Below are 72,089 nucleotides of genomic sequence, written 5' to 3' on the forward strand. Positions count from 1 at the left end.
GAAGGCTAGAAAATCTCATTAACAAATCATTTACAAAAGAAGGAAAATAGATGAATGCATATTGATGGCCTGAAAGGGGACAAACAGCTTTAACCCTTAGATGCATAGGCTACCAATACCTACACTCTTCCATGAGTGGGGTCAAAAATGACCCCAATTAGAATGCATGCGTTTTTTGCTTTAAACTCAAATAATGTCTTTCATTTTGGTTAAAGATGATGATTTTTATTATATATTTGTCAAAAAAAATATTATTTCATGTTGGACATGTGATGTATCACTTTTTATTAACATTTTATTACAAAACAGCTTTTAGAAAGGCGAAAAAGGTAAGCATCCTAAAATGATCTCAACATAGGTGAATAGGGTACATTTTTTAACTTAGAGATATCTTCATGAAACTTTACCAGTTGAATACTCACATAAATAGGAGAAAAAAACGTATTGCAAGTTTTCTGTATTTATGTTTAAATATGCTAATTAGGTCATGCCTAATTAAATATGCGCTAATTTGCATATATGTTTTGATGCGAAGAATCTGACCATTGGAAAAAGCCAGGTTGAATTTTTTTTTTTGTAGTGTTAATATATCAAATAAAAAAACATTTACAGAGGTGATTATGAATATCTTCTTTTGTTATCCAGTAAATCAGAAAATACTGCCAATTGGCTTAAAAAATGAATTTTCGCCCTATTTTTAGGCATAAAAAGTCATACAAATCAGGCCAAGAACACTATATCAACAAATCCCTCTGTAAATATCGCTTGGTGAATTCTGCTTCACAATGACAGGAAGAGTGGACATCGAAGGATCAAAAAGTGACGTCGTTATGAACGCTTGGCCGCCACATTATATGATGATACTTAGATTTATGTTGTTGTGTAAAAATAGCCTTCAGGATGGTGAGACTGCTGACATGAGATGTGATAATCAACAGTAAATGTATACCTTACTGCCACACTTGATAAAAATCAAAAGATCCTAGGGTTAACTTTTGAAATTCCATAGAAAATGCTTGGGGTCATTTTTGACCCCACGTATGCGGATCGGTGGTATTGATACAAAACATGAAATTACTTTAAAAATATAATAATTAGACACAAATCCAAATGGCCTCATGTCAAAGACAACCTATTTAAGGAATACATGGAAGGTTAAATGAAATAAATGTAAAATTAAGAAGATTATCCAAGATAACAACCTCTGGGGTCATTTTTGACCCCACTTATGCATCTAAGGGTTAAATTCAATTCTGTAGTTTTGGAGGAATTTATGCAAGCATCTGAACAGATGACTGGGTAACAGAAGTTGGCCTTTCAACTACATAACAGAAACACACATAAGAGAAAGGACTGTCAAGGGTTGAGGTTTGAGTCTAAGGAGAAATCAGGCGAGTTTTCACATAGACCTCCATTTCTTGAGGTCACCAAGTACTATTGGTATGAAATGAAATGAAAACAATTGGTTTTACCTTGCTCGAGTTACTACAACAGGCAGCTACAGCACCAGGCAGTAGCCAGGCAGCAACGCTACAATCTGTGGGCATGTACATGGGGCTAACAGGCATCCCCCCAGAGTGTAGCGTTGTAGCTGGTTGGCTGTATTAGCTGCTGGATGTACAGTACTGTAGCAACTTGAGCTTGGTAAAACGGACTGTTTTCACTTTGTTTCATACAGTACTGGGTGACCTCGAAACACTGGAAATCTATGTGAAAACTCGTCCGTTTTTTCCTTTACTGTAATAAAGAAATGCAATTGATTATATGATCATGTGTGAATGAGACTATTCAAAGACAGAGATTTTAAAAGAGATGTACCAGAAGCTCAGTGTTAGAGTCTGAACAGTTATGAAAAGGTGAGGAGGTTGGAGTGTGAAAGAGGAAAGAAGAAAGAAAAGAACATGAAGAAATGTCTCAATGGTGTCCTTGTCACTGATTCAGTTAAGCTGTACAGTTAACATACGCACTATCAAATGTCCAGACTGATTTATGAGTGTGGGTTGTGTTACTCAGCAACAGGCCAACCTTGCAGTTCAGTCAAGACAAGAATGCCTACCAACAAACCACAAATATTGTTTAGCGTGGGATTAATTTGGGACTGATTTTGATATAGTATAATGATATAATAATCGGTTCCAAATTCCCTATTACCCACAGCAATAGATATGGAAATGATAAAGTTAGAAGCACTGGAATTAAATAGAGGCTGATATTATGATGGGCAGAGCCTCCTATGATCTGACAGATAATTGCTGTGCCAATTCAATTTATTAAAATGTAATAGTGGTCACAGTCTATAAAGCCAAGTATTTTCCAACACTGGTATTCATAGCTGTATTCTTCTTTGAACACTGCAAGAAACATGCTATAATTCAATTGAGAGTCTAAATGTGCAGTTTATGTGTAAATACAATATGACATCTTCAGATAAATATGGTCAATATTTCCATATTATAGTGTACCACCAATGGCGGGGTTTCCCAGATTCGTTAAGAAGCTCTTAAGTGCTAAGCACTTAGGAGTGCTCTAAGAATGCTCTTAAGAAGTTCTTAGCACTTAAGCTTCTTAACGAATCTGGGAAACCCGGCCCTTGTCGGTAAAATATCTGTTGCTTCTTTTTCATCTTTATGACTTACATGAAAGGCTCATCACCCATTTTCATTTAGTTCTGCTACCGTGGGACTCATGTTATTTCTTGTTTCTTCTCTTTTCCAGACTACTGTGACGACCCTTTGCTGGCCTCGTTGCCATCAAGCTCTTTTGACAGTTCCTCAAGATTTTCCAGCCATCACTTGCCACAGTTTGCCAAACTAAAAAACAGAGACGGTGAGTTCATTCATTCATCCTGTGCTACTTCTGAAAGCCTTAAGGCGGGGATCACATAGCCAGCGGCAAGCGTAACGCAACGCTCAGACCATGATAATAATCCAAAACATTCTATCTCGTTTCTAAGTTACGCTGCGGTCAACGTTGTTTCTAGAGACGGTTATCTTTGTTGTTACGTTTTTAGACGAATCGGATTGGTGAAAATACCTGAACATTCTAAAACTGACATTGATGAGCCGAGCATTGCGCTTCAAAGTTGAACCAAGTTCAACGCTCAGTTTGCTCAATGCTAGCGTTACGCCAGCGCTGTCACCGGTCCGCTGCCGAACCATAGCAAACAATAGGAAACCTGCCGCTTGCCGCTGGCTAGTGTGATCCCCGCCTAAGTGTTCCTCTCATCCTCTTGACCACACATGATTGGGCTCATACCCTATAAGTGTCCCTGACCTGACACCATGTCTTTGGAAGTCTCTCCTGCATGAGCACCAATTTGATTGCAATTAATTCAATTATTCAAGAACGATTACATCTGTGCACTCTAAACTATTCATAACACATTGTTCATGCAGTCCCCAAGGTCTCTAAATATATTATACAGTATATTGCCTCTTCTGCTTTCCATAGTGTTTCCATATGAGTTAGTTTTGGCAGTTTGTCTTTCTTTTCTGTTGTTCTTGTACCTTGGCCTTATCCTTTTTAAATACCTACAGTGTTTAGGGTTTACTTACCAAGAGCAGAGTTTTTCAAAACCTGGACATGTCCACTGGGCTCTTTCTTTCCCCTTCTTAGCACGGTCACAATCTACTTTGTTCTTTTTTCAGTCAATGACCAAAATGTTCTCTCTGATATGCTGTGCGGTGCCAAACATCTACCACCACTGCTGCCAAGTTTCATTGAATGCGAAGACACATCCTTAGGGATTACTAGTTGGTCCTGCCAAAAGACGGATGTTCCCCTGGAGGGCATAGTCGGGACGATTGTTTAACCCTTGAGACGATCGTGAGGAAGGAGATGTAGCATTTTAAAATGTCATGTAAGAGAGTCATCAGTGACTCAGAGCTAGACAAATGAATGTCACTTTGAAGTTCTCCCCCTTTCTTTCCCTTGTCCTTGTACGGACACTTAAACAGAATGTTTGTTGCCACCACCCACACTTTGTGGGGTATGGCTATTCCTAAATCATAACCAAAACCCCAATTTCTTCTAATCCATTTTTATTGATGTGGTGTCAAAGGGGTTTGCAGAACCCAGAATAGTCTAAACCCCCCAGAGCAAGGACTAGAGTCGTTTAGAGTGCCTGTTAAGACAGCATTGGGTGGAATTGATCAGAATGGACCACAGCGTATTGGACTTTTTATCTCGTTTTTCCAGAACTGCTTTTTTTTTTATTGTGTGAGAAAACTCCAACCTCTCACTCAAAATGCAGTGCTAATGAAAGAGTAGCAGACTAGTCAGCACATTAGGTGTTGGAAGCTGTAGTCCCGTGTCTCAGAGTAATGCATGTGTAATCTGACCGTGGCTATCCAGCACACGCTGCTCTCAGACTCTCAGCCAATGAATTGACACACTGTCTGCTGAAGAGCACACCAACCTTGCTACATTGCCATGGGACAGGAAAAAAACACACGATGCCTCAGCACTATCAGGCCTGCGCTGAAGCCATATTAATAAGCCACAGAGCTTCGGACGGATCCGTTTCAGTACAATCAGAGGAAGAGGAAGAGTGGTTCATCATAGCCCAGCAGGCTAACGTGCTGGAACCGGTTCAAGAATTAGTTCTCTGTGTTTCAAAAAGAGCTAGCAATGGCCCTGTGACCTGCCACTGACCCTCCTGTGGCTGTTTTGCTGAGCTCCTGACATGACTCCAACACCACCAGCCCGACCTCCAAAACAACTGACAACAATAAATAAAAACTCCATTCCGTGTTCCTTATTTCCTCCTGCCCCTGCCAGTTTAATTCAGCTTTCCGGTCTCTCTATTCCCCCCTCTTGCCTCTGCAATCTAAACTCAATGCGCCAGAAACGCGGCACGCAGCTATTCTCCACGGCCGTGGCTAGCCCCACACACCCCCACCCCCCTCCACCCCTGCCAAAGCGCTTGACGAATGTGGCTATTTATATTTTCCAGGCTTTATTCCAAGCAAACAAACGAGCCAGAAGGAGACAGGTCTGCAGCAGTACAGTCGCTGAAGCCTTCCACCTACAGGGAGTTTCAGAGGGGCTTTTTTTTTTGCCCTCTTCTCCATCTTTCTCTTCTTATCCCTCTTTCTTTCACCCTCTCCCTCCCTCTCTCTCACTCTCTCTTTTTGAGGGAAGGCAAAGGGTAGAGTAAGCAGCATCCCGGGGGGAGTTGGGTTGTGTCTTGTGTTTTTTTTCTGTGAGAAGAGTTATAACGGAAGGAATGTGCCAGGGCAGCAGTGGCACAGGGGTATTAAAGCGGCAGATGTATGGCACACATTCACATCTTGCCCGCGAGTGGAGCGACAAAAGGCCGCAGAGGTGGGGACGGTCCTGGCGCACGGTGACTGAACTGGAAAAACCTCCTCCTACTACGCCTCAGTGGTCAGCGGAAACCGGAGATACAGTGCTGTGCCTGCGAGTTGGAGAAGATTGGGACAGAAGTAAAATATGAACCCAATAACAGAGAAGTACAAAAGTAAAGTACAACAAAATATAACTAAATAGCAATAGTGAATCACAGTTGATTGAAAAGAATTCGATTTCAGCAGCACTGGTGGTTCAGATGATTTCTGACTACTCGTACAAAGCCACAAATAATGTTACGAGGCTTGATTACAGTCTGAATCAACAGAAGAATCAGCCAAGTGTTTAATTTCGCCCTCCAAATGGTGTGCACAGTCGGCTTTGTTTGCTGGTGGTTTGCTCATTGTCCTCCCCGTTAGTGAAAACACAATTATCATCACATGGAGAAAACATCTCATATTTTACACGTCCTCATGACTGTGCACACATGTACTGCTGGTGTCTACATTGTGTACTGCCGATGGTTTGCTCATTTATTTTATTCCCCGTTGGTGAATTGTCATCGCTCCTCCTCCTCCTCTCCTCTCCTCATATCCCTCACTCCATGTCTTCCTTGTCCTCCATGCACGTGTACCTCCCTGCTCTCCTGTTCTTGCTTCTGTTCTTTCTTTAGGTGTTCTATCCCCCCCCACCCCACTCCCGCCCCCCTCCCCCGCCTTTCTAATCCTTCCCACACCTCCACCTCACCTCATTCGATACTCTCATCTCTCTTTCGTTCTTATCTCTCTCAGCCCATCTTGATCTCCTCCTCTCATTCCACTTTATCTCTCGCTCCATCTATCCCTCCCCTCTGCACTCTCATTCCCGTTCCCTCGTCTCTACCTCCCACTATTCTGCCCTTTTCACTCTCCATTCTATCTCTCTCTATTCTCTCTTTTCGTCATCTCTCGCTTTACTTACCCCTTCTCTCTCTCTCCCTCTCTCTCTATTTCCCTCTCTTTCTTTCTCAACACAGCTACTCTCTCCCCCTCTCTCTCTCGCTCTCTCTCTCTCTCTCTCTCTCTCTCTCTCTCTCAATACGCTTACTCTCTCAACCTTTCTCTTTCTGAACACACTTACTCTCTCTCACCCTCTCCCTCTCTTCTTTCTTTCCCAACACAGCTACTCTCTCTCTCTCTCTCTCTCTCTCTCTCTCTCTCTCTCTCTCTCTCTCTCTCTCTCTCTCTCTCTCTCTCTCTCTCTCTCTCTCTCTCTCTCTCTCTCCGGTCCCTCCTTTGATTACAATCTCCCTCTGTGCCCCTGTCCCAGGTGGGGGCGGCTGGTCACCTGCGGGAGAGGACCAGCGGCCGTGGCTGCAGGTGGACCTGCGGGAGCGGGTGGAGGTCAGCGCGGTGGCCACGCAGGGCCGCTGGGGCAGTCAGGACTGGGTGGGCCAGTACCAGCTGCTGTACAGTGACTCTGGACGGGCCTGGAGGCAGTACCGCCACAGCGACGTGCTGTGGGTGAGTCAGGGCTGACTTAAGCCGGCCTGTATTTCCCTCTACAAGAGGTGCAGCTGAGAGAGAGAAACATGTGTGTGTGTGTGTGTGTGTGCGTGTGCGCGTGTGTATGTCTCTCTCTGTGTGTGTTTGTGTGTGTGTGTGTGTGTGTGTGTGTGTGTGTGTGTGTGTGTGTGTGTGTTTATGTCTCTCTGTGTGTGTGTGTGTGTGTGTCTGTATGCAGTGGTGCCTGTGCCATTATACAGCTGAGGATTGTACTGTATGTGTGAGACTGTTTGTGAATGCATTTGTGGGAGGATATGGTTTTGCCAGTCATGTAAATGTGTGTCTCCTCTGCCAATCTGTATTTGGACTGTACAATCACACAGTTTTAAATGGTGTGTGTTTGTTTATGTGTGAGCGTGCAAGTGTGTGTGTGTGTGTGTGTGCGTGCGTATGTGTGTATCAGCTGATCTGACATTCTTCCTAATGGGGCTCGTACCTCAATGACACCATCAACGAAGAACAGTATAGCCTGCTGAGAATGGTTTTGTGCTATTAACTTGAACTCAGTCGCTAGTCACAGTATGAAGCACATCGGGTGATATTTCTCATAACAACCATATACTGAAACAATAACTGAGCTCAGCTAGCACTTGCATACACAATCAGTACATGGGGAAAACATTTAATATTTTCACATCTTTATAAATAACTATGCCCATGTACATGCCATTGTTCACTCTAAGAATTGATCCATAACAAGGCACAGTAATTGGCAGAAAGTCAGACGTTTCTCTCACCACAGGATTTTGACTGACACAGTGTGAGGTGAACTTTGGGAACAGATATAGTACATGGTTGATTTGCTGCAGAGTCAGTATTGTCTGAATGTATCACACTTTAAGCTGTCAGTGTGGAGTTGATGAGACAAATGACTTGTTAATTAAGTTTTGCTCAAAAAAAGAGTAATTAGCGACCATGAGCAGTTGTCCTTCAACAGGGTTGTTTACTTCGAGTAGTTAATCATGTGAAGGTATTTAGAGCTGATGAGGACTGTGGAGACCACTGGAGACTGTTGAAGGACTCGGCATTTTTTAGCTCGTTTTTCATTCCTTTCTTTTCTTTGGTCCTGAGCATGTCGTGAGTGGATTTTGTTAGTGCTTCTGGTCTGACAGCTAATTCATGTCTATCTTACACACAAACTCCACAATGACTTTTGTCTTCAAATAATGACACATTTCCACCTGTCATGACAAAGAGCCTGTGAAGCTGGTGTGTGTATAGTTTTGTAGTTACTGTCCTTGCTTTGCTGTACTGTGTAGAACATAGCATGATCAGTGTCTACAAAACCCCATACAAGAAGACAGGGAAGTCTCTTTTGGAGGTGCTAGCCGTGCTGCTACGTTAGGTTTGGTGAATTGGCACGGCTTCAGTAAGTGAATCTAGCACCATCTGTTTGCTTGGTCACCAGGGTATAAGAAATGCACCGCCCAACAAAAGCATTTAATTAAGAGGCAGCACCGTTGAAATAATCATTAACGAAGAAGCACGGTTATCCAAGCCACAGAACTGTTTTAGCAGCTAGTCCATGTCATATGTTTGGTTTTGTACTACAGATGATAACTGCAAGCCGTTGTTTAGTCTCCATACTTCTCAGCTATGGTTTGCTTTGTCTGAGCAAACTTGTAAATGCCCCTGAAGCAAAAGATTAGTCATGGCTCTGTGTCACCCTTGATTGTGGACACATCTCAGTGAACAAACAGCAGACCCACAATCAGATATTAGATGAACAGACTCATGATTTAATTTCTACCCTCCCTCTCTCTCACTCTCACTCTCTCTCACTCTCACTCTCACTCTCACTCTCACTCTCACTCTCACTCTCACTCTCACTCTCACTCTCTCTCTCTCTCCTCTTCTCTCTCTCTCTCTCTCTCTCTCTCTCTCTCTCTCTCTCTCTCTCTCTCTCTCTCTCTCTCTCTCTCTCTCTCTCTCCTCTCTCTCTCTCTCTTTGTTTTCCCTCCTCCACCCCCTGTCTCACAACACTCAGTCTCCTCTCCCACTCTTACTCTTTTCTCTCACCCTCCTTTCTCACCCCTCGCTCACTCTCTCTCTCTCTCTCTCTGCATAACTTCCATATGCTATTGACTTTAAATACATTCTCATGCAATAAAACATATTTGGCATAATGATAACCATAGGTGGCAAGAAGTAAACGCAAATAAAGCTCAAGTGTCATAAATAAATGAGTCATAAGTGTCTCATAGTTGATCACACTTGTTTTAAATGATGTGATACAACCAACATAAGCCAGAGCGCAAATAAATTGTTTAACATTACAGTCCTTCGATTTTGTTGCCTAGGTGACACAGAACATGGTTTTCAATGGGATTCTTCCCAGACTGACCTGCAGAGCAAAGTAAAATTTGCTACCAGATTCGTCTGGGTTCGTGCCCCTCTCCACACACACAACCACACACCAGTGAAGGAGACACACACACACACACACACACACACACACACACACACACATCACTAAAGGAGACATTCTTAAGGGGATTCAGCTCCCTAAGAAGCATCTCTCTGAGGGCAGCCTTCTCTTTGGTCATGTGCATTTTTTTTTTTTTTTTTTTTAAAGAGAGCATATCCAGGGGGCTGTGCATGCACACGCACACATACAGACGCAAGTGCACACACACATACACAGACACACACACACACACACACACACACACACACACACACACACACTTGCACACCCACAGAACGCGCTCGCGGACGGCTTTAGCGGGAGAGCCAATTAAAGCGCAGTCAGTCACTTCTCACTTCCCTCTCTTTCCCTCCCACTCTCCGGCTGTTTCACCTGCGCGCCGGCGCATTACGCCCGCTCCACCAAGCACACGAGGAGCACTCAGAGCACGGAGGAGTCTGGGCTCCTGTATGAAGGAGAGAGAGAGGGAGAGAGGGGGGGGGGGGGAGAGAGACAGAGGGAGAGAGAGAGAAAGAAAGAGAAAGAGAGAGAGAGAGAGAGAGAGAGGGAGAGGGGGGAGAGAGAGAAAGAAAGAGAAAGAGAGAGAGAGAGGGAGAGAGGGAGAGAGGGACAGGGGGGAGAGACAGAGGGAGAAAGAGAGAGAGAGAGAGAGAGGGGGAGGGAGAGAGAGAGAGAAAGGCATTGAGAGAGTGCACAAAACGAGTACAAAACAATAATGAATGTTTTAGATTTGGCTCGACACAAGTCAACCATGTACATAAGACAAGTGAAAGTTGGCATGTTTGAGTGTGTGTGTGTGTGTGTGTGTGTGTGTGTGTGTGTGTGTGTGTGTGTGTGTGTGTGTGTGTGTGTGTGTGTGTGTGGTGTGTGGTGTGTGTGTGTGTGTGTGTGTGTGAGTGGTGTGTGTGGTGTGTGTCTGTGTGTGTGTGTCTGTGTTTGTCCCCCTCTGATTAAAAAGCCGGTTCCTGGGTGCCCTTGGCGTGGCTGTTGTATTGTGTGGGTAATGAGGCATGTCTGAGGGCGGCGTGACTTTAAAGAGGAACACAGTGCACCGGTGCCATCCCTCTCTCTACCTTCCTCCTCCCCTTTGTCACCGAACAGATACAGGCAACCCACTGGGCGCACCAGGGGCACACATGAAGAGAGAGAGAGAGAGAGAGAGAGAGAGAGAGAGAGAGAGAGAGAGAGAGAGAGAGAGAGAGAGAGAGAGAGAGGGAGAGAGAGAGAGAGAGAGAGAGAGAGAGAGGGAGGAGAATGGAGGGTGCTCTATTCTATGAAACACTTATCAAGAATGCCATGACCTAGGACAGGGAGGGGTATTTCAGGATGTTAGAGAAGAAAAGGTGAATGGGTTATCTAACATAGGGGTTCTCTAGAAAAAAACTGATGTGGTTTTGTTGTTACTATTGACAGAAGGGCTTGTTGAAATGCACAGCTTGACTAAATTGAAGATTGAAATGCAACAAAAAAACTCAAAGTAAAGATTCAACCCATTTGACGACACATAAATGGCTCAAACTGTAATGGTCTGTTTTTTTATATTCATATGTTATGGAATAGTTTGGCTATCATACAGTAATTGACTGAGGGAGTAGATGAAGAAGGCTTAAATGCAAGTCCTGTTGGTCACATTGCAATGGCCACATTTGCATATTATCAGCCTTTGGTCACACACTTTCCCCCATGTTTTTTTTTCATAATTCATGTTCTTTCAGTTCACTTTGGTCCTATTTCATCTCTCCATCTTCACTCTTTTTTCGAAGTTTGACATTCTGAATAGCGCAAAGTCAACTATACTTAAATACATTGCGCTAGCTGTTCCCTAAAGGCAACTCATTCAAACGCCAGCATGTATCAATCCGTCACCATCACAGCTGCATACTCGGCGGTGCCGTTATAAAAGTGTAGAATTCGGTCAACCACTGAATAGCAACTCAGAATGAAATGCAGAGACGCATGTAGTGCTCATTATGTTGGGCTACTGCTGGCAGCACAAGAGTTCAGTAAATCACTGGAGCTCTTAACACAGGAACCATGTACTGTAGGTGCCGGAGATTATAACTTTGCTCTGATTTGAGAAGGCACCTGATGACTTGTGACTGAGGCTGGTAAGCCACATACTGTGTAATAAGGAGGTAGGTTCGTGTTTCTGTTCTGTTCAGAGTGGAGGAAGAATAGTGGTGGAAGTACTGTAAGCACATCTGATCTGACCTTGCTAAATGTCCCTCTGTTCAACAGAGAATGCTGTTTATTTTAGACTGTAAACTGTTTAGACATTAAAGCCATCTGTAGTAATGCGGCCTGGGAAGGCCGCTGTGAGCCGACAGCATGGCCAGCCGCTGTGGATACTCTCTTTCCCAGCAAAGATGAAAGCTCGTTATCTGCCAATCACAAACATGATGCAATACATACGCAGAAAGAACGAAAGCGAGGGAGCGAAAGGAAAGGAGAAAGACAGAGAGAGAGAGAGCGATGGAAGGAGAGATGGAGGTGGTGGTGGGGGAGGGGGGTAATGAGGTGTGGGCGTTGTAATTCGGCTCTGTGAAGTGGACTCATTTAGGAGGCAGTTTAAAAAAGCGGGCTGGAAGACAAAGGGGCCAGCACTCATCTGAGCCATTGAAAGCTCTACGCTAGCGCCGGTACTGCTGCCTCTGCCTCTGCCTTTGCCGGCTGTGCTTCCGATCCCACCAACGCAGCAGCCGCAGCAACCAAACATAAGGAACCAAATGAAATATTCAAGAGCAGAGTCTCTGTTACTCTGCAACACACACTACACTACGACTAAGAGAAAAATATCTGAAATTCTCCTCTATTCAAAAACGTTTTTTTTTTTTTCCAAAGGGCTGCCTTCCTTTACTAAAACGGCATGCAAATCCATTTAGAGAACATCAACAAAGCCATATATAGACTAAAGCAAGTTTTTTCCAAATAATGAAGCATATTTAATCTGTGAGGTCATATGAAAATGAATTAGCTTGCCTTAGAGCGCTTTGGCAAAAGCAAACATAGGGAGTTCAAGAGTGTCTCTAAAGCATGACTGTATTACATTCCTTTAAGCACACCTTTGAAAAGAGTACTCATTTAATCAAAACATTACACACAGTTCACACAACCACACACCCATGTAATAGAATACCTCAGATCTTTTGCCAAAGGAGACACTTCAGTAAAAACCATACAATTGTTTATAACCATTCCGCTACTGTATGGCACACTGGAATATGATTTTGTTTTGTTGAATTAATCACTGAAAGTTGTAATCATACCAAATCCACAGAACCATAAACTTGTTCTCAGCCTTTGTCTTTCAAACACAACCAATCAAAATGGCACACTTATTCACCAGGTTGTCACACTCATATCTCTCAAGTACAAATAATCATGGCTTTGCTCAACAAATTATTACCTTCATAGGCATGGATAAATGCAGTGTCTCGCCCCCACCCACCAACATTCACACACACACACACACACACACACACACACACACACACACACACACACACACACACACACACACACACACACACACACACACACACACATGCAATTAAAAACTGTTAAGCCGATAATTGGTGTACAGTATAGTTCTGTAGATTTGGTATGGTTCATAATTATGGTGATTCAGTGACAAATTTCAGAAACTGAAAACATTCTGAATGTAAGCAGTTGAAAAAAAAACATTCATTAGGATAAATGATTGCTTGTGAGATTTTGTTTTGCTATATTTACTGTAATGTTTCATTTCACAGAATATATGGGGTATTTTGCATTTTGTGTGAGACCAACATGTGGATTTGGGTGTTGAGCTCTGAAAAAAAAAAAAAAAAAAAAAACCTGTCAAACTGTAACAACCCCCACACCTTGCTACAGTTACTGCAATGAACCCCCCTCCTCCACAACAAGCTCCCCTTCGCCTCCTCACTCTCACTCTTACTCTCACCGCAATGTCGGTTGCTTTCCATATCTGTTGAAGACAGGTGAACTTACATGTTGGCTTTTTCAGTGCTTTGATTTGATTTGTGTGTTTACAGTTAAGTGCCGAAGTGTCTTTACACCTGATGGCTGTGTTTGATCAATTGAGTCATGCGTGTGGCATTTTGAAAGGTGGTGCTTTGATACGCCAAAGAAGTGACACTATGTTAGATTTGCTGTACCTAAAAGTCTGATTTGTGTTTTAGCAAACTACTGCAGTGTTTTGCCAAAATGTGATGCTGAGAATTTATTAATAGTTGTGCAGGTCTGAGTTGAGATTTTGTTGTTTGAGGTTAAGATTTCAGTCATTGTGGGTTTAAAAAAAAAAAAAAAATGAACACAGCCATGTAGCAAGTATAATTAATGCATAACTGCCAAATGTGATAGCTCACTGAATTTTAAATATTGAGCCAGAGTCCCTAAAAGCCAGAGGCAAGCAAGTTTTATTTTTTTTCTCGTGGAGCACCTGGACTTTATGGACTTGTTGATGAGCTGCTGGCCGTTCTCTGTGGGGATATCTCCTGATCTACCTGCTCCTTCTGCCCGCTGCGTTTGAATTGCTGTGACACCTCGTATTGACTTAAAGTGCCTCCCGTTTGCTTTGGACTTACTGTGACAGCCTTGGGGATCGATTCAACTTGGCTCGGCAGCACAGACAGTTTGCCCAGAGTTTGCCCCAATACTCCAGGTGTGTCCCACCTGCACAACCACACACACACAAACACACACACACACACACACACACACACACACACACACACACACACACACACACACACACACACACACACACACACACACCCACACACACACTCACCCACACCCACACACACACACACACACATACACACACACTCGATCGATACATTTCATTTTAGAGAACATTGCTTTCCTCTCTATAACACTGTAGATGTTGGAAAAAGCACTCTTGAGGAAGTTGCAAGGAACAGATTAACCTGCAGCAAAGCATTAAAAACCCAAACAAAATGAAATAGGGCAATGGAGCATTTCCCCCTTTTCAAAAAAATGTCCCCAGAATACAAGTCAGTGTTAAGTGTGATATAAAGGCTGTGGATCAATAAGGCTGGACAGTGCTATTGACCTGAGACTTTGGAGCCGTGTGACTTTCCAAAGTTTGCCGAGATTCATTCTCAACGCTCCGACTTTCTCACGCCACGTTCCCTTCAAACTTTCCCTTTATTACCCAGCTGCTCTCCGGCCAGGGTGGAGAGTTAGCAGGTCATGATTTCCAAAAAGGTCAATTGAAAGAAATGAACACTCGACGGCATTCGCCCCGCAGGTCTTCCAGCTGATACATTATTCCAGCGCTCCACTTGTACACACACACTCGGACGGCACAAACCCCACCTTTTGTGAGGCCGTAATAGGATTTGGGTGTGCGAATTAGCGCGCGTTTGTAAAATCGATGCCATCGACTCGTCCCGTTTTTACCTTGAGATGCGATCAGGGGGCGGACTGGCAGCGAACATTCATCACGACGCGACAGGGCCCCATTATGTGGCGCTAAAAAGGTCAATCAAATCAAAAACATGTTTATGGATATTTCTCATGCCCTTTTCAGAGTGGCGGCTTTCGTATCTGTCTCGCTAAAAAGTCATTTCACAATCCATTACGTGTGATTAGCGGCTCTCCCCAGCCGAGACGGCCCGTCCGAAGAGCGCCCGCGACCTCCCAAGGGATATCGATCAGCGTGAGATAATTCTGTCCCCTTCCAAGTAATCAGATAATCGGGATGCTAAACTAGACTATTCTACACTGGCCTCATTCAAGCCCTGAAACCAGAATGGATTTTTTACAACAATGGAGGGATGTGAATAAAAAAAGGACTTTATTCATATTCAAAGACTCTCAAGCACACAAACCTATCTGTGCCTGTGTTATATTATCCGCTCGGTTACACCGATTCACATCCGTTAGTTAAATATAAAGAACGATCTCTGGTTCCAGCTAAAGTTCGTTTCAAGACACCGTATCTCGTTCAGATGTAAGGGGCACGTCAGCGCTACAGGGTTACTTGAGTCAGACTGAAGATTGACTTGACAGCTACTGTCATCATGCTCATCACAACACACAATGTCAAAGAGAGTGATAGTGCTGTGGGAAGACTTCCAGTGCCTGTTGCATAGGTCAGATTCCTTTTCTACATGTACTGTAAGTTTAAGTTCAGGTTTATACTCAAAAAATGGTTCATCAACAATGACATTTCTTGTGCTCAAGAGCTAGCTCAACTTTAACGAATAAATTAAATAGTAGTAATTGAAAAGGTATGTTAGTGTGTGTAGTGTATGTGCATTTGTTTGAAGTGTCTGTGTGTGTGTGTGTGTGTGTGTGTGTGTATGGGGGGGGTGTAACACCTCACGGGATCAAAAAAGGATACTACTACGTAACACAAGTGAATAGGGGTGTAGCGGCAAAAAACAAGTTTCAGGTTTTTCCAATAACCCTTTCCTATTCTTGTTTCTACCACCTTGAGAATGTGGGCACAGGGTCAGACTCGCGACCCAGATCCAATAAATCCAAGAGAGTAGTTGCTCGATGCTTGTTGATATTTATTGTAAAGAAATAATGAAATATAAAAATAAAATGTGCAAATTGCTTTGAAATGTCCATATATCTGTTTGTAGCTTTGTCGGGATCCAGGCCGAGGTCGAAAGACTGTATTGCTTGGCACGCCTTCTCCCGCTCATGCGCTATGCTCTCCAATTCATGGGGTGGCACCCTCTCCACCTGTGGAAGGAGCACTCCCAGTGGCAACAAAAGAGAAATAAGTAAATCATGAAAACAAATAATAAGCTTAAATGCGGCTCCTACAAGGGGAGTAATGGGAGGAGGGGCATGTAGGAATGGGGTGTGTTGTGGGTGAGATGATGAAATGGTGTGTGTGTATGGGGGTGGGGGGGGTAAACTGTGTGTGTGTATGTGTGTGTGTGTGTGTGTGTGTGTACTCCGGTCAGGTATTCTCAAGCGCTTTAGAATCTTTGATCGTAAAAGCCGTTGTTGCCTAGTCTGGCTATCACCACACTAAGCTGAATCTTTTAAGATGGAACGTTTGTCTAGGGAGTCTGCGCTTTATTTCTATTGCACAAGAGGCGTGAATCGATCAATGGGCATAGTTCAAATGATTCTGTATGCATTTGGATAGTCCTTCATCCAATCAGACCAACGAATCAGGTGCTCCTTTTGGATAAGCTAGTTGTGATTGGACCCAGTAAACGTGTCTCCAGCCTGAACTGCAGGGCGAAATCCAAATCGCCGACAGATCAGGCTAGATTTGGCCTAGTTGCCTACTTTTCCTTGAGAAGACACAGAAGTCAATCCGAATGACTGTATACAGGGCTGTTCTTTTGGAATGGGAGTGGACTATGTTACCTCTTTCATTAATTTCTGCTCAGATTAGGAATTTTCAGTCTGATTGAGGTGTTTATATGACATGTTTTTGTTCTGATTGAGCCATTCCATTTCTTATCAGCAAGTGTCCATGTAAACATGGCTAGTGTAAGATTATGTGAGTGTGTGTGTGGGTGTGTGTGTTCACTCCTGAGTATGTGCATATGGTCACATTCAATAGTCAAATGTAATCATTCAGGCAAAAAAATAAAAAATGGTCACAGCAAATATTCTGAGAAACCCTGGCGAGTCTTGTTGATACACGTTGTCAGGCTGGATTATCATGGCAAATCTTCCTGCAGATCCCACTCAGTCCGAAACCTTAAAGCTTAATCCCTCCTTCAGAAAGAAAGCCTGAAAACGGCCAGACAAATTGGCTTTTTTTTTTTTTTTTTTTTTTTTTTCAAGAGAGACACATGAGTATAGTGTGAAGATAGAGAAGCTAGCACTCAATTATCAGTGGCGCAGCTCTGTTTGGGTATTAAACCCAGAGCCTTTCCTGTTGTTCGTGGCGTGCTCTACCAGCCACAGAGGAAGGTGCACCCTCACCCTGGCTCTGACCCCCTGCTATAATCCTGAGAAGCCTGCCGCTTTCAGCTCCCGCTCGCTGTTTTATTTGATTTTATTTATTTATTTTAGGATAATCCCGCTGCGTCTTTTTTTTTGGTTTTGTTTCTCTCTTTCTCCCTTTCTTTTCATTCTTCTTTCCCCCTTTTTATATTCCTCCACACTTCTTAGGGTTTGTTTCTGCTCTGTGTTTTTTTCCCTCCTCCCTGTGCTTTTCTTTCTTTCTTTCATTCTTTCTTTCTTTTCCTCCTCACCACACTCTCTTTTCCTCTTCTCGCCCTTCATGCATTAAGACTGCTGGAAGCTGATGGAGCTTTTGTTCCGAGTGGAGATTAAGCTCTGAAGTCGGAGGCCTTGAATGGAGGAGGTGAATTATTTGCAAATTAAGTTGCCGTGCCTCTATCTGAGCCAAAGTGAAGGGGATTTGATGGAAGAATACCACTACACCCCTGCAGATGCATAAAAGCACCAAACTGCTTTCAGCGGCAGCCTAAAAAGCACTTACAGGCATGCCCAACTCCCTACTCATCAGGGATTCAGCCATCCTTTTCATTACCTTAATTCAGAGAGAAATGAATTGTTTTATTCATCTTTTATTCAGAGACAACTGAGGGTTAAATGACAGAGCCGCTGCTTGCTACTTTAAATGTTTCCAGAAAGATAGACATGCTGATACTCCCAGAACAAGCTCTTTGTGGTTTACAACTGCGCTAACAGAACCTTATACTCTACACAGTGAGCTTGCCTGTGTGGTTGTATTGTATTCTTCATAGATACCATTATGCATATGAACACCCTGATTATATTCATTGTATGGGTGGTTGAGTGCTCTTACACTGTTCGTGTGAAACCCGTCTTTCAACAGGCCATTTCAGACTCTCGTGAAGTCATTACACATTTTATCCATTGTTGGCAATGCATTTCACTTGAGCATTTTGAACAGCACCTTTTCTCTCTTTCATTCCTTCTCTCTCTTTCAGTCCATCACACTATGAACGTAATGGACTTCTATCTTCCCCTCTGATTCAGCATTGGAGCGAATAGGTCTGATATGCTAGCATGACCCTGCTCACCTAGATCATCTCTCAGGGAGATGCAAACTAGTTTGGATTTTTCCAGGCTACCAGTATGCTTGACAGTAGACAAAAGTTAATGATAGATAGATAGATAGATAGATACTTTATTGATCCCCAAGGGGAAATTCAAGAATCTATAAAGAAAGCAAATTATTAGTTGGTGAATCTAAACTAAATTAATACATTAGTTTCAAGTTCAAGATTAGTTTTTTTGTCTTGTATCCGTAAAAGGATTTATCAGCAATGAAATGTCTTGCTATCTCAACTTTAGAGAAGACATTATATAGTAGTAATACAACAAAAAGTATATGAGAGTGTGTGATTCTACTGTATGTGTGTGTGTGTGTGTGTTCTTGAGTATGTGCACATGTTCATGCATGTGTTTGTGTTCAGTTTATGAATGCGTCTGTGTATGGGGGGTTGGTTGGGGTATGGTGTGTGTTGGGGGGTGTGGTGAAATGGTATGTGAGAGTGAGTGTGTGTGTGTGTGGGGGGGGATGCAAGTGCAAAAACGAGGGGGAAAAAGAAAAACACTGATGGAGTATGAAGTTGATAAGATTAGGTATGAGGAAGAGTATGTCAGGTGAGCATCCTGATGGCTTGTAGATAGAAACTGTCTCTGTATTTGCTACCACTGGTCCGCATGCTCTTGTTGTACCTTCCACCAGATACCACACTAAGCTTGATAATGACTTTTGGAGGGCATGGAAAGGAAAGCTACAATCTGGTCCATTAAACTGAACTACAAAGAACCCCACATCACAGTAATCATCGAGTCCAATTGAAATGTGGCTGTGGAGAATACTGTGCTGTGTTGTTCCTCATCTCATCTATTCCATCTCGCTCATAAACTGCCACTCTTCCCTGCTCCACCTCAGCCAGTCAGAGTCCAATTTTCCCTACACAGATGCACGGAAATACAACGTTCTTATTGATGTGTACAATTCAGCTCATGGAACAGTTCGTCTTACATATGTTCCATAGATGCAGTGAGAAAAAGGTTTTGTAAGTGATGCTTTAACATTATTATATGACGCAACCATGTTCTGTAAACAAATCTCTCCAGATGCAATATTTATCATAGCAAGGTTATTACCTTTGAACTGGTAAAGCCCTGGAATTGTGTCACTAGTTCTCCATATGCCAAGTCAAAATAAGGTATCAGTGTGAGTGAACCAACAGTATGGTTGGTTAAAGCGCTGTAATGACCAGCATGATTCACAGACAGCCAGCTTTCCTTCCTACTTAGAACAGGTGAGACAGCCTTCAAATTATATTACGTTTTATTAAAAAGGACATATACTAACAGCATTGGAAACAACGCTGTGACAGCAGCCATCATCCCTATATAGCAGACATAATGTCAGATTTGTTTTTTTATTTTTTGGGGGGGGGGCGGGGGATGGAAGGGGGGGTGTGGAGGGTGAGTTGGGGAGGTGAAGACTTGTGTCAGGATTGGCAGCCATATTCTCATTCTTTGGCTCGGTGGAATGATTTATGAGTCAGGACGGCTTAATAAAGCTGCCAAAACAAAGCAGCCCGGCGGAGACGAATTAGCTCGGGGAGAGAGAGGGGGGAAGGAGAGAGAGACCATCACCGTCAGACATCATTCAGACTAATCATCGCCCAGAGAGGACCATTAGCTCCAGGCAGTCCATGAATATCTCACTCATACTTCTTTCACATTACACCAACCAACCTCCACAGCGTGTGGCTGGAGACAGCCCACCGAAAAGCTCGCTAAATGATAATTATGTCAATGTTCCTCAGCGCTAAGGCTAATATTGAGACGATGCAATAATCTCAGCGGGACAAGTTATGCATCAATTCAGAGTTTCAGTATCGATGTTGTCCTGAGGCGAATTGATTCATTCTACTTATCTTGTGTGTGTGTGTGTGTGTGTGTGTGTGTGTGTGTGTGTGTGTGTGTGTGTGTGTGTGTGCACTGTGATATGTGCAGACTTTTCCAGGAAACACAGACATGGACTCTGTGGTCCACCACAAGCTGCCCCACTCTATACGAACCCGTTTCCTGAGGCTGGTGCCCCTTAAGGGAAACCCCAGAGGAGGCGTTGGCCTGAGAGTGGAAGTCTACGGCTGCACTTATAGTGAGTATTCCCATCCTTCAGATTGCAGCCCACACAACCACAAGTCCAACCAAAGAAATGAACAAGTACAGTAGCACCCTGTAATGCCCACTCTCACTGTTCTGCTAAAACACTGCACTGTGGCATGAGACATGATACAATAGGCTGAGATTTTAGAATCACTGGGCAAGTGTTATGCCAACTTTGTGACACATTTATGCAAATTATGCCACTTACCTTTATTTGCATAGTGGCTGTTTGTTTGAGCTATCGTGGAAGAGCTACTGTAACGCTTTGTCTCTGTCATCTTCACTATAGAGTCGGATGTGGCAGACTTCGATGGCCGCAGCGCGTTGCTCTACCGGTTCAACCAGAAGTCGATGAGCACGGTCAAGGACGTCATCTCGCTGCGGTTCAAGAGCCAGCAGGCCGACGGGGTGTTGGTCCACGGAGAGGGTCAGAAAGGGGACTACATCACCCTGGAGCTCCAGCAGGCCAAGCTCATTCTGCAGCTAAACCTGGGTAAGAGTGACAGTCACGCTACCTACAGAAGCATGGAGGGGAAATGAAAGATGCATTAAATATTATAGCATTTTGGAGAATTTTGCACAAATGTAGTTTCAGTTTCACTAATTTTGTGAGTTATGGCATTTGGCCTTGGCAGAGGTCTGCACACTGTGAATGCACTGCTTGTGACATTTGCATGTATTCATCTTGGAGACACCTTTATTCAAAGCTACTTATACATATTGTCTGTAGCTTACAGTAATCCATACAGTGAGGTCACTAAGCAGTTAGTACATTAACTGAGTCACACCAACTCAGCCTTAGGTGCCATAATCTCATCTAATACATTTACTCACACTGTCTAGGCTATCACCTCATCTCTGTGAATGTGCCTCATAGAGGTTGTTAGATGAGTCATCTAAACTATACTGTATAGAATTTTCTAGGATAGTGAATGCCCATCTTAACAGCAGACATAGTCTTCTTCCAAAGCGTTACTCAACTTTATCCACTTCCTGCAGATGAGTCTAAGCCCCGTAGAGGCAGCATTCGTTCGGCCGTGACCCTGGGCAGCCTGTTGGATGACCACCACTGGCACTCGGTCCTGATCGAGCGCTTCAGCCGCTGGGTGAACTTCACTGTAGACCACCACACCGAGCACTTCCAGACCCAGGGCGAAGAGGACTCCCTGGAGGTGAACTACGAGGTGAATACCTACCAACTGTTGCACAACATACATACAGCCTCTTGTTATGTTATGTGCATTTCCAAGTATTTGTCAGATGCTTTTGTCCACTGAGCTATAGGTCCTTTCCATATTCCTGTAACTCTGTTTATATTGGTATTGAAGAATTCATGTGTGAGGTTGCTGGCATTTCATACCATAGTCCCCTTCCGAACTTGACATCAAACTCAGAAGCCTTGTTCTCAACCCCAGCGTATGCGGATCCTAAACTTCCTGTGGGTTGACGCCAGGTATTGAGATGGAGCTCCAACACTTCAGCCTCCTTGATCCTCAACACAGGTGCCTCCTGGCCTGAGCCCTCTCCTCTACGCCCTGTATACCCATGACTGCATACTAGCTCCAACTGGGGCATTCAATTGGCAGACGACACCACTGTGATCGGATTAATTGCCAACTATGATGAAATGGCCTATTGGAGTGAAGTCAACTAATTGGCAGTGGTGCCGGGGAACTCTCTCTCTCTCTCTCTCTCTCTCTCTCTCTCTCTCTCTCTCTCTCTCTCTCTCTCTCTCTCTCTCTCTCTCTCTCTCTCTCTCTCTCTCTCTTATCTCTCTTTCTCTCTCTCTAAGACCAAATAGTGTATTGTGAATTTCAGGAGAAAGAAAGATTGGCTTAACCCCATCATCATTAATGGCTTTACTGTAGAGGGTCAGCAACTTCAAGTTCCTCAACATCAACTTCACAGAAGACCTCATGGGATATGCAGACTGACCATGTAGTTAAAAAGGCCCAGCAACACCTCAGACGACTAAGATAGTTTGGTATGAGATCTAAAATCCTAAGGATCAGGGGCAGGGCACTAGCTAGAGTATTTTTGACCGGAGGCTTCACTGCATGTCACAGAAGCTGCACTTCTTGCCATCAAACACAAAGTACTGCAAAAGTTTCTGCGTACAGCTGAAGGCATCCATCCAGGACTTGTACAATAGGCGATGCATCAGTAAAGGCAAAATAATCCTTTTGGACCCCAGTCATCCTAACCGCAGACTACTTCAACTGCTTCCATCTGGCTAGCAGAATCGTACCCTCAAGGCTCGGACCTACAGACTTGGCAACATCTTTTTTCCACCAGGCAACCAGGCATATGAATATTGGACTGTGAGAGCCTGTGGCTGTGCCTGTCTGTCTATGATCACACTCTCCCACTCTTTCTCTCTTTCTCTCTCTCTCTCTCTCTCTCTCTCTCTCTCTCTCAATCACTCAATCACACACACACACACACACACACACACACACACACACACACACACACACACACACACACACTTCTTATACTGTTACTATTTCTTAATCAATTAAATGTTGTGGTTCTGTTTTGAGAGGCTTGTACATAATAATGAGTATAACCTTATCAAAACAACCTTAAGTTGTGGTTTTGTTTTGTGAGGTTAATACATGAAATGCACAACTTGAGTTGAAGCAGTAATTTGACATACACACAATCAAATGTGACCCGATCTGGAAAAAAATAATTACAGTGATCTCAAAATTAAGATTTTGATATCAACGGAGAGAGAGCATAAGCTTTAAAATGATATTCTGGTCAAAGTCATGTTTTGAATTATTGTTAAGATATAGCATTTTGAATTATGGCCTTCTGTCATCTTTTTCCAATTAAAAAACTGAGAAGATCACATTTTAAGTTACAGGTTATAAGGCACGTACAATTTGCTCACTTGAATAATAATTTCTGTAACTTTACATTCTTGTCTTGACTATGAAACTTCATTTTGAGTGCCTCTTCTTTCATATAACACCAAAAAAGAAAATTAAATATTTTCAATGGTTTTTGAAGTAGCCTAATCAGCCTGTATCTCAAAATTAGAATGTGCGAGGACGAGGAGTGAAGTTATTTGGTCAGGTCAGGTCCAGTAGTGAGGCTGCAACTCTCCCATCTAAGCAGGGATATTCATCGTGATGAGTCACTTAAAGGTACCCCGAGCTCCATACATCCTTTAGAAACGTGAGGCACTCTTTCACATTTCACTGCCCTCTTAGATTTTATGGGTTATTTATCAACTCGGCTTTGAGCGACTGGTGATTTATTATGCATTAAGTCCTCCTTCACCAAACAACTTAAATATTAACAGTTTCTTGTGGCTGGTTTCAACCTTGACAGAAAATTACTTTATGTATTATTAACCAGCAAATTGTCAGTTCGCAAAACGGGCACGCTCAAAGACAATACCTTAGAGAATGACGAACAGCAAGTGCTCCATTTATTCATGAAAAAATAAACTCCAAAGCTGCCACTTTTAATGTAAAAGAGGTCAACTAGACAGCTACACGTTTGTTGATAACATAAGGCCTTAGAAAATCATATCAGACTGTGAGGGTTTCATTGAGGTTTAGAAGTCTCTTGGTATACAAACTGATTCAGGGCCTGAAAATCATACCATGGCTAGACTCATAGAAATAAAATCAGCCGCGGTTCCTGAAATAAAAAAAATAGAAAAATAAGATTAAAATCCATTTCTGTGAAGTGTAAGGTATTACAGGTCAAATGAAGTGTCATTGCTCATGATATGCATGTAGAGTACAGTTAGGAGTCTAATTTGAATAGGCGTGGTAATGGAGGGCTGATGTTTGAGTGTGTGTATATGTACGTGTGTGTGTTTCTTTCCCACTTCACTCAAGCTCAGCTTTGGGGGAATCCCTTTACCTGGCAAGCCAGGAACTTTCCTGAAGGAGAACTTCCATGGCTGTATGGAGAACCTGTACTACAACGGAGTGAATATAATTGACTTGGCGAAGAGACGCAAGCCACAGATCTACAGCACGGTATGCAAACACGCACACAGGCACGCACACACGCACACACACACACACACACACACACACACACACACACACACACACACACACACACACAGAGGGAGAGGTGGAGAGGGAGAGGGAGAGAGAGGGAGAGAGAGAGATTGAAGCACCATCTTTTCTGTGGAATCTGCAATAAAAACGTACTACTTTTAGAAGATGACTCTAAGTGACTAATAAAAGATTGGGGCAACTTTATACTTCCTTGCTGTGCTTTCTGTGAATATTATCCTATCATAAAGAGGAAAAAATACCAGTACCTTCTTGTGCATATGTCTTCCCTCTCCAGCAGTTCCAGTGCTGTAAACACGTAGAAAACACACGTCTGGATTTGTCACAAAGTTGTTAATGAATGTTAAATGAAACACAGCTAATTATACTGCATTACCACTCGCTGATATACTCTATGATCCACTGGTAAACTGTAAAATATCAGTAGTGTGTGTGTGTGTGTGTGTGTGTGTGTGTGTGTGTGTGTGTGTGTGTGTGAGTGCTTGCGTTTGCAAGAGCCAAGTGTGGTTTTTGATTGCTTATGTCAGATTTTAGTCCAATTAGCAAACGCAGCAGGCAGTGAAGCATACTGGCCCCATCCCATTTCTTCCACTCTCGTGTTGAGAATGCACAAAGTGGGCAAGAGAATTATATAGAAGTCTGCTCTCACACACACGCACGCACGCACGCACGCACGCACGCACACACACACACACACACACACACACACACACACACACACACAGACAGCATGGCCAACTAGATCAGCTTTCTCTCTTCCCTGATAAACAACCTAACCCTGAAAGATATTCCCTGTCAATCACTGTGTTTGGCACAACTTAAGTAGGACAATTAGTGAAAAGACAAGTCCCAGAACCACCTCCCCAACCCACTAAACTGAAGAAGACACGAATCCTCAAAGAGAAATCTTTAGTCTCCATATTACAATTTTCATGATAAAAACACAGTGCATGGGCTCTCTTGTCTCTGATGGTTCAATTTTAGAGAGCCTTTTCCCCCCCAAAAAAATAACTTTCTAAAAAAAAGATTGCAGACACCGTGATGTGGCTTGGCAGTTATGATGGAGATGGAATGGAAAGGTGGCGGCACATCTGACTGACAAATTAATTGGAGAGGCAGACCAGCAATTGCAAGCACTCACACTTACTATTCTTTTTGATCATCATAATCCAGCGAGTCCTCACCCTCACGCCATGACAAGCTGTCTGTGTGTCTGCTTCACGCCCGGCTCTGTACAATCTAATAATATGGGAGATAATGGCCGGAAAAAAAAAAAAAAAGAAATTAGTCAGACAAATCTTCAAGTGAGGGAAATGACCAGGTGTCAGTCAAGTGGAGAACTAAAATAAAGGTATTTATTATCATTACAGGAGCAGTATTTTAGGATACCTTTTATCCACAAAGAGCCTTGACAAGCAGTTCTACCCTTTCATTTCCCCCTTGGTCTTTTTTAATTTCCCTCCCTTCTTTCCCCATCTACACCTTCTCCCACAATTACGGGGGGGGGGTGGTGGGGGTTTGTCCCCGTGTCTACCCTTCTCTTTTTCGCTCCCTAGGGGAACGTGACGTTCCATTGTTCCGACGCTCAGCCGCTGTCGGTGACGTTCCGCAGCCTCGACAGCTTCCTGACAGTGCCCGCCGACCTTGGGACGGAGAGCTTCTCGGCGCGCCTCCAGATCCGCACGTGGAGCCGCGAGGGACTCATCGTCGCCGCCCCTCTGGCCTGGGAGCCTCCGCAGCAGCAGCAGCAGCAGCAGCAGCCGCACCTGCGCCTCGTCTTGCAGCTCCAGGGGGGGCGAGTGCTCCTCTCCCTCGACAGCCACTCTGACCCCCCCACACAACTCTACTCAGGTGAGACAGGAAAACACTTGAGCAATTATAGCCATCATCTTGGCCCCCCCCACACAACTCTACTCAGGTGAGACAGGAAAACACTTGACCTCTGACCCCCCCACACAACTCTACTCAGGTGAGACAGAAAAACACTTGAGCAATTATAGCCATCATCTTGGCCATAAACGTGGTAATACTTGGTCACCGTGGTAACGCTATAAAAATCAAGTGTCCATATGGCACTGTAAATGTGCCCATGCAAGATTATAGGCTATTCATAAAGCTTTATTATATCTGACACGATTATAATTGTACTTGAGTATTAATAATTTTCACATATAAAATGTTGTAAAGCTTTATAAAGTCATTATACTACAGTGTAATGTTATGCATGAAACAAAATCATTATTTTATTTTATTCATGACAGTTGCTATTGTGTTAAATAAAAAGGACAAATAAGTGTTCATATCATCTTGTCATCAGCACGTCATGGCCTATATTCTGTCAAATGCCATTAACATACACATACAAATGAATTATTATCTAAGATTAGACTCGGTACATTGAAAAGGCAACGTGATAAGTCATAGTGCACGAAATAGCACAGTTAGTGGTTAGTTAACCAGCCATGTCAGTGCTGACCGGGCTTGTGCTGTGTGTGATGTTCTCCAGAGCAGACCGTGAGTGACGGCCAGTGGCACTCCGTGAGAGTGGAGATGAAGGGCCGGCAGGTGTTTCTGACGGTGGACAACCAGGGATCTGTCATCATGGAGGCCAAGCATCAGGTCACCAGTGGGAAAAGGCCAGCCCTTGTGTTGTTTGGAGGTACTGGAAGAGTAGGCTACATTGTTCTGTATAGACATAAAGTAGTGTGTCAGGGGTAAGGCATTCATGGAGCAATAGAGTATTTTTTTTATTTCTTTAAATTAATTAATTAAAGGAAAACGTTAAAAAAATGATTATTTTAAATTGTTAAATACTTTATCTGTATTTCCTTGTTTTATCCCCACATGTTGCAATGTGCCAGTTTTTCACTTCCATTGACACAATACATTCTATAAAAGTATTATTTTATGCAACAATACCCCCTTTAAATCTGTTTTCACCTCTAAGCTCACTTTTCCAAAGGTCCCGTATTAGACTTTCACCTGTGGTTGCCATTTTAACAACAGCACATTCAAAAACATACTTGCCATGGCCAAAAGTAATCATTTTACCCTCGGCTTGAGAATGCCATTGTAAAATGAATAGACAGTCTGCCTTGAAATAATCCTCGGTAATCTTACTACACTCAACGGTTCAAGACTTACCTGAATCTACCTGCTTTTTTGGTTGGAGAGTCAACATGCCCGTTTTCATAATTCTCACATTCAAAGAGCCTGTCAGAGATTAATTTACCAAATACCTACTCTGCGGAAAGTTGCATAGAGTTCAAAATGCAATTACTGCTGAGAAAGACATGCGTTCTTCAATGTGCCATTTACTGTAATCTTTGGCCTCAACCCTCGATACCAAAGCAAGGCTTTTAAATCCTCCAATTCCGACGGCTGCTTTAGGAGACAAGACAATTCGGCTAAGATGTTCTAAGCAGCTTTGCGCACATTTCGAAACGGAATTTGATTTTGGAGAGCCGGGGCCATGTTGAAAATCTTGTTTGTTTTAATGGTGTAATCATTTTTTTTTCCTCTCCACTTCATATTTTCTAAGGAAAAGAGCCGTTTTCTGTGTTTTTTCTGTTTGTGTTGTTGTGTCATTCAAGGATGTGCCACGTCCTTACCCAACCTTGTGTGTGAGAGCGGCGCTTTGGGATTCCAGGGCTGCATGCGCCTCATGTTCGTAAACAATTACCCCGTCAACCTGCTCCAGGTGCAGCAAAGGATTCTGGGAAACTACAGCCAGCTAGATTTTGATGTGTGTGGGATTCGAGACAGGTGAGGAATGTACAAGTTCCAGATACATGACAGCAAGTGTTTTTTTCTTCGCTTTTCAACAACCTAGTCGCCCCCCCCCCCCCCCCCCAAAAAAAAAAAAAAAAACACTGCCTGCTCCACTCAGAGCCAACGCAAATTCTAAACACCCAGTCAAATATTTGATTTGATTTAGACAGAACGTGGATGTCCCATCTCCTTTTTTGTGGCTGTTGATGGCATCAAACCATTTCTGAGATAAATCGTTGTAATCAGAACTGATTTTCTGAAAAACACTTCATCATTCATCACCACAGCACCAACCGGACTTATAAAAAGCACAATCTCAGCCTTGATTTTTAGCTCATCTTGGATTGCAATAGCTCATGTTTTTTTCTCCTAGCCTGACTTTTGTCTCTGTCTCTCTCAGGTGCACGCCTAACTACTGTGAGCATGGAGGCCAGTGCTCCCAAAGCTGGAACCAGTTCTACTGCAACTGCTCGGGGACAAGTTACACAGGAGCTACCTGCCACAGCCGTCAGTTCACTTACTCAACTAAACCTTTAGCTCTGAGCTCGTACTTACACACTGAGTGTGTGTTAAATGTTTAGTTCATGTTCGGTGTTAGCCTTATATGAGGGTTTTTTAATTAGCATTAGCATTGTATTAGTCATTAGCCTTAATGAGCTGAATAGAGCTCGGGCACACGCCTTGCACTCTAGGAATATTGCCGCCATGTTGGTAGCGCACCGAACGTAATAATCCATTCATTCAGATGCAGAAGACAAGAAGCAGAAATGTAGTATTAGCGATTTTTTTCCACTTGCGATCGTGGGTTGCGCTGTTACACCCCACTACACAGCAACATACGACCAAGAAGGCAAAAACTAAGTAACAGGAACACACTAACAGGTGGGAGTAAATCCATAGTAATCCATAGTAAACTAAGGAGTGAGGCTGCCAATATGGCTGTGCCCGCAAAGTTTTCACGTCATGATCCCGAGCCCTATTGTTGCTGGTATGGTATATGCTTCAGTAGTATTATATAGAATTTCATGAGTTGGAGCTCTAATTATATTCTAGCCTATAATTCTTTGTTGGTTTTCTGATTAACCGAGGCATGGGAAGCACAAAATACAAGATATTGAATATTCCAAACATTTTGATCTTATCAAATAATAAATGTTATCTCAAAGGAAAGATTCACTTCAAAGCTGTACCAGAGCAAAGAACATCTTCAGTCGATATTCATTCATAACAAAGGATGTATTTTTCTGTCTTGTCATTTAGTGGATGGTATCCATCCGAAACATCAGCCAATTCAGATTTCAAAAGCACATAACGCCACTCCAAAAAAAACGGAAACATCAAAAAGTTTATAATCAAATTGTTCCATCCTCCAGTACCTCCATCTCCTGCCAGATGTAAAAAAGCTTTAAAGATCTCTTTTCCCACTCAAAGCGATGCTGTGACTGAAACCACCCCAGCCATTTCTCTTTTTTCCTCTCACGAGGCTGTAAAGAGAGAGACGTGTTTAATCAAGAGATTACTTTAATCAATACGGGTGTTTGCCGCCAATGTTCTCTCAGCTGCGGGAGCACGCTTGTTTTTCTTCTGGCAAGCTGATGGTCCCAGACAGGCCCCCCGTAAGGAGACCGGGGATCGGCCACGGTCTGTCGGCGAGATGCATCGCATTACGGGGCGCGAGTGAGAGCGAGGAGGAGGAGGAGGAGGAGGAGGAGGAGGAATGCGAGGCGTTTTTCATTGCTTTCCCCCACAGTGCTGCCACCCATGCAGTAACGACAAGCAAAGTGAGCGCAGGAGGAGAAGAATTAGGGACGGTCTCATCAGGGCTGCTGGTTATGGCCCCTGAGAGTGGAGGATGAGGAAGAGGAGGACGAGGAAGATAACATGACAAATCAATGAGGGTTTACAGCGCTTTAAACTGGCAGGGTGTTTTTAGGAGAATTTAGGAGGAGGGAAGTCAGCAGAGAGGATAACTCACTGTGGATGCACACACACACACACACACACACACGCGCACACACACACATGTGTGCCCATTTGACAGTGATTGGTTGCTGTTCCATCCCGGCAATATGCTTTCGATGACACCGACCGTATGCTAACCGAAAGGTGAACACAGTCACCTTCCCAACTGGGGTGAGCTTGTTTCAGATCAAAGGGGTGTCATAGTCAAAGGGATGTACCATTTCCAACTGACTTCAGATCCTACGCACGCTTTTAAATTGACAGCTGAAAGAGAATAGCTGAGCTGAGGGAATGTAATGAGTCATGTTGGAATGTTCACAGCCCTGTACGAGCGATCGTGCGAAGCGTACCGTGACAAAGCCGACCCGTCGGGCAGGTACACCCTCGACCTGGACGGCAGTGGACCTCTGGAGAGCACAGCGGTGACTTGTAGCCAAACAGGTAACACACATACACTCAGACACAGACACACACACACACACACACGCACGTAGGCATGCACAGAGAGAGAGAGAGCGAGAGAGAGCGAGAGAGAGTGAGAGAGAGAGAAAGAGAGAGAAAGAGACATACGCACAAATACAGATTAGCTGGCCTTGAGAACCCTCCGACATACTCACTCGTACACACCACACACACACACACACACACACACACACACACACACACACACAGCCATCCGAACACACACAGACACACTCATTTGTACAGATTATGGATGGCAGTGCATTCAGCATCCGAGCGTGGGCCTGGTAATTAAGCACTCTAGGCCTTCTGGCCACTCGGCTTTTATCACCATTGATCACCACCAGAGCCAGTTGACCAGTTGTTAATAGCAGCAAAACAGACTACTTAGAGCTACTGCAGAGCCGGGGGCACCATGCAGAGGCAAACATGCACAGCTGCATAATCACCGGGAGTTGTATTGTACGCTCTTGTGTTTTTGACCACGCAGAGCTATATCCAGCAGCTATAGAGACATTTCTGCTTGCGTGATTGTTGACATTGCGTTGCAGCCCCCATGCCGAGTACACAATCACACTCGAGTCAAAAGTGCATATAACCACGGGGTACTGTATTTCTGTCTCTTAAACAACGTTATATAACACCAATGGCTGCAAGTAGTAAATAAGTTATTGATTCATTAAAAACAGACCATTGTAATACAACATTTGTCTTTTAGGAATAGTCAAGCTAAGGGAATGTGCAGAATACATTCTCTTGCCTGATGTTCCAGGAGTAGCTACAGTAATATCAGGCGCCTCTATAGCTGTTGCCCGGACATGCTCGAGAGAGAGAAGAGCTAGCAGATTTGTAGCAACTAATCAGGGAGCCCAGGGAGGTGGTGTCAGTGGTGTTAAAGTACACCATTGAAATCACATATTGCAGCGTTTCACTGTAATATGTTTTTCAGAGGACAACCTCTTCTTTATTCCAAGTGCAAAATAATGTGATGTTCCACAGCCGTCCACCCATCTCTCTAATGCTGTGATAATACAAAGACGGATAAGTGGACAACAGAGAAATGTAATATCAAATGACAGGATTAAGTAGATGGGTGCTGGAAACACAGTACAGGCAGATGAACATAACAGTATATAAAGCTTATGGGTTTATTATGTTCTGGGCATCTTATGCATATTATACTTATATTTTACATATTACTATGCATATTACACTAACCTAGACCAGTCATGTACACTCTGTTGATCTTCCTCTGACAACAGCGACAAAATATAAAAGCTGTGCTGGAAACTGCCCTGATACTGCCTGTTTGTATATTCAAATACAGCATTTTTATTTTTAAATCATTCACTAAACCCCATAAGGCTTCAACGCAATGTTTTAAAGATAGGCTTACATTATGTATGGTATTCGGTTTGAGGGGAGTAAAGTGGAACTCGTCGGACTATTTCCTACAGATAAAGACAGCAGCTGCGCATCTGCTGCTGTGATAACTGAAACTTAAGTACAAGACATGTCCAAACAGGCCAGTGCCTCAAGTCGGACTGTACCACCAAGCCAGCCAAGTTTGACCAAGGCTCACCCCAATTACCAGCCTGTTGACCATGCAAATGTCTCAGGCCTTGGCAAACAGACAACCCCTCCCCCTTTTTTGGGAAGAGAGAAGGTGGAGTGGGTGCAGGGGGGCTGGTGCTTTGATGGAGGGAGGTATGTAAATGAAGAGGGTAAATTTGCATGGAGAGGGACTGAGAGAGAGGGGGAAAGAGAGAGAGAGAGGGAGAAAGAGAGAGAGGGGGAAGCGGAGAGGTAGGGCCCTCATCATTCCTAAGCGCAGGCTGGGTGACCTTTTGTTCCTGAATTAATATTCATCAGGTATTTGCGCTTCACTCAATCACGCAGGTAATCTCCCAGCCGGATTCACGCGCACACACTCTCACCGGGGGAGGGTCAGCCCAGGCACTTGAAAGCTGGAGCATCGTTTTTATTCCTGGCGCTCCCTAAAAGCAGCTCTTTTTACCCTCTCATTTTGTGTGTGTGTGTGTGTGTGTGTGTGTGTGTGTGTGTGTGTGTGTGTGTGGGTCTATGTTTATGGATGTGTGTGTGTGTGTGTATGTGTGTGTGTGTGTGTGGGTCTATGATTATGGATGTGTGTGTGTGTGTGTGTGTGTGTGTGCGTGCGTATCTTTATTTCTCCTATGTTTAGAGGACAAGGTTTGGACTGTGGTCAACCATGACCAAATGGGGCCCATCCGTGTGCGTGGCTCCACGCTGGAGAACCCTTTCACCAGGCCCTTGAACTACAGCCTCCCCCCGAGCTACCTCCAGAGCCTGGTCACCACCTCCCTGCACTGCCAACAGGAAATCATCTACCAATGCAGGAAGTCCCGCCTATTCAATACCTGGGGTGAGTCCTGGCATCTGAGTAAAATGCACTTGATGACACTGGTTGTGCCTCTCATTTGGTCTTTTATACACCCTCCCTTCCTTCCTCGATCCTCGTCCTCACTGATCTAGATAAAGAATGATGGGGCAGCAACAATGGGATAGTCTATCCAGTGTTAGTTATAGATCAGTGGGAACGAGCCTCGAGGACCGAGCATCGAGGATCGAGGAGAGAGTTTGAGAGCCACCCTCTGACAATGAGGTTAGTTTGTCTGTGCTCTTAATTGGTGTGTCATGAAAAGTTTGCAGAGTGTATGTCAATACTCTCAAAGCGACTGTTTGGAAATTCATTGCATGCAGAGTGAATCTGACACTCGTGTGGGATAATAGGTTTCTAACAGATTGTTTTAATATGCTACTCTGTTAATTGGAGGAAAAGGAAACATGCTTGATTGAGTGTAACAGGATGTGTTTACATATGATGTATTACTGGCGGAGACAGTGTAGTGCTGCTCGGGGATCCTACAGAGTTAATTATGTGGAGTCATCAGGCTGGAGCTAACAGCCTGTGTTCTCACTTCACCTGCTTGGTACTTGGCTGGCCATAACAGGAGGAAGAGACTTGTGTAATCCGTGACTTGCGCTGATTCTCAGGCTCTACACAACCTCCCCCCACACACACATGCACGCACACGCACACACACACACACACACACACACACACACACACACGCACACACATGCATGAACACACGCGCACACACACACACACACGCATGGACAGACACACACACACACACGCACACCTGCCCTGTCTTTAAGAGCTAATCACAGAAGCAGCACCAGATTTGCTGAAAGCCCCTGTGCCAAACAGTTTTCGAGTTGCCCACTGAGCCGTGTAAAATTTGATCAATCCTCCACAAAACGGCGCCGAAGCAAACATGTCCCGAATTGTTGGTACACAAAGCGAAGTGAACTGGATCGCCGGACATCTTGTGTCAACAGATTGTCTCGGCAGGACCGGCAAGTTGGCAGGAGCTCGCATCCTGTTGAGCTGGCACAACAAATGCCCACTCATACTCTCATCGCCGGCGCTTTCTGTATACACACACACACACACAAACACACACACACACACACACACACACGCTCACTAACCTGCGGACACACACATACCCCTGACACCACTGCCCATAGTTAGCACGTGCCCCCTGCTGCTAGGGGCGCGGTTCTGTTTTGTCTGATAGCAGGAGGGGTTACGTCTGGCTTATGCACAACTAGCTGGGTGTTTCTGTTTGTGAACACATGTGGGGTACTCTCCGCGCTCCCCCGGGGGCTTGTGTTTTTGGAACGTGTTTTGGCTGTCCGACACCATGACTTAGCATTACAGTGCTCAGGATGCCCAGAGACGGGGGTCTTTTCAGAGAGCTGGAGAGGCATATTGTCTATAGCCTGTAACACAGTGATTATGCTGCCACTTCAAAAGATCCAAATGGTGAAAAAAGCATGTGTTAAATAGATTGTTATTGTCAGGGCCTGCTGTTACCCTGCCTCTTACAGAAACGTGAGTCGTTGTGGGTCTGCACGTCTGCAAGTGATTATAGATCTGTACGGTGATGGTGTTGAAGTGGGTCAGTTGTGAGAGTTCAGGCATGAAACATGGTGTGAGAGCAAGGAGCGGAGACACTGACGTCTTTGCTTTCTCTTGACCTTTCTTTCCCTCTCTTTGTTCGTCTCTGTCTGCTGCTCTCACACAAACAAACTCCATATTCTAAAAACGGCTAGTTACAGTCTTTGATTATGATTAGCATGTAAAGCCATTGTAAAACGTAAGGTCATGAAGATGATCCCAGTTCTCTGAAGGAGAACACAAGACATTTACTGTAACAATGGTCAAGTCATTCAATCATCATTCATTCGATCTGAACCAATTTCACCCATCTAAGGCTGTTCACACTTGCTGTCTTTTTTTTTGTTTCATAATGAGAGGTCGACCACCAGGGCACAGAGCAGGCAGCCAGGTTACAGAAGCGGGCAGAGGTCATTTACATGCTTGACCGATGCAAGAGCAAACAACAGCGCCGGTTTTAGGGACACCATGATCTTAAACTCGATATTGCTTAGGGGCACAAGCTTTTAGCAAGACTGTTACATCCCATTGGGGGCATCGAGGCTGTAGCCTACAGGGTGGCCAAAGGGTCCGCACCCTTTAGAAAGTGAGAAGCAAGACTAGAGGTTGAGCCCCTTGTGTCACGCCAGACTAATCTGCGGTGTGTTTCCCAAAAGCATAGTTTCTAACTTCGATGCATTTTTTTGTGGTAGCGTCAGTGCCAAATCTGAGTTGACAGTATTTGAGTCACACATTACAGATATGTTAACGATACAGAAATACAGTGTTGACATTCGGTCATATTTTGTGAATATTTTCTTAAGAGCTAACAAATATGATATATCTTAAAAATCATTTTTTAATTTTCCAAAATGAAAAAGTGATATGTGACAATATGGGTCTTAAGTGTTTGTGCATGCATAACACAAATCTACGGACTCACATTTGGCAGACACTACCAAGGTAATTGCTATCATAGTTAGCAACTATGCTTTTAGGAAACAGACCCCTGAGTGGCAGGCTGAGATAGCTGTCAGGTACACTTTGAGTGTGGAGGCGGAGCGTCCCTGCTTAAGCAGATGCTGTAAGACCGTGAATACCCATTTAATGGGACACAAGGATGGGTCACAATCGTTATCGGCATACCAGTTGGCAAACACCCACCACTTTAAAGAGTGGAGAAACAACTGTACTCTCACAATCTGAATAGCTTGAATAGCAGGAGTCCTTTGTGAGGTCTCAGGATGTCAGCGGCCACAACAACGGCTTCAAAGTTCAGGGGTCCACTTTAATTTGTACCTAACAATGACCTTTAGCTATTAGCAAAGCCATTATTGCTTTTTATCGCTTATTTATTGGTTTTTATTGCTTTTTTTTTCAGGGTGAAATTGTTGCAGTGTCATTTTCTTTTTTTACATCTTTCTCAGCAATTTTGAAGTTCTGCATGGTGAATCACATGGAGTCTCTGCCGTCTACACACAGTTAAACTGCTGAGTGTCCAAGTTTGATAGGTTTTTGGCTTTCTTACTGTACTACCACTGTTACTCTTAACACTTTCATACAAATTCATATAAATTCAACCTCTGGTGACCCTGTCTCATCAAAAGCTCTCACTCAAGCATACTGTACCACATCATGAATCTCTAAAAAATTCGGTGGAAAGAAAATAACTGGTTCCTTTCAAATAAAAATAATCAGAGTTGCCTTTTAAAATGCTGACTGCAATAGCAGTAATTTACTGACTGTGAACAGTAACTAAAGTGGCAAGGAGATTATGTATTTCAGAGGCTTGAGACTGAATCACTGAATGCAACCAGAAGGTTTCCATTCCCCCCAAAAATGGTTTCATTGTTTCATGGCTCTTGAAACTGATGATATATAATATAGAAATGTCTCTTTGCATGTTTACAAAATGAGGAAGAAGTGTTTTCTGACCCATAGTGCATAACAAACATATCCAACACTGTTTTATTTCCACCCACTAGCTAACCTATAGTTTGTTGGAAAATGACTTCATAGATCTGTTTAGAAACGTTGGTTAACGCTCCCAAACGAGCACACCATTGAGTCAGTGGGGACTTGTTCAGCTTTTTTGCGGGCACAGTGGTTTCAAGGAATTGTTGACAACAAATTCTCTCTTTCCCTCAGTCCAAACTTTTCTAGTATTGTTTATTGATGTTTGCTAAAAAATTGAATATCATTAAGGTGTTTTCTAATAGGCCGACTCAAGTAGGTTATGTTACATTCAATCGAATCAAACGTTTTCCCCCATGTTGAGATTTTATCCACATGTGGGGCTGGTGACCATGATTATGATTACAATTAGATGCAAAACGTATCCATATACCAAGCTCTGACTGTTCCCGCCTTTTTTGTATTTTGGCTTGTGATTGGCTGGAGTCAGACGGCACACCCCTGTCGTGGTGGCTGGACCGGGATGGGGTGAAAAGGACGTATTGGGGGGGCTTCCTTCCTGGGGTGCAGCAGTGCTCCTGCAGCCTGGAGGGGAACTGCATGGACATGAACTACTTCTGCAACTGCGATGCCGACCGTGACGCATGGTAAGCTCAACTCCACAACCTTCTGGGCACATTTAGACAGGCAATGTTGGAGGAATAGTTTAAAAACACTCAAACGCAAAAGCTATACCTATCTCTGATTATTTCACCAATAAGAAGTGTGCTCATGCAAATCACAGGATCAACATGAACTTGATGAATTGCAATGCCAGAAGAAGTGACTATAATTCTCATTATTTTCAAGTGCAACATTTGAATGGAGTTGAATGACTTGTAAATCATGGTGATAATTATGTAGTTATTTCGCTGCCAAAGTACTGAATTTCCACATTATACCACATAGTGCATGTTAACAACGAGGTCTCTTAACAGTGTTTTAAAACATAAGAGGGCTACATCCCTGATAAATATAAAATATTTGAAAACATGGAACCTTTTACCACATATGCATGTTTATGCCATAGACTGTATAGAACAGTCTATGGTTTATGCATACAAGGAACTTATGTACAACTTCTAGATGCAAATATAGCAAAACAATGGGTACGTGATAAACACAGATGCAAATAGGCCGTTAAGATTCCACAGCTGACAGTACTTCAGTCTAGAAATCATGAGTCACATATTGACATAGTGAAGGTAAACACATCAGGATCTGGATCACAGCATTTCTTCTCTGTTTCTGTATCAAAGGAATGCTTTTGTCTGTGTACCCACCCACTGCACACCTACCTTGCCTTCATTTTTACCTCTCCCTCTCTCTCTCTCTCTCCCTCTCTGCCTGCAACTTTCTCATCACCAGGGTAAATGATACTGGTCTGCTGTCTTATAAAGACCATTTGCCTCTAAGGGAAATTGCCATTGGCGACACGAACAGGACCAGCTCTGAGGTTGTGTTCAAAATTGGACCACTGCGTTGTTACGGCAACAGTAAGTTGGACACTGACAGAAACATGACAAACCTCTCCCAACCATTTCATTTTAATATAGCTGCAAGTAGCAATGTGTAGATTAACATCATTGCAATGGAAATATTATGCTTTTTAAGGTAACTCTTGTTAAGCTTGGTCTTGAGATCATCTGTGCCAAATTCCATTGGAAAAAAATGACAAAATGTGTGACCTGTGAAAACCTTTTCATGTTTTGGACTAAAAAAATTCAATATGGCAGACAGTCATGGGCGTTGAACTTGCCTTGATCCAAGGATTCCAATGGTACCTCATATTTCTAAATTGGGCAAACCGTTCAAAATATATGTGTATGGATGTTACTCAAACTGACCCATTGGTGGAAAAATCATAAAACTTGAATCAGTTAACCATCCCCAATCAATGTGCTAAATTTCACAACCTTATAGGCTCTCATGACAGACGAATGCAGGGGTGTCTTAGCAGCTTTGCTTTAAAAATAAAGTAATGCTTAGCTGATATGCTCCGCTCATCTTCTCTCTTAGGATTCCTGTGGAACTCTGCATCCTTCTACCAGGAGACTTCCTACCTCCACTTTCCTCCTCTCCAAGCAGAGCTGACCCTTGACCTTTCCCTCTACTTCAAGACCAGCACCCTCTCGGGCGTCTTCCTGGAGAACCTTGGGGTCCAGTCTTTCATCAGGCTGGAGTTAAGCTGTAAGTCAGCAGACTGCACCACTGAGTGACTATTTATCAAATGAGTTGTTATATTACATTACATTTGGCTGACACTTCACCAAAGTGACCAAAGTGACCCTGACAGAGCTCTCGGCAGCCATATGTATACAAAAGTTTTACTTTTTCTTTTAGATTTTGTAAAATGTAGTGAGAAATAGGCACTGTGCCGTCTAAAAAAAACATGTTATTGTAACCAAAAAATACTTTGGCCATGATTTCGTGATGTGTGTATACACAGCTTGCGAGCAGCGATTTCTAAAGGCATGATAAGTGGTTGAGCCATCCATCTCAGTACACCCCTCAAGCGTCAGTCAAGCCCAGAGTCAAGCATAAACACTGAAGCACCGTGTGAATGCACTGTTAAAGTGAATACTTGAGTGAATATGAGGCTGATCTTGCGAGTGACGATGAATGAGAGAATATGAGCGTAAACGATAAAGTAGACATGAGTGAGAGTGAATGGGAGAGTGAACCTTAGAATTAATTAACATTCATCAGCATGAGAGTTAATGCCCAGAACAACTGAGGAAACTTAGCCTGGCACGCCCTCCCAGTGACGCAACGCCTTCAGGCTTTTGCTGCTGGTCTGGTCAACTGCTCATTGAGAAGGATTTCTGAGTTCCCGAAATCTGCGGAACTGCCCCCTTTGGTCGAGAACCAATCAACTTTGAGCAGCTCCAACGGCTCTGGGTAGAGGCGTGTTCAAGGCAGAGGAAAGAGTGTTGTTATTGGTTTAAACTTGGCAATCCGCTTTCTGACATCTACCAGTAGCAAATCGAGGCACTTAAAGGAGGCGGGTCAACCAGCGCTGACAAGAAACCGTGTTAGCACAGGCTGTTGGTCAGACTAAAGTCTCGCAGAGCCTTTGAAAGTCGATGGTAATCAGGCTAGAGGAAACTAGTCTAAAAAGGTGATAATATAAGTAGTTCACAATTATTATGTTTGCTAGATGACATATGATTGTGTTAGAGTTGATGTACAGCTGATGGGTGACATGTCTAAAGGTCACTAAAATGCTCCTTTAAAATGAACTACAACACAGGAAAGGGATATTTGGGCTGTTAAAGATCACATTGAATCTCCTACTTTCTTTCTACCTTTCTTAATCTCTCTCTCTTCCATCTCTTCCCTTTTTCTTCTTCACCAACCATCCCTGTCTCACGCACAGCTCCGTCCTCTGTGACCTTCACCTTTGACCTTGGCAACGGCCCTGTCCAGCTCACGGTCAGCTCCCCCGTTGCCCTGAACGACCGGCAGTGGCATCAGGTGCACGTGGAGCGCAACCTGAAGGGGGCGCTGCTGCAGGTGGACCAGCTACCCCCGCGTCGCGTCGCCGCACCACCCGAGGGAAACCTGTTCCTGCAGCTCAGTGGACAGCTGTTTGTAGGTAAAGAACCATCCGAATCAGGAACACCTTACTCGCTTACTCTCTCTCTCTCTCTCTCTCTCTCTCTCTCTCTCTCTCTCTCTCTCTCTCTCTCTCTCTCTCTCTCTCTCTCTCTCTCTCTCTCTCTCTCTCTCTCTCTCTCTCTCTCTCTCTCTCTCTCTCTCTCTCCCTCTCTCTGATATCTAGAACCTCTTAGAACCATTGCAGAGAAAGAATCGTCTGAATAGTGTTGCACAATGCCCCGATACTAGAAAGGTATCGCATTACCACCAAGTGTATTTTTGGCCTTTTTGCCTGTATTATTATAGGACAGTGAGGTAGACAGGAAACAAGTGGGAGAGAGAGATGGGGGGGGGGGGGGGGGGGATCAGGACATGACCGCAGGCTAGATTCAAACCTGGGTCCCCGTGGGCACTCGGACCCATATATGCTACGAGCGCTGTAGCCTGCCGCGCCACAGCGCCCCTACCACCATTTTAATAAGGCTTTAATAAAAGCTGCATTTGTTATCAATTTAAAGAATTTTAAGTTCCATTTTTTGCCATCTATTACTTAGTGCTGATGTTTAATGTTTTGCCGTGGTATCGTTTCAGTATTGGTATCAAGATACTTAGATATCATATCATCATCATCACAATTTTTGTATTGTGACAACACGAAACATCCGAATCAGGAACACCTCTCTCTCTCTCGGATATCTATAATCGCTTAGAACCCTCCAGCGCTGAACTTGTGTTCCCTTTCAAAGTTCCCTTTTAAGTTATTTCCTTCCAGCCTCTGGTGAATCTGTCCTGTTACGATTGCTTTTGATGTCTCTTGGCTTCAGAGCAATGTTCTGACTCAAACAAGCTAAAGTTATTTCAGGCAAGACAAACCCCTCTGGTGAAATTGGAGGGTTCTTAGTTTTTCGAAGCCCTATTCATGGAGAGGCCCTTTTCGAAGTGGAGCAGCCCATATTTGTGCCAGGAAGCTGTCAGTTGTTGTGTTTACCGCACAGGTGGTTTGAGTGTTGTCCACCGGCAGTCTCTACTGCCAAGAATGTGTCTGCCATCAGGTGCAACACAAGCCTACCACACAGCAACAGCAACAGCATCAGCCTGTGCATCTGTTCAGACACCAGGACAATGGAGTGTGGTCAGGACCCTCTATCTCTCCTGACAAAGGATGACAAAAACGCAAATCACAGTAAAAACATTAGATATTTTTACATTTCTACTTTGTGTGAAAATCAATTCAAACAAACTAAGCTATGTTACACGGTCTCTGTCGTGTCCTGAAACACAAGAAATGTTCGAGACTGTCCAGTGCTGCACCCGTGTTCACAGTAACATTGGGCTTCTGAAGAAAACTGTGAAGGGTTTGACAATGTTATTATATCAGCAGCTGCAGAGTGGCAGTGGAATATCTAACTAGTCAAATACATAATCTGATTTGCGGGGGTTGGTCTAGTGGGTAGTTTATCATGGCCCACCCGTCTACAGTGATCTATGTACTATTGATGACAAATGTGCGCCAGAACTCTGGAGACGGAAATAGTCTCTCTTCCTGGATAGCCTCCACAACTCATTTCCTTCGTGTTTAAACTATGCTTCTCCTAAATCGAGATGCCACCAGATGTAATTTATGTGTATCAATCATGGCCCTGGAGCATGCCTTGTTTTTGGAGAGTGTGGTGGTGGTGGCTCATTACGTTCAGCCCTCCCACCTACTCACTCTCTACAAACTCTCCTAAAACAAGTGGCTAGTGTGTGTGAGGGGGGGCGGGGACGGGGGGAGTTCTCAATCAGTGTGGTTAAAAGTTTGTTTACCGTGTGAGTGCAAAGTGGAATGGTATCCACGGGATGCCAGGCTGAGATTGGAGTTCAGCCACAGTTTGTGAATTTCCTGAGCTCATTTAAAAAAAAGTCTGGAGGAGCAAATAGCCAAAGAAGCCATCCATGCACTGTAGCTTACCGGCAAAAGCAATTGAAGTTACAGTCATAGAAATTCAGTTGCTTTCTAGGCTCAGTGTTGGGGGGAATGAGAAGAGCTCCAGAGATTGGGGAAATTGTGTGAGTGTGTACATACGCGCACAACACACACACACACACACACACACACACACACACACACACACACACACACACACTCACACACACACAACTTTGAACGAGATAGGAAAGTACGCAGAAGTGAGCAGAGGGATTCACACCATCTGAATCTAAGTGTGCGCTCGCCTCAAAAAAAGTCCCTTTGTTGATCGCACCGAAGCCTTGGAGATCAGACTGTGCAGGAGAGATAATCGGCACACACTTTGTGAAGTTTCTGAAATGATTCAACTGTTGTTTGTGATAAAGAAATATGCACACGCCTGAACTGCTAAAGCGAACCAAACAACACCTGCAGCAGAAAATGGATGTTCTCTCAGAATGCTGCCGGTCACGTCTGCTAAAGCGTATTCACTTTGATGGGAAGGTGAAGTTGAACTCTTGAACTCGAATGGTGTTGTGCTCATGCTCGCGGGATATTAACAGTCTCCGTGGCGGATCTGGGGTGGACAAAGCCAGGACTGTGTGCAAATTACAGAACGGCCAGCCCGAGGGCTGCGAGGAGGACTAAAGACATTCTGTAGATTAAAATTGCACGCTTTACATTTAATTCTTTGTCTGTATGACCTCTTAGCAGTGGCTTCTCTCCATTCGCAGGTCAGTAAGAAAGAACTTAACAACTTGACAAGGCCATTTGTTGCTGTCATTCCATCATATTGCATTATGAATGATGTTTTTTTTTGACAAGATTGAAGATACAGCACAAAACCCCAAGAATCACTCCTATCAGATGCAAGCCATAACAATAGTCATAACTAGTCTTTCTTTTGTATTGAAGGGTTTACATTGGTACAGCTACACCTTACCGTAATTTCCCGACTATTAGTCGCGACTTATACATTGATTTTGCAAAATGTCTTCCGCTATGAGGTTAATCCAGGGGTGCAGTTGTTTCTTTTAACTTGCATAAAACACTTATACACAATGCGGCTTATATGTGAGAAATTGCTTTACCTTTCTTGTGAACAGGTGGGACTGCCTCTCGACAGGGGGGCTTCCAGGGTTGCCTGCGCGCTTTGACCGTGAACGGCGTGACCCTTGACCTTGAGGAGCGGGCCAAGACGACTCCGGGCGTGTCTCCTGCCTGCCCTGGCCACTGCAACGGTGACAGCGTCTGTCATCACGGCGGAAAGTGTGTAGAGGAGAGGAATGGCTACGTGTGTGACTGCTCACAGACAGCCTATGGGGGCCCTCACTGCAGTACAGGTGTGTGTGTGTGTGTGTGTGTGTGTGTGTGTGTGTGTGTGTGTATCTGTTTGTATCCATGCAGGCTTGACAGTTTTTATACATGTGATATTATACAAATGATTAAACATGTATATTAATTAATGTACACATCAGTAAATACGTATCAGTAATTTGACACATTTTAACACCAACGCACTGCTTTGCCACTGTTGCATGCTTTCACCATTCTAAGCAAGCAAGTCACTCTCTAATGCAGAGGAGAATAATATACTGTAAAGCAGAGCAACCGCTTTGGCTTTGGAGAATTGAATACACAATATACAAGCTGTATTGTTGGAACCTACATTAGCATCTAGAATTTCATTCCTGCTTACTACTTCACTTGTTGTGTATTCCTTCATGCACTTAAAGAAGTGAATGTGAATAATATATCACGGATTAGCAAAAACACAGCGGGGTAAGGCATAATATTCTATGCATGAACTGGAAACACTTGAAGGAGCCTTGCCAAAACAGTGTTGTGGAGATCAATCTGCATATCCCCCAAAAATTGCACAAAATATAAATATATAAATCAAATGAAGATGGTTTGACGGTGAACTCCCCCATCACCATAGACGATCAAACTATGCTGGGAAAGTTTTTTCTTTCCTCCCTTTTTTCAAGTGTTCTGTATGGATATGGTAATCCATAAGAACAAGGGAACGCTGCACAATTCCACGTTGCTAAATGTGTCTGTGCTCTTGCGATGCGCGGCGCTGCCTCCGTCTGCCAAACTGAATTTCATTAGCGTGGGTGTTCTGACTCAAGCCCTCCCCCACGGCTGTCAATCTAACGAGCTCAGCATTAGCCAGGCCCTGAATGTGATTTAGAGGGAGTTCTTGGAAACTGTGCACTCAGAGACACACACACACACAGGCACACAGGCACACACACACACACACACATAAACACGCACAGGCATACACTCACGTACTCTGTACGCACAAACACACTCATACACATAAACACACACACACAGACACACGCAGTTATTCATTCCCAGATGAAATAAAACTTTAGATGGAGGAGGGGGAAGAACAAAGACAAAGTAGCGTTAATGTCCGGGAGATTGAGCTGTAAGTTGATTCTACATCGAGTGAGAAATGATTTAGAGGCTGGCAGTGAAATGCTAATGCCCTCTGCGCTGGGAATGATTAAAAGTGGGGGGATTTGGGTTTGGCGTCTCCACTGGTTTGACTGCTAGCCCTTCTGCATTTGCATAGATATATCTTTTTTTTTTTTTTTGTTCTTGCCGCCTCAAGATCATAATTTTCCTCCTCTGTACCCCACCCCCCACCCCCCCCATTCCCCCCCTCTCCCCGGTCTCAGTGATGGCAACGACGTTTGATGGAGGCTCCTCGCTCACCTACTCCTTCCAGGAGACGCTGTCAGGGATCCGGGACAGGGACTCCAAGATAACAACCCCCGCCAGGGAGGGCGCCGGCGCCGGGGTCAGGGGTCAGCCGCTGGACAGCGTGACGCTGGGCTTCCAGACGAGACGCGCGCCCGCTCTGCTCCTGGTGGCCCAGGGGCTCGGACGCCGCCACGTGGCCATCATCTTGACCAGAACCGGTACTGACACCACCACACGTACAGTGCAGTACATCCGTTTTTCAGGCTTTTAAAGCCCAATTCACACCAACCCTACTGAAGAGGTTTAGGTTTAGGTCCAGGTTTTATTTGGGATCCCCATTAGCCTAGTCAAACCAGCTACTCTTCCTGGGGTCCTTTTAAAGCCCAATTCACACCAAAGATTCCCGACGCGACGAGACTGAGTTGCAGCGGTGTGAATTAGAAGTTGCACGTAGTTGCAAGCAGTCGCAAGCCGTCGCAGAGCATTAAACACGTTGAGTCGCAGTCGCAAGGTTTTAGAACGTCGCGGCTCGTCTCGTCGGGAATCTTTGGTCTGAACCCTACTGAAGAGGTTTAGGTTTAGGTCCAGGTTTTACTTGGGATCCCCATTAGCCTAGTCAAACCAGCTACTCTTCCTGGGGTCCTATCAATCATTCACTTACGACATCATCATTTAGGTCCAACCCACCGTACACTACTGGCTTTGTAGAGGCCAGAGGGATAGGTCAAATCAGGTGAAGATATCAGTTTCTTTTCTCACTATTGTCGCTGTCTGATCTCTCACGCTTTCTCACACAAACACACACACGCACGCATACACACACACGCACGCACGCACGCACGCACGCACGCACACACACACACACAAAACAAAAGGCATCTTGACACCTGACCAGTCTGGATTGGATACATGCTGCAGGCCAGTCTGAGTGATCTGAAGTACTGTAGCTCTGGCCAAGTCTGGCCAGCCCAGCCCCAGCTACATCTATTTTTAGAGATGTAATAGTGGGCTGATCTAATCAAAAGCTTTTCTTATATTTGAATTTGGTGGTCCATCATGTGGCACGGAACTTCATTGTGTTATAGTCTGGACAGTGCTATTACTGTATATACTACTAGAATAAATGTAAAAGTTATACCAAATCTTGTTGCCCGATAAAAGCATATCCTCGAAAGTGTCAAATTGCTGCCTGCAATTTCTGTAAACCGGGAGGAGCAGTGCAAACACTTTAGCCCCCTTTCAAGGGGGAATGTCAAGAGAGCAAGAGTGTATCTGAGCAAAAAAATGTTCTGAATTCCATCTCTGGGAAATGATGTTCCACTTCAGTGCAAAAGTTTTGCGGTGGTCCTGAGAGGATGAACTCTAAAGTGCCGCTGTGGTCCCCTTAGGAAGTATGCAGATCAAGTATCGTCTAGACGAGGATAAGGAGCCAGACTCACTGAGCCCCAGGTCCCCAAGTTTATCTAACGGCCAGCTACACTGGCTCCGACTGAGTCGTGAAGGAAAAGATGTGTTTGTTCAAGTAAGTTCACTTTTTAAATCATTTACTTTTTCAAGGTTTTTTTTTTGTGCAAAGATATATATATATATTTTTAAGCTGATTCTGTTCCTTAAATCCATGTTAATTACCCAAAACGAGGAAAATGTGGTGTTGGCAAGATAACTGTAACCTACTTTTGCTCTGAGATTAGTGACACTTGTTTTCACGTTCAAACAGGCTGCTCCATACACACATCCTTAAAAGCCTATGCTAGTGGGGACTTATTGGTCAATCTGCTGAAGCCTAACTGCCTGTGCCCCTCGTGGGGGAACTCTCTTTTCAGATAGATGATGGCCTGACACAAATCTTCACCCTGGCATCTGCATCTGCCCTGAGACCTTTGAAGAGTGTGACACTCGGCAAACTCTCTGGTGAGTGATTGTGTGTATGTGTGTGTGTGTGTGGCTGAGAGAGATAGTCAGGCAGCCTATATAACTCCACCTGTTGCCAATTCTCTGTTCGCTTCGACAGTTCAACTCATCACCCAGGATTTACATCTGTCAGACCCCCTAAAAAGGAAGAGCATCTTTTCCTCCGGCAATATAATTCTCCATGAATTTTAATGAAGAAAGGATATTCGCCAGCACTCTCTCTCGGCTCGGCTCCTCTAGTCTCCTCTCCTCTCCTCTCCTCTCCTCTCCTCTCCTGTTCTCCCTCTCTCAACCTAATATGCATAAGGCTGTTTTTCTTATCCCCTCACTTAAAGGAGATGGCAGAGGGTGGGGGGGTATTCTCTTGAAGTGCCAGTAGAACAGCAGAAGGGGTTGAGTGAAGGCTAAATTGATTTGCCAGGCGTTGCCTTGGAGACCCCTTCTTGCCTCTAATCTGAAGACTGATGGGATGGCATGCCCTGGCAAGGGACTTGTGCGAATGTTTCAGATAAATTAACAATAAAGCCTTCCACAAAATACTCCACGCCGGCTCATCATAAAGCAACACAGGTGAGCGAACGTGAATAGAAGTGTTGGATGTAAAAAAAAGAGAGAGGAAGATGAGGGTGGGGGATTACAACACATCGATTCTGTCTCCTCTAGTTTCCACCTATCAGCTGCCCAAAATGAAATTAGAAAAGATTCAACACCGAGTTCAGCACATCTCTGAGACATTAGTGCATGTCAATAACACAGACAAAACATCTGACATGCTTTGAATGGAACTTCAGTGTGTCTAATGTGTTTATGTGTGTTGACAATTGCATTTGGACCTGAAATTGAATCAAAATACTACTCTGGCAATAGCAGTGAGACACTCTGGAAAGCCTTATAATGGGACACTCACCATTTTAGAAAGATTACTTACAGTACGTCATATCATGTTTTTCTCCACTCTGTCTACTGCAGGAAGTGACATCATGGATGAAGAGGTGGTCGAAGCAGGACTAAGTGGTTTCGTTGGCTGTCTGTCCTCGGTCCAGTTCAATCAGGTCGCCCCTCTGAAGGAGGCTCTGGGTCAAAGAAGCTCGTTGGTCAGCACCAGCGGCCGTCTGTCGGAGTCCAGCTGCAGCTCCCCGTCCAATCCGAACACTCTGGCCACAACACACTCACTGGCAGGTCAGGAGCTGCAGTGACCTCAGAGTGGCACTGGCTAACACGCACGCACTTTACCAAAATTGACACGGTTACACTAAATTCTTAGCTAATGCTGAAAAGCGCTTCTTGGTGTTTTGGGCCCCCAATGTTGCCTTCAAGGCAGCGCTGCCTGGAAGGGGCTAGGGTTAGGCATGGGTTAAGGTTAGGGTTAAGGTTAGGGGGTTAGGGTTAAGGTTAGGGTTAAGGTTAGGATAAGGCTTAGGATTAGGTGCCTTGAAGTCGACGCTGACAGCGCTGCCTGGAAGATGGCGTTGGGGGCCCAAAACACCATCAAGCCTGAAAAGCAGGCGAACAAAAGCACCAAGTGTCTTGTGGAGGAAGACTATGTCTTTTTTTTTTTTAAATAAACACTGTTTCACCAAGATTAGTCAACAGACTGTCTCAGACACTTATTTTGGGGGTTCACAGCCTGGTAAAAAAAATAATTGACATTGTAGACATGAAGTGTGACAAAAACACATACTAATGAGGCTATGCCTACAGGCTCTCCTCATGCACACTCCATCTCTCTGTCTTCAACCCTCCTTTGAGACCACCGTGAAGACACATTTGGGTTATCATATCAGAACGCTCTTAGTGCTATAATGTTTTACACCCACACTCACATAGTCCTCATTTTAACCATGGTTCTCACACACGTTGAGATCACATCACACCAAAGTTAATGCACAGCTAAGTTTTTCATAATCACTTTCAAACTGCCAGGCTCGTTATCCTGTAGATATTGTCTCAGTATACTTAAGATGCCACTTAGCAGACACAAGCACAGGGAGAGAGAAAAAATGAGCACTGGAAAAATGAGCACTGGAAAACGCATAATAAACTGACAAAACACTGTCAACCCAATGCTGCTTTAAACCCAAAACACATTTGTTCTCTTCAGAGTGTTCTGGAACTATCAGACACTCATTCTCTAGTCCCTGCCAGATGTGATGTTGGAAACCTCCCACCCCCCCTTGTTTGATCTGGCAACCGTTCAGCACACTATTAGCATGATATGGGCATTGGCTCTCAAGTCAGGCTAATTTGAATGTTTTATATATTTTTTTTATCAGTATTTGTGTTTTTATTAGTATTTCCCTTTGATGATTGGTAATGATTGTTATAGCATGACTCTGAAGATGTTTATATAGGCTAATTTGAATGTCTATATTAGCATTTTGTGTTTTCTTAGAATTTTTGCCTTTTGTTTTCTGCGTTTCATGTTTTCTGTCGTCACATATCTTCCCAGACCACTTGGAGAAAGGAGGCCGGGGCAAAGAGCCCTTAAAGGAAATGGAGCACAATGGGTCAGCAGTTATCGGAGGTAGGCTGGTCAGCTACTGTATCAAAGATCCTTCATTACTGACAAGATAGAGCAACATCATGCAAAATTCAAACAGTTCCTGTCTGCTTAAAGAGGCGTGTCGCAAAGACGTCATAGTGGGATATCGATCTCTGCAGTTCAGTTCAAATGTAACGTCACTTTCTAGGTCTGCTTAAAGGGGGATTTCGCACCCCCTCCCCTTCGCGAAAACAGAAGGTGGAAATGGTCGAACGTTTGCGCCTCTCGCTACGCTTTAACCCTCTCTGACTGTATGTTGAAGGAGACGGCGTCTATCAAAGATTCTAGAACAGAGCTCTGTTCTAGAATCTTTGATGTCTATGCTTATACTGTACTCATGACACTGACCTACAGTACAGACACCTCAGCACACCATCCCCACTTTACCTGTCCCTGATGCCCCCTCAGGTTTTGGGACAAAGGGGTTGCAAATATTGATTTTTGAGTGCTTCAAAAGAGGTATCATTATTCACCACCACTTATGCTGCTATCTGATCACTTGCCAACTCCGCAGTCTGGTGATTATGATGGATCTGCCCGCCCGGTGCTCTTTTTGTTTTTCGCAGGTGTGGTGGCTGCGGTGGTGTTCACCACCCTCTGCGCCATGGGGGTGATCATCCGCTTCCTGTACCAGCACCGGAGGCCTCCGCCCGCACCCGTCATGGCCGAGAAGAAGGAGCACCGCGACAGCCTGGATCCCCACCCTCCACACCCCCCACATCCGTACCGGACTGAGCTGGACCCCCACAAGTCCACCAGGGACCATAAGGAGTATTTCATCTGAGTGCATTGGGGGTTCTGCTATCACTGCAAATCTCATGGTCCTGAATGAGGCAAGAAAACAAAAACTGTTTGCCACCCATAGAAAATGCCACCCAAAAGCCTTCAAAACTCTCCCTATTTTCTGCTGTCGTTATTTTTGGGCTAGCCCAGCAAAGGGGCGTGGCACTACCTGAGAGGGAGGAGGTCCCCTCACCATGGAGATTATGGATACTTTCCAGTGGTATTGTGGGAAGTGGAGTCCTTTTTTTGCATCTGTTACTATCTAACTTAATCATGAGTAAATCATACAACATGCCAGTACAGATATGCAGGTTTTTCATCCACCAAGTTGCATCTTCAGAGTCAAACAGTGTTTGGTGTCCGAGCATGGACATAATACTATTCTATCTTTCAGTCGCTTGTCGTGGTTTTTGTACTTTGGAGCAAAGCTTGTAAAGAATGTCAAAGACTTGCATACTGGAAAACCGAAGAGCTATGAGGGTCCTTAAAAATGTTTTGAACGACGATGAAATACTCAACCGAACTCATCAACCAAACCAACTTGAAACAACCTTTGGGATTCAAGTACTCTACAGGGAGAGAGAGAGAGCATATACAAATACTAGAGTGTGACTTTGAGTGCGATGATCACATCATGAACAAGCGTTCATAAAATGACGCATCCCCTCAATGTCTCATAATCAGATGTCCTCTGTTTGGTGGTACAGTAGGTGACAATCATGTTTATCATGTCAACATGCAGTGGGGGTGTAGTCATATTCAGAACGTTGTTGTTACTTTTCTGGATTGCTGGCCTGGCATAGTAGAAAAAGCAGAGGTCCCTGTACAGCGGCTCTTTGCGTTAGCCCTGCACCATTGCCATGTGACCTTTGACCTTTGACCTTCTCCTTCAGGTGCATGGTTAACCTTACACACCAGTCTAAGCAAACCTGTGCCTGGGCCTGGTGTCCTCTTCTTCAAGTGCATTAAGAGTCTGAGAAAACGGCTCTATAACAAAACAACCCACCTCCTTATTTTAGTCGTGTTCATATGGACATTATTATTATTTATTTATTTATTTATTTATTTATTTATTCATTTCGCGTTTCTTTGTGTGTGTACGTACGGTTTTGATTAGGGTTGTTTTTATGGCTACTACTGTAAATGTTCAATGTAAATAGATTTCATAAATATATTTAATAAATGAAGCTTTTCTACAGCTTTATGTGCATAATGTACATCCCCAGAGTGTTTTTAGTGTCATTCACTATTGTGACAGTCAACTAGCACGGCCATATCGGTTTTTATTATGTTTTTTTTCTTGATGGGCATGTAGCTGACAAGGTGACAGGGAATAGAAGCTGTTGGTCCCTGAGAAGCTGGGGAGACCGAAAGCAGTTTTTTTTCGGGGTGGATAACTTGGCAATCGTTGCACTTCAATACCTGTAAGGTCTGAAGGAAGCACATGGTGACACATAGTCAAAGACATAAATGCAATGACGTTTAGATGCTTGCCAAATTTCATGAAGTTTCCTCTAAATGGTATGCTGCAACTAACATATCTCAACATTTCAAGACATGCATGTGTCAATATCTTGTGATGTAAAGGTTCAAAGTTTGAAACAATTTGACTTGCTGAATTACTGCTGCATTCTTTTCATGCACCCCAAATCAACCAAATTTAAATATCCCACTACTCAATAGTAATACATGCATCACACAAGTGTGTGTTTGTGTGTGTGTGTGTGTGTGTGTGTGTGTGTGTGTGTGTGTGTGTGTGTGTGTGTGTGTGTGTGTGTGTGTGTGTGTGTGTGTGTGTGTGTGTGTGTGTGTGTGTGTGTGTGTGTGTGCGCGCGTGGTAAGCTGTTACTTTTGTGACATTAAGTATCTTAATGTCTGAATTGGGCAAAATCTTTTTAATGTCTGGATTAGCCATGTTTGTGACATTACGGGGATTATTAAGGAAGATCAGTGCCGCATTTGACAGCTTAAACGGTGTAGTGAAATCATTACCCAATGCAGTAATCTTACGCGGTTGTTATTTTAAGAGCCGGAGATGTAACAAACGTACATTTTTGAGGGGTCATGCAGTTTTGCTCTGGTACCTACACTATTACTTTTAATGAGACACTGAAAAGTCTTAACATGGTTGTCTCATCCTTGGCCTCGCTGGTATGTTTTCCTGCCTCTTTTGAGCATGGCAGATCGTTTTTTTCCCTCGAGGGAAAAAAACTTTCTCTCCTATTAAATTCTCAGCATTCCTCAGTGACATAAATATAATTGACATTGGAAAATGTGTGTGTGTGGGGGGGGGGGGGTCTGTTTGAATGCTTGAATCAAATTAGGCACAGCTCTGTACATGTTTACTAAACATTTCTCTAAGGATTTCCATGCAAGTTAATCAACCTGAAAGCCCGCACCCTGCACATATTCTCTGTGCTACCTTCCAATGGCTCTTCCCAATATCATCTGCCTGCCTCTTCAAACTCTCCGTACACCAGCAGAACAACAACAACAACAACAACAGCACAACGCATATAGGCCTACATAATATATAATCTATCACAGAATCAGATCAGATGCAGCCTTAAGCTGTGGGGAGGCTTATCATCAGCAAGTGACACTGCCACATTGGCATCGCACCACCTGACGGAAACCGAGATGTGCCAGTTCTACTAGGGCAAGAAGAAGGGCAAGGGGAAGGAGAGGTGAAGAGAGGGTGAAGAGAGAGGGAGAGAGAGAGAGATGTGTTGCTCATCAGGTGTTGATTAAATGTCCTCAGGATTGTGTGGGAATGAATGACACACACACACACACACACTTACTTCAGTCAGCTGGTCTCAGGCAGGAGAAAAATACACCCTAGCATAATCAGGGCTATAATCAGGGCTCTAAGGCTCAAAAGTTCCCACCTCATAGTTTATCACACTGTGCATGTGCCTAAAAGTTCTCTCTGCAGAAGTGGAAAAAGCGGAAAAAACGTAGGTGTCCTTTTACACCTTGAATTGGGAACCATGATGCCGAAACGAGCGATGTCAAGAGAGCAATGAACGGCACCACTGCACTTTGGCCATCTCGAGCCTTCCGCCGACATGAATTTCAAAGCATGACAAATACAAAAAAAAAAGAGGAGGAAATATAGAGGAAGTATGTCTGAATTATTGACAAACTCAAACTCATTTATGTCCAAGTAGCGGATCTCAAAAGGAAGGGAGGAGGGAGACTTTATCATTAGCTTCCCAGGGAGGCACATTCACAGGAGGAGATCATCTCACAGAGAAAGAACGAAAGAAAAAAAGAGAGAGAGAGAGACAGAACACTCGGCAAAGAGTGAGGGATGAGGGGAGCCCTGGCAGTACGTTTGGGAACGTGCTGATGAAAAGCGAGCGGAGGACAGAACAGTCATCTGAGAGAACTCCTCCTCCGGCGCAGTAAAACACAGGGCCACCGCTCCCTCTGGCTCCTTCACCCTCCTTTGCCAGTACAGACTGTGAATACAGATTCATCAGGTGCTTAGACCCAAAGAAAAGTAGTAGTATGAAGGCATCCTTTGCACTCCGTGGGGCTTGGTACCTTGAGCATCCTAGTATAAAAAAAAGTATAAACCTGAAGAGCGATACACTCTCGCCCACACAGGTTATTAAAAAATAGTTTTGGGCATTTATTCCCAGGCCTCGAATTCTGCTGAAGCTTGAGTGTTGTTCCTGTAAATCCTTTTTGATAAAAAAAAAAAAAACGTCTGACAAATGAGTAAATGTAAATTGGCAGATGCTTTTATCCAAAATGATGTTCAAGTGAGAAACCACACTTGAGCTTTCGTGGAGTAGGAGGGTAACATGTGAATGCAAATGCTGTGGCTAAGTTTTAAAGGTACACTATGCAGGTTTAGGTTTAGAGTCACAATGTATTTATATGTTACTCTGCTATTGTAAATAGCAAACTTCACGCTATTTATCCCCCACACAATGCCCTCTTGTCGTGGAGGTGAAGGATTAACACCAGGCAAAAACGATCTCCAAAGAGCTATACTGAGAAGGTAATGTTTCACGATTCTCACAAGGTTTAGTGGGACAACGCTCTTGGAAGTTACATGGCTTGTTTTTCTTGGTAGGGGCTCGCTACATCTGTGCTGCATACTGAATTATGCTAAGTGAATGATTCACCTATTACAAGTTCATTTACCATCAAATTGGCTTCATAAAGTGAACATTTTGCATACCTTTAACATTTACTTTGGTCTATTTGCCCAACGTAAGGGGGAAATTAAATCTGATTAATGTGTTCAGACAACACAGGTATGTGAATACAGTGGTCAGTCATTAGATTAAATCTGTCTGTCCACAATGTCAAGGACACAATCTGTGAAGTCTTCAGATTCTGGTAACTCAGTGTTCATTGATTTATATTGCACCATTAACAATGAGTCAAACACAAATGGTGTCAAATCAGAATTCCTTGAAATAAACATTAGACTGGGGAGAATCACAGCTTGACAATCATGCTGGACAGATTGCTTAAATGTCTATCAATGGATCCACCAATCACTGGCAGGAGGGCTAATTGATTTATAATAAAGCTACTAATTAAAATAGGAAATACAATTATGTCTCCCCTTGATTGCAATCGATTGTGTGGGAGACCGGCTTGTCTGGAACACATGGTCAGAGCCCACCCTGCAGAACACCCAACATGCCGACCCCTCCCCAACACACACACACACACACACACACACACACACACACACACACACACACACACACACACACACACACACACACACACACACACACACACACACACACACACACACACACACACACTCCCTGCTTATCATACTGATTCAATCAAGTCTCCCATTCCCCTTTCGTAAACATCTCGACGTGACGACACACACGTTTTACCACTTAACAATTACGCACACGTCGTGGCCTGAAGGGAGTCGAGGGACACAGAGGCAGTTAATTAACCTTGACTGACATTTGTACAAGGACAGGAGAATGGAGCCTGCATACAGTATGTGTGTGTGTTTGTGTAGGTATGTGTACAAAGGATACTGTCAACAACACAGTCTCACAAGAGTGTCTACCTTCAATTCCTCACATATGTGCATCTGTGTGTGTGTGTGTGTGTGTGTGTGTGTGTGTGTGTGTGTGTGTACTCTTTGACAATTAGATACCGCAAAGGCAGAGGATGAAGTTAAACACTTCATTTCAGTCACATTTGCGTGTGTGTGCGTGTGCGTGTGTGTGTGCGCGCGTGTGTATACACACGGGCATCTCTACCCTGCATGCCAGCATCAAAGCTGGACAGAGCGCCTCATAATTTAATTACTTTCTGGCATTTTTACCTCCACAAAGCCAGACAGGCACCCCAACCTCACAGCAGCTGGGCGCGACGGGCACGGCGCCAGGCGGTTGGTAAACTGGCAAATGACGAGCATCAGTCAGGTGCTAATGGGCAGATCGGCTGAGCCGAACGGCTCGGTAGCGGCGCCGACACCGACACCGACACTCGAGAGAACGGCAGGCAGCATATGCCAGGTCCCCCCCGCACACGTACGTACTGTAGATGCACACATTTTAGATTACAGGTCCCCCGTTTTCAAATCACACTGTTGCAGAGTCAGGTCTGTGCCGACCCCGACACCAACGCTCGAGAGAACGACAGGCAGCATATGCCAGGTCCCCCCCGCACACGTACGTACTGTAGATGCACACTTTTTAGATTACAGGTCCTCCGTTTTCAAATCACACTGTTGCAGAGTCAGGTCTGCGCTGATGCCGACAACGCTCGAGAGAACGACAGGCAGCATATGCCAGGTCCCCCCCGCACACGTACGTACTGTAGATGCACACTTTTTAGATTACAGGTCCCCCGTTTTCAAATCACACTGTTGCAGAGTCAGGTGTGCGAGGAGGACTGTGGGACACGCTGTCTTTAATGCATGAGATGTGGCACCATCTGTTCCTTCCTCTGGTTTACCGTTGGCTGCTTTGTGTTGAAACAAAAGGGAGGGTGGAGTGCTGCATAACGCACACTTCCTTTGAGATGTAGGCCTACGGGTCCCGGGCCTGAGCGCTGACTGGAATTTGATGTTGGGTATGTTGTTAAATAATTAAATAAAAATCACGTACTGGTCCGCAAGGTCTTTCAGCATTCAAGAACTGCAGTTCAAGGCCTATAGGTGTGATGTTCGTGTGTGTGTGTGTGTGTGATGTTTGTGTGTGTGTGATGATCGTGTGTGTGTATGTGTGTGATGTTCGTGTGTGGAGGAGGATTTAGAACAGCAAACGCTGAGATGGTTTGTATTCCAGACGCAGCTTCCTACCTCTAGATTGCTGCTCCATTATGTGAAAATGTGGCAGGTGTGATTTTTTTTTTTTTCACAAATTCGTCAGAATTCACTTCTCCCTATTTGAGTGGGAGTAATGCCACTGCCCCCCTGCACTCCACCCACAGACACACAGACACACACACACACACACACACACAGACACACACACACACACACACACACACACACACACACACACACACACACACACACACACACACACACACACACACACACCCCCACCCCAACACAGGCACACGCATCACACATATCACATATACACTCAACCTCGCCCGAAAAACCTGCATGTCTGCACTTTCTGTGCCCACTTTACGGAGGGTGGCTGGGCATCATTTATAACCATCGGCGGTGCAATCGCATGAATCTCCAAACCACCAAACGTTGCAGCAGCCCTCACACACACACACACACACACACACACACACACACACACACACACACACACACACACACACACACACAGCAGCCCAGCCCTGCCCAGCCCAGCGGGCTCCCTTTACTGATTACTTGTCAGCGGAGGTGTGCTGAGCACAGCGCAGCTCGACATCACGGAGGTGAAAGCAGAACGCGCGTAGACACACACACACACACTCCTCACTCACTCACCCGGCTCCCTGCAACCACTTCAGAATAGAGAGACCGGCAGTACAGCATGTTCCCTGTTATGTCTGAATGGTGGTACATGCTACAGTATCTATAAATGCGTTGACACGACTGAACCATTTCAAGCGGTTGCATAAGTCTCGAGTCAAATGGTGATCTGTTTTTTTCATGGTTTCATGTTTGTTTTTCAAGTCATATTCATATTTAATAAAACATTTTATGTGCAATTCCAACTGCCTGTTTGTGGTAAAATATATCAATGACCTTTCACAACTTCAGCAATACTAGCCTTAGTAAAAGGATCATGTCAGTATTTTGCATTTAACTTACTAAAGAAGAATGACATTAACAATGGCAAGGGCAGGCATGTGTATAAGCACTCCAATTCTGCCCTCCTTCAGGAAAGATGTACTTTATAAACAAACAGTCATCCAACTCAAGCTGCTCTTGACATCTTTGTGTAGGTGGCAGAAACACTTTGCATTAATGCTGCCTTATCCACCTTATTCCTTAACCCGGAAATATGTATCGTTGCGATGGTTACGAGACTGTTTTCAACTTCCGTTCATTCTGTTAACATGTGCGTTCTCCGTAGCGAACTAGATTATGCCTCAACTTAGATTTCTTTCGAAATGTTGACAATTCTGCCCTCGGCATGTATATACTACATCATATATAACCGATATAAAATAGAAAAGTTTACTTTTATATGCGTTATGATATGTTAAGCACCGTAAACCGTCACGTTAAAACAGATACAATGCAGCTTCACCGGAAATAGAAAACCGTTTCGGTGTCATGGCGACCCCCATTGTTGGCTGCGGAATATCGTGGATACTGTGTATATTAAAGAAACAATACCTAGAGTGCAGACAATCTGTAAAAATATGTACTCATGGTGTCAAAGGTCAAGATTGTTTCCATCTTCCTCACTATTCAACAGTGCAACAACAACTGTTCTTTAACAAAACTAGATGTACCGCATAGTGGTATACAATATGGCCGCCGCTCAGTTCTGCACATTCTCTCCACAAAAATAAATGATGCTTGTCAACTTTCCTGTCTCTCCCATCTGTGCAATTTATATGCATAGAGCTCCTACTCTTGCTGCTCATGTGTACAGTATATTTTCAATTTCACTTATAGAGCGGCAAAACATTACACGTCTCATGGCACTTTACAGAGTGTTAAACATTCAGAGAGGGCCCATGAGTAACAGGGGCCAGGAAAAACTCCCTAGATTTGGGTACCTACAGTATAAGAGGAAACATAGGCGTTCCAATGCATATGACCCCTGTATCTTAAGGAAAACATTTATTTATTTACGATACATTATTCTATCACAAAGAAAATGAATGTCTTTAAAGGTTGAATATTTCACCATTTTTTCATTTAAAGCATTAAGATTGATTGCCAAAAGACGATTTTATATTGTCAACTTTAGCATGTGTTCCAATACCTTTGGAGTTGACTGTATTTTGTAGTGCAGCAGCTGCAAGTGTGTGTGTGTGTGTGTGTGTGTGTGTGTGTGTGTGTGTGTGTGTGTGTGTGTGTGTGAGAGAGAGAGAGAGAGAAAAAAAAAACAGTTATTTCTTTTTTCAACACTCACCTCAAATAAAACAGGTGGTACACTACACCTGGGAAGCAAGATGGTTCTTGAAGAAAAGGCACCCCTGAGTCACACATCAGTAGATTCATGTTCATCACATCACACAGCAACTCTAAGAGACTCTCGCAGTGTGGCCCATGCTCTGTAAGAATCACATACATCACAACAACAAAAAAGTGGCACAAAAGTCTGTCTCTTGAGTACAGTACCTCAAGATCAGAATAGGTTCTCTGAGATAAGCTATTATGTCAACATGGCCAAGCAAACAACACTAATGAATACAAAACAATGGAATGTCTGCATTTTACAACCAGAACCTAAACGACCTGGGTACCAAGTAACATTACAGCTCTTGATATAGAAGGCTGTCCAGCCTAATGGTTTGTCCCGGTCTCACCCCCATCACCATAACACACATAAAGCCATGAGCATACCTGTGAATACCTAAGTACTGTCTTGGACTCTTCTTGGAAGTCTGTGGGAGGCCCAATGAAAGTGTAAGTGTAGCTCAGAGAAAACTAGCTGGAGTCCAATCGCTTTGTCCATGTCTGACCTGCAGTCAATTCCAAACGATGTTCAAAGAGCTCGCAGCATGGGCTCTGTTGTGTCTGAGTCAAGGGCAGAGGCTGTACAAGGTGAGCACTTAGCATGATACAGACCGTATACAAATGTATACAAAGTGTAACTGACTTTCATCTGTTTCCAAAAAAATCCCATCTGACAAGCATGTCTGTCTTGGAATCAAACAAGTAGCCCTTGAGGTACGAGTGCAGTGACTCACAATGTAAGATGATGAATACCTCAGCTCTGTCTTTTCATCTACAGTCATACGTGTTCATTATTTTTGATTCATTCATCATTTTTGAAGTGGTAAGGGCTAAAACCTACAAAGCAACATCTGCAAGCATGTGTATAGATTTCTGATAAATATGAAGCACAGCATCAATACACACTTCAAGAGAACATGTGTACCGGCCCAGGGTTGACTGGCAACAAAGAGCAGCATTGATTAACTAAACATTAAGTAGGCTAATAGCTGGCCAGTGGACATCAAGGTTTTTCCTCCCTGTGTTTGTGCACTCAGAAAATGAAATTTCTTCCTTCAACCTTTCCCTGTCTGGTCAGGTGCTTGTTAGAAAGCCTAGAGCCTAGCAGACATTATTCGGTCTATCCGTCATGATTATCAAATAGTCTATGTTGTATCCATTCAACTCAGAATGAATATTCCATTAGGCGAATAGCCCGTAAATTATGTATTATGAAATATAGGCTACTTGCTATTCATATGTTGTAACGCAAGAGTCCAACCCTTCCTGATCATATGCACTGATGTGTTGTGCTGTGTTTGACTTCACAGCAACATGCAATAGTGCCCCAGGCAGTTCATTGTGATACATAATAGCAACAAGAGTATTTGATATAAGAACTGGCAAAGTATATTGCAGAATCACTGCCTAGTGATACTATCGTTATCATAGTATCGTGACAATATTGATTTGTCAGCTACTCTACCACCCCTGGTGTAGATAAGATTAACGTGCTATGAATTTCACAGTTTCACTAAAGAAATAACAAAATAACAAAAGCAATGGCAATGACAAAAATAACAAATAAACTAATTAAAACCAGAACACTGAGGTACGGTATATGGATGTTGGAAGCTCCCCTCAACTGTGATTAGAAATGTGAGGGGCATTAAGTTCAAGAAAAACAATGGCCCACAGCTGAGTGGGTGGACAAACTCACCATTTTGGAACAAACACAACTACAACAAGGGAATGCATCCACATGCTAGGGAAACAGTCCCCATCATTTTGACAGTGCACACATCTCAAACTCACCTACCTGAGTCAATTACTGGCTACTGAATATTGGCCCCTTCACACTAACTGTACACACTTAAGGTCCAGCTGCAGGGCACCTTTTATTTTTCTCAATTTGGGTTAGCACCTTTTTATTTCTTACCTTGGTTAGGTACCAAGGTAAAAACTTTGCTCAGTCCCCTACTTTTATCGAATTTCCTGTCACTGGCGCACAGTTATTATCGTAAGTACTGTTCCTTTCAACTGAACAGAAGATAAATGTTCCACCACAGGAAGCTGACATTTGCCAAGTAATCACTGGGAGGTCACCCAGGTGCAGAATCATGGCCAACACTGGAGGAGAGCGGAGCCGAAATGTAGCCTCAGAATGCCACCCTATTTAGGCTTATGGGTCTTACCTGAAATTAGCAACGTGATTCCCTTTGTTGCCTAAACTGTTCAAATAGACACCTGGGTCAAATAACCTTTGTGAAGGTCAATCTAATCTCTGTGCATGATTTGCAAGTCTACAGAAACTTTTCAGCTTTGTTCTCAGTGGCTGGTGTAATCTAGCTTGTTTTTCTTTTTTTGGCCTCAGCACAAACGTTTTGGCAAATATCAGGTTTTACATCATCCCTGGGCAGACTTCTGGGCTGGCCTCCGCTAGATCTGATGACTAAGGACAATAATTATAGGCTATTGGATGTCAGTGTGATTCACTGTGAAATTAATGAGAAGTTGATTTCAAGTCATTCCAGGAACATTCAGAGGGGATAAAAGATTTAAAAAGCAACCATTATTCAGTGTCAGTCTGATGGGAAGCTCTACATCTATTATTTGTTTTAGTTATAAGACACATTCAATCATTCATGACCTCTCTTGCCAAATAATGACAAACAGTCTTTTTTAAGGCTCACTTTTAAATTGTTCACAAATGGCTCCCCGGCAAAAGTCTGATGACAAAGGGGTATTTTAGGGCCCTGGTCTGTCCTGTTTATCGACCCTTTCAACAAGAAAAACAAAAACAATGCTTAAACGGTCTAAATTGTTCCCAAACTACTTCCTCAGCATTAAGACAACTCCAGGATTCTCCATTCACTTGAATGGCCCATCCCAACATTTTGATTTTTTCAATAACACACCGCTGATAAGTATAACAGACCGCTGTCAAGGAAAATGGGTTTTGTGCTTCTTATTGACATCTTTCATATCACTCCCCAAGTAGTCCGGTCACTTCTTGCAAAGGAATTTCATTCAAAAGGGAAAGCACAGATGGTCAGCTGTGTTCTAAAGTATGTTTCCAGTTCAGCATGTGTTGTGAACTATCTCACTGAGATTACAGTCTGGTAATCCTGTTTGTAGTGGCGTTCACCCAGCCACCAGGATGGTGGACTAATCAGGGGCCAGCGAGGACGACAACACAGTGAACAGTTTCAGAAAAAAGGGGCACCAAAACGCCACTGCATCAGCATCGGTGTGCCCATTATCTGCTGCAGGAGTGGGAGGCATTTAAAACATGTTTACATATGAATCCAAGCTTTTCAAAGAGGACACGATCAGCAGGGATACATTGATGTAAAAAGGAATCTACTTTCTCTTGTGATGTGATTTATGGGGGATAATTACAGGCAGGAATTTGATTCTAAGAAGTTCTACCAGAGGTTAAACAAACACAGGGGAAAGGGTCAATGCAGTAGGTCAATCTTCACTATAGTTATGGTGGCTTTGAAGGACACTTTCCCTCATTATCTTCTATCAAGATAGGTCTAGAAATATCTATGGCACAATAACATCTTTGATCCTCACATACAGAGACCTGAAGACACTTAAAGTACAAACGAATTTCTCTGACTCCTTTTTCCTGCCTCTCTCATAAGAATGTAATTATATGGATTATGCACCGGGGAGAATGATTAAAAAAAAAAAAAAAAAAAAAAAAACACTGACTATCCTGATGCTTGATAGCTCTGTAGACCTCTGTGTTTTGTCTTTTTTTTTTCTACCCAGCTGGCGGCTCTTGAGAGCACAGGGGGATATTTGCATAGAGATGATGGACATGCCACCTATATGCTGAGAAATGTGACATGCAGAGGAGTAAGGAGTACTGTTGCCATCTGTGGTGCTTTCTGTCGAGCTACCAAGCTGATTCTGTCCAGAAAGACCTGGTATAGGTAAGGTAAGGTAAGGTAAGGTAAGGTAAGGTAATGTTTATTTATATAGCGCATATATAAGGGATAAGGGAGGAGGGTTGAGCCTTAACACAGAGATCATCCCTGAGATCAAGTCAAGGGCCACACTAACAAGCTGGACTATTATTATATATTCATACATACAAATAAAACACACATACTGTACATGTAGACACGCATCTATGTGTGCATGAGCGTACACACACACATTCACACACACACACACACACACACACACACACACACACACACTGCGTAACACAAAATCAACAAAGCTCAAATGCTTACATCTACAAGCTCACTCAAACATCCAGATGCACTTCTGATCATCATTCTTGAGTAGGCTACTTTGTGCCATAAACATTCTCAGTGCACCCATCTGTGCGTGTAAAAATAGAGAAAATCACATGGATAATAGCACCATCTTCTTCAATAGACTATGATTAATGACAGTTATTCATCTAATAGTTCACATTTAACAAGACAAATGTGGCAAATTAGTCTGCCTTGTCTAACTGACTGCAATGACGCAATTGCCTACTGGTGTAGAGTGACCTATGCATGTTTGTCACTGTGAATGTGTTACCTCAACACAATTAACAAAGTTGTAATTTTCTCCATTGAAATCAGGCACCTCCTAACACCTGGCAGGTGAAGTATGTAACCTGAAGTTCACTAATTAAAGTATGAGGCCTGAAGCCTGATATTCCAAGAGAAGTCTACATCAAGATTAGCCTGGCCCCCGCCTGACTACTCACTTCCGCTCATTTACATCTCTCTTCATACTCGGCTTCGTTTACTCCGGCAAGTGTTCCCAAGAGCGATTACATTTAAGTTTCAAGCCTATCGTTATCGTTGTGTCCCCCGTGGTTATCATAACGTCATTACCAAACGTTAGCGTTGTTAACTCCAATGAATTCAAACTTCAGACAAGTGTCCACAAACCAGGAAATAAAGTTTGCCAATAGAGCTAGGCCAGACTCTCTGCGAAGAAGAGAGTCTGGTCTCCAGGCTAGCTCTGAGGGGAAGGACAAAGCAATAAGAAAGGACTAGAACATTACGTTCTCCCCCTCATCTTTTGCCATCACATTGTCTTTATGTGCACAAACTGACGTGGGTCTTCCTTTGTTCTCAGTAAAGGGGGAAAAAAAAAACTTTTGTCTCGTTTTAATTTCCTGCCAACAAAAGGGTGTAGAAAAAGGCAGAAAAGAACGCACTTCAGTGACGTTATATGACCGCACAAATGCTCAAATATGTAACCTTGTCTGTTATACAATGAATGAAATCAATCACTCATGGCATCTAGAAGAAGAAGAGGAAGACAAAAAAAAAATACGAGGCATATCGCACGTGTGAGTGTCACTGCTCTCCACTGCCATCCAATTACAGGAACATGTCTTTCAGCCATCGGTGCTATTTGTGAGCACCAGATTTCTGCACGAGAAAGAAAGGAAGGCAGAAGAAATCAATACATTGATATTGAGGAGACAGATAGACTCTCTGCTGTAATTCTCATCTCCAAAGTGTTATCATAGCTCTCTCTGAACTACCTTGGCACACAAAAAAAGGAAAATCGATAACGTGATGCCACAAAGGAGTATAAATGACATGTCAGCACATTTTCAGTATCGGGGAGTACTTGGGGAGGGAGGGGGAGTGTCATTAGAGAGAAAAGGCACGTTTGTAGGATTAAGGCAAGCGCTCAACACCCAAGTCATTCCTTGGCCCTGGCATACAGACTGTAGCCTAGAGACCATGACTGTCTGACTTTGCAGAGAGTCTGGCCTGGATCCATTGGCAAACATGTATTTCCTGGTTGGTGGACGCTTGTCTGAAGTTTGAAATCATTACAGTTCAATCACTAACGTTTGGTAATGACGTATGTTAACCATGGGGGACACACGATAACGATAGGCTTCCAACTTAAATGTAATCACTCTCAGAAACGCCCTCGCTGGTTGGTCGGAGGTGATCTTGCCAAGGAAACGAGGGCAGATCAAACTATTCCAGACAGAGTACTGCAGAGAAAAGAAATTAATCGGAAGTATGTAGACAGACGGAGTCAGGCTATCCAGCCTGAGCTGCCGGGCGAAATCCAAATTCGATGGAAGTTCAGGCAGGGTTCACCCAGCCTACTTATGTGGTATAACCCAAATAAAAGTGTTACACTTTACACTTTAGGCTACTTGAACACTTTAGGCTACTTGAAGGTGTCTACATAACAGTGACATGACAATGTCATTAATGTGTCATAAACATTATAAACAAGTAAACAAGAGTTTATGACATAATGCTTCTGTCATTAAGCGTCATTCGGTTTTTGTCATAACAAGTTAGGGTTAGGGTTACATTTAAAGTTAGGGTTGAAGCTTTAGGGGTAATTTATTATTAGAAGTGCACGAGCCTATCAGAAATCAAGAAAAAGTAAAAGGGTGGAGGCTCCTACTAAGAAAACACAAAAGGCTATAAACTAAAAAGAGTATAGGGCAGAAAATAGTACATATACAAAGGGAGGGGTGTTAATAAATAAATAAATAAATAGATACATATAAGCCATATACATATTTATGTATTCAATTAACCAACCAAGGGGTTCAACAATAAGGTTCCAGCATGAGTGCTATAATTAAAAGTGCTAATGCAAACAAGAATGAAGTGGCAAGTTAGGGTTAGAGCTGGAGCTGGAGCTGGAGCTAGAGAGCTAGAGAGCTAGGGAGTTAGAGTTAAGGCTAGTGTTAGGGGTCTTGTGTTTATAACAGTGTCATCATGTCACTCTTATGTAGATACCTTCAAGTAAAATGTTACCAAAAGCGTTAAGCTGCAGATGAATGACACACAGAAGAGCCTCCGTTTTGTCTGATGCTGAAGTGAAGAGTCTCTCACCTGACCTGCACTGTACAGCAGCCACCAGAAAGGCATGCACGTACAGTTCAGACCTGCTCTTTCACTCCTTAAAGTCCCTGCGCTGTCTTCAAGGTGCTGTTAAAAGTGCTCTGACTCAATTGACTTCATACCATAAACCTGATTGAGCTAATGTTAACAGATCTGAATCTTTATCAAGCAGTGTTTAGCCATCACCCACCTGAGATGTCAAAGCTCAATGTTAATGATGTAGTAACAGATATAACAGGCTATTCAGTCTCTAAATGATGTGGACTCAATGTCTAAATGCCAGCATTTGATTGTCTGCACAAAAATGGGGTGGGTGGGTCAAATGCATCAGTGAGGATGGCTACCAATCTATCCAGAAGTGTCTCTCGGTAAAGTGAATCTCTCGGTTTCTCTCCAAAATCCACACATACAAATCCTCAAATCAGCCCTTTTAGAACACATGATGGAGTATTTCCATTTGGCTCCCTTTCATTAAATTAAATAGACCATTCCAGGGCCTGAATAAGAGACCCTGAATAAGAGACCCTGAGCTTCAGTCACCCATCATACAGAGCGTGATTAGTTTTACTGTAGGCTATCTACACGCTCAAAGGTAAAGGAACTGACTGACCTTGCTTCCCTTTACACCAATATTACGTGTGCAACTTAATTGACTAACTCACTGTCCAGGACCAAATTTGGACATTCGAGGAGTTATTTCAGAAGGACTTCAACACAAGCTTTCTTTGCCTCCTGGAGACATGCATTTGGTGCTGCTCTGGTTTTGCCAGCTGAGAGAGAGGTTGGGAAGTAAAATCAGTCCTGCAGTACTTGAAAAGGATACAATTACTGAGGCTAAAGACAAATACATACAGTACTTCTTGATTATCGCTTCTGTAGAATTAGTTTTTTGAGATTTGAGATTATTCCTCACTGCAAAGTGCTCTGTAGAGCAATGGGTTCATACCATGGTCTTTTTTTTAGATGGATAGATAGATAGATAGATACTTTATTGATCCCCAAGGGGAAATTCAAGACTTTACAGTGATTCAAGATTTTACAGTGTACTCACAGAATGGTCAGCTAGCGGATCACAATGAGATGATGCTAAACGGGACAAAATAATGTCTTGAAATCGTGTTCAACAACAATGCAAAATCTATTTGCAAATGTAATAATATAAGAAAGATCCTCAGCATAAACGGTGGTACAGTAGGTCAGCTAATAGAGCACAAGAACTTTGCTTAAACACTTTGCACTTTGTCCAGCCTTTAAATGGGCCCAGAAGGAATCAATAAATAAATACACCAAATATACACAGACCATCATGGTATGCTGCCAGTGGAACTGCAGTTTGTGTTGGACGATTATTACACTGAACGCCTCTCTCAGTGTGCTGACGCTGCAGCGTTCTCCCCCCACTCTATTTTACACCCAAGAGATAGGTTGTGTGTGTGTCACAGAACCATATGCTTTCTCTTGGCACCACATCTGTGAGATCTCCGTGAGGCGCTGGTGGCGAACACTTAAGGTTTTACTTGCTGCTCAGCTGTGGAGTCGGCTCTCAGCAGGTTGACATGAGATTTGTGCAGGTGTACTAACTAACCAAGGTGAACAAAACTGCCCAGCCATGGCTAGTATCATCATCATGGCTGTTCTGAGTGCTTTGATCTTCTCAAATATCACTTCAGGTGCTAGTTCACACAATGACTGAATAGGACACTTCAAAGACATGAAGCTGCGAATGGCTTAAGTCATTTTCATAGTTTGGCCCACCTTCAGATGCTGGACAACTGCCAGTGATTCAATAAATTACAGTATTGATATGTTGCCTTACAGCAGACAACTTTTTGACATATAACTTCAGGGAAACTTACCATGGCTAGACTTGGCTGAGCTCCCTGTGTTAAGGCCACTCCACTCATCTTTTTGGCACAGGAGAAAGCGAGATGATGCAAACAGCCTGCAGAGGAAAATGAATGGTCTTGAGTAACAAACATTTAATAGCTATAGGCTTAACAAGTCTTCTTTCTCATCTACACATAATAGAGCACATACAACATCCTGGTGGTGTTTTAGTTAAACTGCATCCTTACCTTCCTAACGAGAAATCCTCTTGAATAGTCGGGAAAAGTATAGGCCTACCATTAGAATACATAGAATGTTAGCAACACCACATAAATCCAAATAAACATTTAGCAGAAACAATATGGATAGCTGGACTGTTCCTAACAAAGTATGAATATAAAGTTATACAAAGCTTATTGGCACAAAGACACTTCCACGGGTATTTAAATAAAGGTCTCCATCCAGAAGTAGCCGATAAACCGAATGGGGGCGGATAAGTATCCGAAAGACTTCTTAAATCCGGCGGGGTGGGGGTAAAGGTTTCATTAAACACACACTTGCCATGTTGTTCCAAATCTTTTATTAAGTTTTGAAGCTTATGGTGAGGGTATGGTAGCAGTAAACAAAATTAAAATACAATCAAAATCCAGCAGGGCAGAGTGATGTTTGAAAAGAGGGATTTATTAAAACATCACTTTAGCGGTCTTGTATAATCTTTCTTAAGCTGAATAATGGACTTTCTAACTCCTGGGGTTCTAGCACTCCATAAGTCATGCAGTAAGCACTTGCAGGGCAGAGCCCTTGAGGGCACTGGCATACATTGACATTAAACATGATTATCACTAAGAAATGAGTACAGAAACATAAAAAAATGCATATTTATAAAAAAAAAAAAAAGCTAAAGGCTTCATGCAGTCAAAGTATAGACTTATATAAAAAGGCATTCTGAATAGTCAACTTTTTGTGAACAGCAACGAAACCGAATACAAGTACATTGTAGTCTGGGATGACACATCAGTCCCAGCCCGTCAGTCAGGCCCACAGTGTCTAAATCTAAAGATTTCTTTTAAGACACAATCAAGCATGTAATAAGAATATTACTATCTGATAACACCACTCAACACAAGTAGCATTTCCAAAGTTGTAACTGTTATTAACTACTTTAAGGTTTTGCAGTCATAGAAGTCCATAGTCACAAAGAGCTCTGTAGATCAAGCAAGTGTTATGGGGACAATTGTCCAAAAAAAGGAGAGGCAGACTTGTGTATTGATTGAAGGGAGGCCCATAGTGTGTTTCTGAAGTGTGTCTGTGTAGGAGAGCAAAGAACTCGCCACTAATGAACGGCTGAGGAGAGGAGGGGACTCGCAAAGACATAATCATAATTACATACCATTAGAGAACTACAGCAGCTGATTAATGGAAATAATAAGGCACGTAAAATAGTAAGGCACATAAAAAAAAGCATGTTTCTCTCCCCCGGATCTCCAGATTGAGCCCACGCTGTGTGTTCCAAGGATTTACTTTGTGTGTCCCGTTAGTTTAACCAATGAACAAGCACTGTGACAGCCTTCCCATGCCAATGACTGCAAGGACTCTACATCTGAAGGGGTGGGGGGGTGGGGGGGGGGGCAGGCTTACAAGTGCAGTGTGGGAGGAAAGAAAGAGACATTTTATATGCATAGCTTGACACTATGTATGCAAGGTGCTGTGGCTATGGTTCTGTTTTGGCTAGTGTGAACTCTTTGATATCAACATCTAGATACATCAGTTGCTTGCATGTATATAGTATCTGTAAGATGACATTATTATATATGGACACAACACGTTTGGCAATATAAGCCAGACCACACACAGTTCAGTGCTGAGTTGAGTATAAGACAATATCATACATTGCTTTGGTGTGCTGAAGGAAAAAAAAAACATCATAATAGGTTCAATGCTGAATTAAGATATTTTCAAGCTATCTGTCACATACATAAAGTAATATGGTGCACATTTCTGAAATGGAAGGACCGTAGCATGTGTTTGTTTAAGACATAATTAACAGAAATTCTAAATACAGTATATCTAAAAAGCTATACAGATACATGCTTTGCTGTGTTATAAGAGTGGTTCAGCTTCTCAGCTGTTTTGAAATGTGACATTGAAAAACACACTGCACAGCACACAGTAGTGACAGATAATGACTTTTAGCAATAATTGAGGGTTGATCAGTGAAGGACAGACTAAGGGAACATTTCTGCCATCAGTCTCCACGTTAAAATTGATACGTTTTAAAGGAACATTGCCCGTTTCTACAGTCAAATAAGAAAAAAATTAAGTTTAAAACTATAATGTTATGCCCACAAGTGTATAGAAAACTAAACCTAGCCGACTGACACAATAGATGTAGCAGGAGGACATTTCCTTAACACACAAGGATCCTCTTATTCTCTTTCGGTTATTGAATTCAACAATAACAAACTTTGCTTATACCAAACTTCACGTATTGTAACACATGAAAATTGCCTGCTGATAATAAAAATAATGTCACATATAAAACGGATGGCAGAAAATGGACGAAGTATGTGTGGATATCTATCAACTTATTTCTCCTGTACAATACAGTTGAGTTGAATAAACCTTCAGAGAGGAATTCTATTGAATGTCAAAAAATGAAGGTCTTCCTTCAAACAACATTACTTTGACCCCCAACGTAAACTGATGCAGAATAACTTCAGGCTAATTGAATGGATTTCCCCTTAGTCTCTCCATCACAGGTTGAGCACCATGGTGGTGGTGAGGCCAGTGCATTGTGAGGCTCTGGCGCCACCTGGTGGGAAGGCTGTCTACTTGCGCCCCACCGTCTCAGCCAGCTTCTTCAGTCTCTTCTTCAGCTCCAGCGGGAACTTCTCATAGCACTTCTTGCACACTGGCTTCATGTCAAACTCCACAAACTTGTTCCTGGAAACAGCAAAAGTATTAATATTAGAAATAGAGCTCATCTCCGTGAGAAGATCGATATAATGCTGTGTTCCATTTGTCTTGTAAGTGTTAATTGGTGACTGGGAATAACATTGAATCCGAGTAAAAAACTAAGTTGAATGATTTCCAGTTCTTGAACAAGTTGTAAAAACAAAATGCTACTGTTTGTTACCGTAGCTTTTGTCTATTGTTAGCGATTGTTAACAGATATAATAATATCATGTTCTAGCAACATAGCAACAGAAGTTGGACATTATCGTTTCTATGGCTGGTTTAATGAGATACAAATAGGACAGAACTGTTAGAGAACAGTGCAAATATCTATGGTTCTCTTTGCTGTAAATGGGTACGGTCGTCTCAAAAATTCGAACTTGGGATACTCTGGACTTGAACAAGCTAACAATACGACTTCAGGGGGCTTACGAGAACAAATGGAATACACCCTAACGTCATAAAGGTCCTTATACTACTTTATGGGCTGGGTACAGAATGATACACAGCTGATGTACTACAGTATTATATATTGCTATTCTGCCTACTGTAGTCTGAACAACTTTTTCATTGTTAAATTCATCATTGTATTGTTCTTGTTTGTATGTCACTTTGGACAAAGGCGCAGGCCTGCCAAATAGACATAACCATAACCATACAGCTGAAGATATTTAGAACAAGTGACTTTCACACTTCAGATCATCGCAGGTAATCAGTTCCAGTATTATATGGAGTTAGATTAAGAGCTCTCTGAGGTATGAGTTCTGGGGTGAGGAGGTCACAAAATGGAGGAGAAAGCATGAGTTCAAGACTAGACAAGACATTAGACAAGACTAGACAAGACACCAGGGGTGGAAATAATCTATCAGCCAATTGCAGATTTCTGGTCAAATTAACCAGCCACTCAATGTTAAAATATGACTTTGCGTCTGAAATCTACCAGCCACTCTCACATTTTACCAGCATTCGGCTGGTGGCTGGTGCTAATTTCCATCCCTGCAAGACAGTAGACAAGACATTAGACAAGACACTAGACTAGACACTGGGGGCCTAAAAGCAAAGGGGTGAAGCAGATGAGGAGAAGTAGGATCATGAGGAGATGAGGATGGAGAGATGGAGAGCGTTTACAGACACATGGCAGCGGCTTTCTTGCGTTTGTCCCGGGCCTCGCGCTCACGGCGGGCCAGCCGACGCTTCAGCTCTTCGGGGAAACGCTCGTAGCAGTGCTTACACACCGGCTTCAGGTCCACCTCCACAAACTTGTCCCTGCATGGCCAACGTACAGGCCAAAAGGGAGGAGTGTGTGTGGGGGGAGGGGGGGCAATTAAATGATAACAAAATCCACAGAGCAAAAGGTGGTAATCAACAAGAAGAGGGGATTAATGATGGTGAAGGTGGAGAGAGAGAGGAAGAGAGGAAAGACAGACACATGTTAGAAGCCTCAGTAAGGACAGACAGACAGGCTAAGAAAGCATTCTAAAAAGCAGAGGAACTGTTTGTCAGTGAGGGTTGTCAAGCCAACCATTTTGCAACATTAGCGTGACTGATACCTCGCCACTGTTTTACTACAGCTTGTTGGTGCAAAGATATTCAATGGCGCTGTCAGCAGGAGGCAATATGCTGACATATTTAGAACTGAGATGTTTAGGGTGTCCCTCCTACACCTCAAGGTAATTTATCTAGCGGTTGAATGTGTGAAACCAAAACCTCAACTACAGTTCCAACACTCTGTCCACTCACTGTGTGAGTCAACCAGGCGAT

The 72,089-nt window shown here is 43.5% G+C and overlaps 2 protein-coding genes across 2 annotated transcripts in view; one reads left to right on the plus strand and one right to left on the minus strand.

Moving 5' to 3' along the window:
* Nucleotides 1-5,227: 5,227 nt before the first annotated feature.
* cntnap5l (contactin associated protein family member 5 like) lies at nucleotides 5,228-51,247 on the plus strand. The gene is made up of 23 exons (XM_062528572.1): nucleotides 5,228-5,447; nucleotides 6,619-6,812; nucleotides 20,269-20,416; nucleotides 20,714-20,917; nucleotides 21,424-21,608; nucleotides 24,285-24,428; nucleotides 26,030-26,324; nucleotides 26,980-27,132; nucleotides 28,067-28,238; nucleotides 28,645-28,751; nucleotides 30,528-30,647; nucleotides 32,872-33,072; nucleotides 37,064-37,220; nucleotides 37,981-38,108; nucleotides 38,632-38,802; nucleotides 39,992-40,210; nucleotides 43,267-43,503; nucleotides 44,857-45,099; nucleotides 46,270-46,403; nucleotides 46,705-46,792; nucleotides 47,762-47,971; nucleotides 49,242-49,316; nucleotides 49,901-51,247. Exons 1-23 carry the CDS (start codon nucleotides 5,228-5,230, stop codon nucleotides 50,116-50,118), a joined length of 4,023 nt encoding a protein of 1,340 aa, XP_062384556.1. The 3' UTR covers nucleotides 50,119-51,247.
* A 16,689-nt stretch (nucleotides 51,248-67,936) lies between these two features.
* lims1 (LIM and senescent cell antigen-like domains 1) overlaps nucleotides 67,937-72,089 on the minus strand; it is a 13,868-nt gene continuing 9,715 nt past the window's right edge. Inside the window, exon 10 of the mRNA XM_062527603.1 lies at nucleotides 67,937-70,316. Within this exon, the coding sequence (XP_062383587.1) occupies nucleotides 70,202-70,316 (115 nt within the window). The 3' untranslated portion in view covers nucleotides 67,937-70,201. The remainder of the gene's footprint in view (nucleotides 70,317-72,089) is intronic.

The sequence above is a fragment of the Sardina pilchardus genome, chromosome 23 (genome assembly GCF_963854185.1).
Source record: "Sardina pilchardus chromosome 23, fSarPil1.1, whole genome shotgun sequence".
Lineage (NCBI taxonomy): Eukaryota > Metazoa > Chordata > Actinopteri > Clupeiformes > Clupeidae > Sardina > Sardina pilchardus.

Coding starts and splice junctions, on each gene's coding strand:
- cntnap5l (XM_062528572.1), top strand. CDS start 5,228: ATGTGCCAGGGCAGCAGTGGCACAGGGGTATTAAAGCGGCAGATGTAT. Junction 28,752..30,527: donor AGGAGCTACCTGCCACAGCC/GTCAGTTCACTT, acceptor GAATGTTCACAG/CCCTGTACGAGCGATCGTGC. Junction 49,317..49,900: donor TGGGTCAGCAGTTATCGGAG/GTAGGCTGGTCA, acceptor TGTTTTTCGCAG/GTGTGGTGGCTGCGGTGGTG.